Source organism: Schistocerca americana, chromosome 2 (genome assembly GCF_021461395.2).
Source record: "Schistocerca americana isolate TAMUIC-IGC-003095 chromosome 2, iqSchAmer2.1, whole genome shotgun sequence".
NCBI lineage: Eukaryota > Metazoa > Arthropoda > Insecta > Orthoptera > Acrididae > Schistocerca > Schistocerca americana.
The window spans coordinates 266,348,950-266,421,038 of record NC_060120.1 but is presented as its reverse complement, the minus strand read 5'-3'; the positions used below and the strand labels follow the sequence as shown (position 1 = coordinate 266,421,038).

The following is a 72,089-nucleotide window of genomic DNA, read 5'->3' as shown; positions in this document are numbered from 1 at the left end:
GAGTGTTTGAGCGACATGGCTGAGTACAGCTTTGTAGAATACATCGGCATGACTCTCCTGAACGGCGAAGCTCAAGGTAATGGAAGAGCTGCTCGTCGCCTTTATCAAGATCTTTCTCCACAGCGTCCGTCTCCATCGCATACCCTTTTCACCACACGTAAGTAACGAGAAAGAGACCCACAGGAGGCTCCAACGAGATGCAACACACTCGAGTTGGAAGAAGCAGAACTGCATCACGTTGTAGACAACACGTCAACTAGTACACGAGCAACTGATGTACTGGGTTACGCCTAAACAATTAAAGTGGTCGCTTTACCAACATGTTCTCAAATGCTTTAGCACGGAAGCGGTACGTTTTGGGACACTGGTTCCCATTCAAAATATTATCTATTCACTCCCCTCTACAACTTCTATAATTGTGTAGCGGGTATGTCCGAACACCCTGTATGCAATAGTCTGCGTCGCTTCAGTATGACCAATTGTGGAGTGAAACTGAAGCAGACGTTAAGGAAACAGAGACGTAAAAAAGTGAAATAAAACCACTCACGGATTACGTTAACATTAGTCTGTCAAAGGTCAAAATTTTTATGTCATTTAATTTGAGAAGGGTATAAAAAATTTATTGTGATAGGGCTTGCATTCAAGTCCACCTAAATAAAACAGTCTGTTGCTGACATTTAAGTAGTTGACAAACGAGGACATGCGTGATGTAAAGCTGATCTTGCGTGGCTGTAGCCTGTACGTATGAACACTCTCCATCCAGTCTTGTACCTTATGCTGCATTTAATAAATGAAGTGGAAGTACGGTAGACTCAGTACGATCAACAACGATATTAAAAGAAATGGCTGAATCCCATTGGTGCAATACAAGTGAAGGTGATAATATGATCACTTGCTCTAACGTCTTCTCCTCCATCCATCTTCACGTAAGTATTTGCTTCCTGGGAACGATCTTCCTGTCTCCCAGACAGTGACAGCATCGGAAATATTGGAATCTGTAGCAGGTGTTTCAACGGAGAAAGTGCATGAGAAAGTAGGGAGAGGAAAGAAGTATCAAACAAGCAGCAGAAAGCCAAAAATGCAACTAATTTCGGTATACTACCTCAAAAACAAATGTGAGGCAGGCTTTTCATTGTGGCAAAGCTAGCAGTCCACAATTTCGGATTTTCCAAGGTGACAGTGTGCTTTTCCACAGAAAAGAGAATCTATATAAAGAAGAATGGAAATGATAAGTGAACAAGTTCGTGCCATCCCCTAGAGTAAATGAACAAATGATGTGTAGCATCAGTCTGAGAAAAAAACCGCACCGCAGATACGCTGGCGCGTGTGATAACGACACCGAATACGTATCTGCGGACACTGCTCCATTGCTACCGCGACTAAACAGCAAGTGTGACTCCAAGGTGATGGAGGCTAGAACATAGTGTAAGGTAAGTTGGCGGTAGGCTTAGACGCCGATCTTCGTGAACGATCAACTCCAACCAGACAGACGAGAGACTACAGAAGATGGGGATGGATATCGTGCCTCCTCTGTTTTTACTTCCAAAGTGGTGAGCCTTTACCGTTGAAACATACTTCTCACCACCATTTTTGCAGGTGAGGCCCAGCTGCTCTGTCCCGATGTATCTTTGCGGTGAGGCGGTGATGTTCTCGAAGCTTTACGGTTGGGTATTTCATTGCGGCACCAACCCGAGTCCGCCGATAAACAACGTGTTCGTTCTGCGACAGCATGGCCACGTAGCAAATTTGGACCACGTGATTTTTCTTTTGTTCAGGACTTTTCTTAATAAGATGCTTCACATGTATCACAAGTTTATTCTTAACTTACCAACAGGATCCATTACGTTTTGCAGAACATCGCTGGGTGTGGAATCTCGAGAAAAAAATGATTTAACACGGGAAATACGCACATTACTCTCTTCAGCTCACTTAATACGTACGCAGTAGACCTGTTACTGCGGTCTTTGGACTCCTCATTTCCTCTTCTCTCTGATTCTGCGATTGGATTTAAAATTAACTGATTGAATCTGCACTCTCTCTTTGTATGGCTGGACGTAACAGCAACTAGCGCTTTTCCACGTCCGTGAGAGGCGCCATAAAATAATCTGTGGTGTGAAGACAAGTTAATGGTTTGAAGAATGTATGAATGGCTTTCTCTCGTGCTTTCGAAAAGGCAGACCGACCACCTATAGATTGAGGATATAACTGATTATATCAGGCGACAAAGTTGTGGGCTGGAAAAGTAACAGTTTTGTGAAGAAGATATGATACTGATGGAGATAAAAGAGCCCTAGAGACTAGTAATAGTGCATGTGAGGCAATTAATGGCTTTGAACCTCAGATCGTAGGTGTTGAAGACCTTGTTGTTATGTGAAATGATTCTTTGTTAATTTGTGAGTTGATGTACTGGGAAATGAAGGATGTAATGGGCTGATGGGTTAAAGCAGTTATGAGATCCGTAATGTGGAAGGAGACGTTCCTGGGCTTTGGTGACTCGATGACGTGGAGATCCACGAAAACAATCAGTAAAAGAAAAACTATGGTCGGGCAAGCTGCGAAGGTAAGTGGCTTCTCAGATTTTCGAAGGATAAGGACTTGAGTGCTTGAGAGGTCAGCTATAAGACGTACTGAAGAGCAGAACACTTGTTAAATTTCAGTCTTTCAGGAAGGTGATGGAATACAGAGTTATGACGGTAACGGTTTCGAAACAAAAAAGAGATGTAGTTGACGATATTGGAATAAGCTTCCCAATTTTACATGTATTACTTTTTTCATTGAGCACTGTATGCTTTTTCGATTTCCGAAGGTTTATCGAAACTATTCGTGAAGGTATATGAACCCAATATAACGTGATTAACAGGTGATAACTTTCAACAAAAATTGAAAAGTTAGTTTTGATAAGAGATTTTTTTTTACCATAAGGAGCTTTCAGAATGAAACTACTACAATTTGTTTTTGGGCCAGTTTGCAGATCGGAAAGGTATTTTAAAGAATATGATATATTCAGAAGATGAATTCTCTACAGCCATCAACGCTACATTATAGTTAATATCAACTTGACATCACTAAAAATTACTGATTACTTTTTTACTTATTTAGCTGATTGTCTGTGAGTGTAAATCCGTAAATAAGTAATAATGACCGTTTGCCTTACCGGAAACGAAGTAGCACTACTTTATTAGAGCCGACAACAGGATGAACGATTCACGGGAATATTCCTTCTTTACGCAGAATTGCTCTCAATTATTGTACGTAATAGCCACTGTCACCCTTAAAAACGATACCGATCTGCCACATTTAAATACGTTTTCTTTTGTCTATGGTAATTGAATTCTTTAAATGTTTCAGTGCACATTCCTTTCATTCACTTACGAGCATGTTCCCAGTGTTTTCCATCTTGTGGAAAATCTCAGAGCGATGGTTTAACATGGGTTTCATCCTCGAAGCTTCCTTAGCCAGCAGCAAATTTCCCTGTAAAAATTGTTGATCTGTTAATACAGAAAACAAATGTATAGTACTGTCTTACCGTCTACTGTATGAATTGCAAACTAAGTTGTGGTATTTTGAAAAAATGTAATTATAATAAAACTTTCATAATGTTACCATTCAGCTACATTCGCTCAGTATTTGAGAAAATAAGGAAAGATTATTTCAAGCACTAAAGAAATAAATTACCAAAATGAGGAAAGACAGGAATTAACAAAATTCTTACATTCCATTCAGAAGTCTGATTCATTATCTGGTTTAGGTTTACGGTTTCATTAGTGTTGATTGTAACTCATATTTCACGCTACAACTTCAGCCTAATCTTTGAAATTGATACATATCAATAAATATAAAACCTACTTCCTTAAAATTTATCCAGAAGTAGCTGCTTAGTAACGAAACAGATTAAACTGCCTAAAATGTGGATTCATTTACATAACAGGGGAGAAGCTGTTTTCAGATGCCCCCTTACTGACTGTGTGGTATACGCCGTTCCTCGAGATCAAGAGGATATCTGTTACGTCACAGACGCTCTGGATGCGTGTTGCCCCACTGGAGTGCGCTGTGGTGAGTAACTACAACTAAATAGATTCTTTGGGCTCATTACAAAGATTGGGGTTAAATAAGTAGTTCTACAACTACACTGTTTGCACAACATATTATTTATAAGGCTACACACAAAAACACAATATTAATGCTAGGGATTTCTACACAAGTTCTTGGCGCTATCAGCCAACCTCTCAATCGTCTTCTAGGAATGATTTTAGAAAAATCCTGCTACATGTTTTCGTACCACAATAACTATGCAGAAAGGATCATGCAAAAACAGACGTTGTTATGTTTGTGTCGACTACAATTTGAACTTACGTATTTGTTATGAAACGCAAATTATAGCTGAATACATTGCAGAAAGGTAGGAAATTAAGGAGGTGGGGCCTGGATAAATTGAAAGATGTAAAGGCTGTTGAGAGGTTCGAACTAATCATTATGCACTGATTGACTGAAACAGGGGAGAGTAATACAACAGAAATCGAATGCTTAGGTTTGAGGGATACTGAAGGAAGCAGATGATCAATTAAAAAAAAAGACCAATAGAAATCCTTGAAGAAATAACGACGTATGACCGACTGAACTCAATCGGAAAAGGAGAAAGTTTAAGATACAGCAGATGAAGCAGGCAAAAGTGAAGACTAATTTTTAAAAAAATAGATCGACAAACTGTAAAATAGCCCAGCAGGAATTGTCAGAGGATGTATGCAAGGCTGCATATGCATGCATGACTTGGGATGAAACGGAACTTGTTGTCCCGTTCCATATTTTTCTCAATAAATTCCGGTAGAGGAGAATTATAGCGAGAGTGTTTTTACTCGGCAGAAATATATCAGTGGGTAACAAGCAGGACAGAATGTACCAAACGGTGTTGATTCATTTATTGATTGAATTTATTACGTTTGTGCCACGTTTCCTTGTGCGACCTGGGCTGTGTGAATGAGAAATTATGTGAAGTAGCAGAAAGCTTTAGTCAGAGGGTGTAGCATTGTATGAGTAGAGTGGTTCTGTGGCAGGATAGTACCTACCCCTAAACGCGAACATGTTTGGCAAAGAAATTGTGCAAGTAAGGTCAGAGAGGTCGCGAAGGCTCGAGTATAGGCTCTGTCAGGTTGGCGAATCACCCCCTGCACCACTTTTTCAACGAGCAATGGTTATACGATGTGGCCACAGGTCCACTGGTTGCTGGGTAGCGCCGCTGCGCAGACGTGGAGGCATAGCCCTCGACCTACAGTAATGATAACAAAGGTATTACAGTGTTTCAAATCTGTTCGTTGCTAAGGTCCAGTTGTTGCAAGCAGGTGTGAGATTACCACAAAATCCTCAAATGAGAGTTTTTTTTCGTAATTTGGTCAAATTGCAGTAAGAACTTCGCGTTTGTGCCTTGGTCAGGCACGCACCATGGCCCTTAACCTCACGGTCGTATTATTGCTCTCTGTTTAACAGTTTAATGTGGCGTTTCTTTCACAGTAATATTGTGGGGATTTTTTTTCTCATATGTTTTCTTTCTGTACTTTGCTTCCCACCACGTGGTCGGTTGGAGCAACTGCCACATTTGTAAAGTGCAGTTTCGGTCTGAAAATGAACAGTAGGCGAGTGAATAACTATGCGGTAGTGTGTGCGTGTAAGATAGGGAAAGAATAATCTTGTGTGTCGGTGTTTTTGAACTTCTGTTGGCCACGTGTGTATAATAGTATCAAGGTGATAATTAGTAAATGTTTCTTGCGCCCCCCCCCCCCCTGCATAACTATTTTATTGCGTACAATGAAGTGCGTTACGTAAAATATACGGTTTAAACTCTTGTATCTAGGAAAAGTTCAGATTTTAACGTCCATTGATGGAATACAGACTTGCAAACTTTTCCCGCCATATGATAGTAATTGTTCTTCTCCTCAGCTCAGTAACGTGGTGTTGTTTCGGAACGCAGGATTAAACCAAAACTGACCCACTTTTCACTGTACGTTTTACTGAAAATTGAAATATTTACGCAGATACTCTTCCGCCTTTACTGAGTTCGCTTGCATTATCTTTGCTGGACTTGTTCTGCGTGACCAGTACTAAGTAAACGTAATATCAATAGAAGACCCCCCCACCCATGAACCATGGACCATGCCGTTGGTGGGGAGGCTTGCGTGCCTCAGGGATACAGATAGCCGTACCGTAGGTGCAACCACAACGGAGGGGTATCTGTTGAGAGGCCAGAAAAACGTGTGCTTCCTGAAGAGCGGCAGCAGCCTTTTCAGTAGTTGCAAGTGCAACAGTCTGGATGATTGACTGACCTGGCCTTGTAACACTAACGAAAACGGCCTGGCTGTGCTGGTACTGCGAACGGCTGAAAGCAAGGGTAAACTACGGCCGTATTTTTTCCCGAGGGCATGCAGCTTTACTGTATGATTAAATGATGATGGCGTCCTCTTGGGTAAAATATTACATTCGGATCTCCGGGACTACTCAAGAGGATGTCGTTATCAGGAGAAAGAAAACTGGTGTTCTACGGATCGGAGCGAGGAATTTCAGATCCCTTAATCGGGCAGGTAGGTTAGAAAATTTAAAAAGGGAAATGAATAGGTTAAAGTTAGATATAGTGTGAATTAGTGAAGTTAGGTGGCAGGAGGAACAAGACTTCTGGTCAGGTGACTATAGGGTTACAAACAAAAAATCAAATAGGGGTAATGCAGGAGTAGGTTTAATAATGAATAGGAAAATAGGAATGCGGGTAAGCTACTACAAACAGCATAGTGAACGCATTATTGTGGCCAAGACAGATACGAAGCCCACACCTACTACAGTAGTACAAGTTTATATGCCAACTAGCTCCGCAGATGACGAAGAAATTGAAGGAGTGTATGATGAAATAAAAGAAATTATTCAGATAGTGAAGGGTGACGAAAATTTAATAGTAATGTGTGACTGGAATTCGGTAGTAGGAAAAGAGAGAGAAAGAAACATAATAGGTGAATATGGATTGGGGCTAAGAAATGAAAGAGGAAGCCGCCTGGTAGAATTTTGCACAGAGCACAACTTAATCATAGCTAACACTTGGTTCAAGAATCATAAAAGAAGGCTGTACACATGGAAGAAGCCTGGAGATACTGACAGGTTTCAGATAGATTATATAATGGTAAGACAGAGATTTAGGAACCAGGTTTTAAATTTTAAGACATTTCCAGGCGCAGATGTGGACTCTGACCACAATCTATTGGTTATGACCTGTAGATTAAAACTGAAGAAACTGCAAAAAGGTGGGAATTTAAGGAGATGGGACCTGGATAAACTGAAAGAACCAGAGGTAGTACAGAGTTTCAGGGATACCATAAGGGAACACTTGACAGGAATTGGGGAAAGAAATGCAGTAGAAGAAGAATGGGTAGCTTTGAGGGATGAAGTAGTGAAGGCAGCAGAGGATCAAGAAGGTAAAAAGACGAGGGCTAGTAGAAATCCTTGGTTAACAGAAGAAATATTGAATTTAATTGGTGAAAGGAGAAAATATAAAAATGCAGTAAATGAAGCAGGCTCCCGGAGTAGACAACATTCCATTGGAACTACTGACGGCCGTGGGAGAGCCTGTCCTGACAAAACTCTACCATCTGGTGAGCAAGATGTATGAAAATACTCTCAGACTTCAAGAAGAATATAATAATTCCAATCCCAAAGGGAGCAGGTGTTGACAGATGTGAAAATTACCGAACTATCAGTTTAACAAGTCACAGCTGCAAAATACTAACGCGAATTCTTTACAGACGAATGGAAAAACTAGTAGCAGCCGACCTCGGGGAAGATCAGTTTGGATTCCGTAGAAATGTTGGAACACGTGAGGCAATGCTGACCCTACGACTTATCTTAGAAGCTAGATTAAGGAAGGGCAAACCTACGTTTCTAGCATTTGTAGACTTAGGGAACGCTTTTGACAATGTTGACTGGAATACTCTCTTTCAAATTCTGTAGGTGGAAGGGGTAAAATACAGGGAGCGAAAGGCTATTTACAATTTGTGCAGAAACCAGATGGCAGTTATAAGATCCGGGCGGTCGCAGAGAGTGGGCTTACTGGTAGTTGGGAGCTCCAACGTCAGGCGCGTAATGGGGCCCCTTAGGGATATGGCAGCACGAGAGGGGAAGAAAACCAATGTGCACTCCGTGTGCATACCGGGGGGAGTCATGGAGTCATTCCAGATGTGGAAAGGGTCCTTCCGGATGCCATGAAGGGTACAGGGTGCACCCATCTGCAGGTGGTCGCTCATGTCGGCATCAATGATGTGTGTCGCTATGGATCGGAGGAAATCCTCTCTGGCTTCCGGCGGCTATCTGATTTGGTGAAGACTGCGAATCTCGCTAGCGGGATGAAAGCAGAGCTCACCATCTGCAGCATCGTCGACAGGACAGACTGCGGACCTTTGGTACAGAGCCGAGTGGAGGGTCTGAATCAGAGGCTGAGACGGTTCTGCGACCGTGTGGGCTGCAGATTTCTCGACTTGCGCCATAGGGTGGTGAGGTTTCGGGTTCCGCTGGATAGGTCAGGAGTCCACTAGACACAGCAAGCGGCTACAAGGGTAGCAGGGCTTGTGTGGCGTGGACTGGGCGGTTTTTTAGGTTAGAAGGCCTCGTGCAAGTACAGAAAGGGCAGCAGCCTCAAAGGGTGCGGGGCAAAGTCAGGACATGCGGGGACCAAGCAGCAATCGGTATTGTAATTGTAAACTGTCGAAGCTGCATTGGTAAAGTACCGGAACTTCAAGCGCTGATAGAAAGCACCGAAGCTGAAATCGTTATCGGTACAGAAAGCTGGCTGAAGCCAGAGATAAATTCTGCCGAAATTTTTACAAAGGCACAGACGGTGTTTAGAAAGGATAGAGTGCATGCAACCGGTGGTGGCGTGTTTGTCGCTGTTAGTAGTAGTTTATCCTGTAGTGAAGTAGAAGTGGATAGTTCCTGTGAATTATTATTGGTGGAGGTTACACTCAACAACCGAGCTAGGTTAATAGTTGGCTACTTTTACCGACCTCCCGACTCAGCAGCATTAGTGGCAGAACAACTGAGAGAAAATTTGGAATACATTTCACATAAATTTTCTCAGCATGTTATAGTCTTAGGTGAAGATTTCAATTTACCAGATAAAGACTGGGACACTCTAATGTTTAGGACGGGTGGTAGGGACAGAGCATCGAGTGACATTATGCTGAGTGCACTATCCGAAAATTACCTCGAGCAATTAAACAGAGAACCGACTCGTGGAGATAACATCTTGGACCTACTGATAACAAACACACCCGAACTTTACGACTCTGCAAGTGCAGAACAGGGAATCAGTGATCACAAGGCCGTTGCAGCATCCCTGAATATGGAAGTTAATAGGAATATAAAAAAAGGGAGGAAGGTTTATCTGTTTAGCAAGAGTAATAGAAGGCAGATTTCAGACTACCTAACAGATCAAAACGAAAATTTCTCTTCCGACACTGACAATGTTGAGTGTTTATGGAAAAAGTTCAAGGCAATCGTAAAATGCGTTTTAGACAGGTACGTGCCGAGTAAGACTGTGAGCGACGGGAAAAACCCACGGTGGTTCAACAACAAAGTTAGGAAACTACTGAAAAAGCAAAGAGAGCTTCACTCCAAGTGTAAACGCAGCCAAAACCTCTCAGACAAACAGAAGCTGAACGATGTCAAAGTTAGCGTAAGAAGGGCTATGCGTGAAGCGTCCAGTGAATTCGAAAGTAAAATTCTATGTACCGACTTGACAGAAAATCCTAGGAAGTTCTGGTCTTACGTTAAATCAGTAAGTGGCTCGAAACAGCACATCCAGACACTGCGGGATGACGATGGCATTGAAACAGAGGATGACACGCGTAAAGCTGAAATACTAAACACCTTTCTCCAAAACTGTTTCACAGAGGAAGACCGCACTGCAGTTCCTTCTATAGATCCTCGCACAAACGAAAAAATGGCTGACATCGAAATAAGTGTCCAAGGAATAGAAAAGCTACTGGAATCACTCAACAGAGGAAAGTCCACTGGACCTGACGGGATACCAATTCGATTCTACACAGAGTACGCGAAAGAACTTGCCCCCCTTCTAACAGCCGTGTACCGCAAGTCTCTGGAGGAACGGAAGGTTCCAAATGATTGGAAAAGAGCACAGGTAGTCTCAGTCTTCAAGAAGGGTCGTCGAGCAGATGCGAAAAACTATAGACCTATGTCTCTGACGTCGATCTGTTGTAGAATTTCAGAACATGTTTTTTGCTTGCGTATCATGTAGTTTTTGGAAACCCAGAATCTACTCTGTAGGAATCAACATGGATGCCGGAAACAGCGATCGTGTGAGACCCAACTCGCTTTATTTGTTCATGAGACCCAGAAAATGTTAGATACAGGCTCCCAGGTAGATGCTATTTTCCTTTACTTCCAGAAGGCGTTCGATACAGTTTCGCACTGTCGCCTGATAAACAAAATAAGAGCCTACGGAATATCAGACAAGCTGTGTGGCTGGATTGAAGAGTTTTTAGCAAACAGAACACAGCATGTTGTTATCAATGGGGAGACGTCTACAGACGTTAAAGTAACCTCTGACCTGCCACAGGAGAGTGTTATGGGACCATTGCTTTTCACAATATATATAAATGACCTAGTAGATAGTGTCGGAAGTTCCATGCGGCTTTTCGCGGATGATGCTGTAGTATACAGAGAAATGCAGGAAGATCTGCAGCGGATAGGCACTTGTTGCAGGGAGTGGCAACTGACCCTTAACATAGACAAATGTAATGTATTGTGAATACATAGAAAGAAGGATCCTTTATTGTATGATTATATGATAGCGGAACAAACACTGGTAGCAGTTACTTCTGTAAAATATCTGGGAGTATGCGTGCGGAACGATTTGAAGTGGAATGATCATATAAAATTAATTGTTGGTAAGGCGGGTGCAAGGTTGAGATTCATTGGGAGAGTCCTTAGAAAATGTAGTCCATCAACAAAGGAGGTGGCTTACAAAACACTCGTTCGACCTATACTTGAGTATTGCTCATTAGTGTGGGATCCGTACCAGATCGGGTTGACGGAGGAGATAGAGAAGATACAAAGAAGAGCGGCGCGTTTCGTCACAGGGTTATTTGGTAACCGTGATAGCGTTACGGGGATGTTTAGCAAACTCAGGTGGCAGACTCTGCAAGAGAGGCGCTCTGCATCGCGGTGTAGCTTGCTTGCCAGGTTTCGGGAGGGTGCGTTTCTGGATGAGGTATCGAATATATTGCTTCCCCCTACTTATAGCTCCCGAGGAGATCACGAACGTATAACTAGAGAGATTCGAGCGCGTACGGAGGCTTTCAGACAGTCATTCTTCCCGCGAACCATACGCGACTGGAACAGAAAAAGGAGGTAATGACCGTGGCACGTAAAGTTCCCTCCGCCAAACACCGTTGGGTGGCTTGCGGAGTATAAATGTAGATGTGGATGTAGAGGGACATGAAAGGAAAGCAGTGGTTGGGAAGGGAGTGAGACAGGGTTGTAGTCTCTCCCCGATGTTATTCAATCTGTATATTGAGCAAGCAGTGAAGGAAACAAAAGAAAAATTCGGAATAGGTATTAAAATCCATGGAGAAGAAATAAAAACTTTGAGGTTCGCCCATGACATTGTAATTCTGTCAGAGACAGCAGAGGACTTGGAAGAGCAGTTGAACGGAATGGATAGGGTCTTGAAAGGAGGATATAAGATGAACATCAACAAAAGCAAAACGAGGATAATGGAAAGTAGTCGAATTATGTCGGATGATGCTGAGGGAATTAGATTAGGAAATGAGAGACTTAAAGTAGTAAAGGAGCTTTGCTATTTGGGGAGCAATATAACTGATGATGGTCGAAGTAGAGAGGATATAAAATGTAGACTGGCAATGGCAAGGAAAGCGTTTCTGAAGAAGAGAAATTTATTAACATCGAGTATAGATTTAAGTGTCAGGAAGTCATTTCTGAAAGTATTTGTATGGAGTGTAGCCATGTATGGAAGTGAAACATGAACAATAAATAGTTTGGACAAGAAGAGAACAGAAGCTTTCGAAATGTGGTGCTACAGAAGAATGCTGAAGATTAGATGGGTAGATCATATAACTAAAGAGGAAGTATTGAATAGGATTGGGGAGAAGAGAAGTTTGTGGCACGACTTGACCAGAATAAGGGATCAGTTGGTAGGACATGTTCTGGGCATCAAGGGATCACCAATTTAGTATTGGAGGGCAGCGTGGAGGGTAAAAATCGTAGAGACAGACCAAGAGATGAATACACTAAGCAGATTCAGAAGGATGTAGGTTGCAGTAGGTACTGGGAGATGAAGAAGCTTGCACAGGATAGAGTAGCATGGAGAGCTGCATCAAACCAGTCTCAGGACTGAAGACCACAACAACAACAACAACATCAATAGAAGGCATGAGTTTAAGTGTAATTGTGTGCCTGTATAAAATTCCACTGAAGCCAGGTGTGCGTTCCCCTCTCCCTTTCCATAATTACGTGGCAAAAGAAAATCATCTTAAATAGAGAGACCAGTTGTGATTATGTATAATATGAGAACCCCTGCTGTTGCATAAGAATGGGCAGTAACTATCCCAACACATATACGGCTTCTTTGTTGAAATGCCATAGATATTAAATAAATCTCGATTAATCTATATTCTCCAACATAAAGATTAGGTGAAATCTAAAGTTAGTCACTAATTCAGTCTGAAGCTGGGTCAACAAATGAAAGTAAATAGAACATCTACGCTTCCTATTAAACCCTGCTAGGTGCCTTCTGTAGTGGTTCTAAAGATTGCGTTACCCGTTGCCATCAAATTTTTACATGTCAGTTAAACCCACCCGATAGAAATTATTAATACCCCAGCAGCAACTAGCAGGGGCCTGTAATCTCGTGGACCACACGAATTTGTTAAACCAGTACTACAGAGAGTAACTTGCAGAAGCTGTGGGACATGATAAGCGACGGTAATCTTCCTACCAGGTCAAGTTTTACCTGTACCACCGGTAGTAAGGTTTCGTTGCAGGGGAAGATGGATAACGTCTGTAGGGATATGAAACAGACCTTTGAATAAAAGAGAAATTGCACGAATATCAGGAGCTGACGAGAGAAACCAGTACTAAGCAAAGAAGAGAAAGCTGAAAGGTGGAAGTAATACATACACTCCTGGAAATTGAAATAAGAACACCGTGAATTCATTGTCCCAGGAAGGGGAAACTTTATTGACACATTCCTGGGGTCAGACACATCACATGATCACACTGACAGAACCACAGGCATATAGACACAGGCAACAGAGCATGCACAATGTCGACACTAGTACAGTGTATATCCACCTTTCGCAACAATGCAGGCTGCTATTCTCCCATGGAGACGATCGTAGAGATGCTGGATGTAGTCCTGTGGAACGGCTTGCCATGCCATTTCCACCTGGCGCCTCAGTTGGACCAGCGTTCGTGCTGGACGTGCAGACCGCGTGAGACGACGCTTCATCCAGGCCCAAACATGCTCAATGGGGGACAGATCCGGAGATCTTGCTGGCCAGGGTAGTTGACTTACACCTTCTAGAGCACGTTGGGTGGCACGGGATACATGCGGACGTGCATTGTCCTGTTGGAACAACAAGTTCCCTTGCCGGTCTAGGAATGGTAGAACGATGGGTTCGATGACGGTTTGGATGTACCGTGCACTATTCAGTGTCCCCTCGACGATCACCAGTGGTGTACGGCCAGTGTAGGAGATCGCTCCCCACACCATGATGCCGGGTGTTGGCCCTGTGTGCCTCGGTCGTATGCAGTCCTGATTGTGGCGCTCACCTGCACGGCGCCAAACACGCATACGACCATCATTGGCACCAAGGCAGAAGCGACTCTCATCGCTGAAGACGACACGTCTCCATTCGTCCCTCCATTCACGCCTGTCGCGACACCACTGGAGGCGGGCTGCACGATGTTGGGGCGTGAGCGGAAGACGGCCTAACGGTGTGCGGGACCGTAGCCCAGCTTCATGGAGACGGTTGCGAATGGTCCTCGCCGATACCCCAGGAGCAACAGTGTCCCTAATTTGCTGGGAAGTGGCGGTGCGGTCCCCTACGGCAATGCGTAGGATCCTACGGTCTTGGCGTGCATCCGTGCGTCGCTGCGGTCCGGTCCCAGGTCGACGGGCACGTGCACCTTCCGCCGACCACTGGCGACAACATCGATGTACTGTGGAGACCTCACGCCCCACGTGTTGAGCAATTCGGCGGTACGTCCACCCGGCCTCCCGCATGCCCACTATACGCCCTCGCTCAAAGTCCGTCAACTGCACATACGGTTCACGTCCACGCTGTCGCGGCATGCTACCAGTGTTAAAGACTGCGATGGAGCTCCGTATGCCACGGCAAACTGGCTGACACTGACGGCGGCGGTGCACAAATGCTGCGCAGCTAGCGCCATTCGACGGCCAACACCGCGGTTCCCGGTGTGTCCGCTGTGCCGTGCGTGTGATCATTGCTTGTACAGCCCTCTCGCAGTGTCCGGAGCAAGTATGGTGGGTCTGACACACCGGTGTCAATGTGTTCTTTTTTCCATTTCCAGGAGTGTAGAAGACCTATAAAAGAGAAGTGAACTTCAAGACAAGGTTAAAAAATAAATAAGTAAATTAAAATAAGATGAATTAGATGTACGTGAGAAGAGCGTGATAGAGCTCTAAAAAGGCATAAATTGAAACAAAGTACGGAAATAGACTACATTGCCACAAATCATTGCGATCCTTTGTACAGCCACCTGTTGTGCAAAATTTACCAGACTGGCGAAATACCCCCAGATTTCAAGAAGGATGTAATTAACTCCTATTCGAAAACAAGGCGTTTTAATATGGTCATGGCTTCAAAATACTGACATAATTTATTTAGAAAAGAATTGGAAATCTTCTGGAAGCCGACCTCGGAGAACGTAAGTTTGGGTTGTGGAGGAATGTAAGAACGTACAAGGAAATTATACTGGCGCAGAGAAGGTTAAGAACGAAAATAATCTTCGCATCATGTGTCACTGCAAAGTAAAAAAAGCTCGATGATACTTGGACCGGAAACGGAAGGAACTGCTACAGTATAGTTCAGAAGGTAACTGAAAGAAATACGCAATGAGCCGTAAGGGAATGACACTTTTATTCAAAGATAATAATTACACTGAAGTCACCGCGACTTATGGTCGTCCCCTGTACATTACAAAAGTCGGGAGACGATTCCCAATACACAAGGACGGTAATGCACGCTCTGCAACATGCTCCCACAAGGACGGTAAGTTCTTATCATAAGGCATTGTGTTCCGCCAGCAGCTCGGTTTGTAACTGCTGCATGATCACAAGAGGACGCTGGCGGGCTGCAGTAGGCCCCCACAACGCGTCCAGCGCGTGTTCGTGCAGCCACACGACAACACCTGGACCACCAAAACGATCATGTTCGACTGTGTTGCTGGGTGCATTACGTGTTGCCACTTGTCGCCGTATGCCGGTACATCTACACTACTGGCCATTAAAATTGCTACACCATGAAGATGACGTGCTACAGACGCGAAATTTAACCGACAGGAAGAAGATGCTGTGATATGCAAATAATTAACTTTTCAGAGCATTCAGACAAGGTTGGCGCCGGTGGCGACAGCTACAACGTGCTGACATGAGGGAAGTTTCCAACCGATTTCTCATACACAAACAGCATTTGACCGGCGTTGTCTGGTGAAACGTTGGTGTGACGCCTAGTGTTAGTAGGAGAAATGCGTACCATCACGTTTCCGACTTTGATAAAGGTCGGATTGTAACCTATCGCGATTGCGGTTTATCATATCGCGACATTGCTGCTCGCGCTGGTCGAGATCCAATGACTGTTAGCAGAATATGGAATCGGTGGGTTCAGGAGGGTAATACGGAGCGCCGTGTTGGATCCCAACAGCCTCGTATTACAAGCAGTCGAGATGTCAGGCATCTTATCCGCATGGCTGTAACGGATCGTGCAGCCACGTCTCGATCCCTGAGTCAACAGATGGGGAAATTTACAAGACAACAGCCATGTGCACGAACAGTTTGACGACGTTTTCAGCTATATTGGACTATTTTTTCGGACGAATCCAGGTTCTGTTTACAGCATCATGATGGTCGCATCCGTGTTTGGTGACATCGCGGTGAACGCACATTGTGTATTCGCACAAGCGTGTATTCGTCATCGCCATACTGGCTTATCACCCGGCGTGATGGTATGGGGTGCCATTGGTTACACGTCACGCTCACCTCTTTTTCGCATTGACGGCACTTTGAACAGTGGACGTTACATTTCAGATGTGTTACGTCCCGTGGCTCTACCCTTCAGTCGATTCCTCTGAAACCCTACATTTCAGCAGGATAATGCACGACCGCATGTTGCAGGTCCTGTACGGGCCTTTCTGGATACAGAAAATATTCGACTGCTGCCCTGGCCAGCACATTCTCCAGATCTCTCACCAACTGAAAACATCTGGTCAATGGTGGCCGAGCAACTGGCTCGTCACAATACGCCAGTCACTACTCTTGATGAACTGTGGTATCGTGTTGAAGCTGCATGGGTAGCTGTACCTGTACACGCCATCCAAGCTCTGTTTGACTCAATGCCCAGCGTATCAAGGCCGATATTAAGACCAGAGGTGGTTGTTCTGGGTAATGATTTCTCAGGATCTATGCACCCAAATTGCGTGAAAATGTAATCACATGTCAGTTCTAGTATAATATATTAGTCCAATGAATACCCGTTTATCATCTGCATTTCTTCTTGGTTTAGCAATTTCAATGGCCAGTAGTGTAGCATCGTGAAATATGAGCGTTATGGTGGGCTTGATATTATGTTGTTGGAAGGCACAATTTTGCACTGGCTTACTAATCTAGAAATCCTTAAGATGGTACACATATTAGCCAACGGTATTCTGAGACTTTAATCCTTCCTCATGTACATCTTGTCAGTGTTGCATTCAGTCCTGACTTCGTTTTTGTGGATAACAATGGGCGACCGCGTCTAACGGATCAGGCGTGCATCGAATGGCTGGCCTGACCGTTCCCCCGACTTAAATCCCATCGAGCACATGTGGGATGCATAGGGCAGACATAGTGCTGCGTCCCCACGTACACCATTCAGCAGTTGGCACCTATGCTGGAGGATGAATGGAACGGCCTATCACAAGAACTCCATACCAACTCGCTGGGCAGCATAGGAGCACGATGCAGTTATGCACTGCCGTCTGTTGTGAACATACAGTTAGTAAAGGACCCTGTCTCACTTTTAGTAATGCCTAGGTGACCACCATGAAATGCTTTGACTGCAGTGTAACCATTGTTTTGGTATAAAAGTGCCATTTCTGTTCCCCTTGTTGGGTATTTCATTCAGTTACCTTTGATAGTATAATGTAGCAGCTCCTTCTATACATGGTCCAAGTTTCATTGAGCTATTTTACTTGGGAGCGGCAGATCATGCAAAGGTTGTTTTCATCCTTGCGTTTTGTATAGCAGTTGATTTTAAACTAAAAAAATGTGCCACAGAAAGTACAAAATACTGTCGTTGATGAAAGTCAAATCTACATTTACATCATCTATAGAAATATAGAAAGGTTTTGACAACGTTGACTGGGATTCAGTAAAAATCTCAAGCTCATATATATAAAGAATGGTAACGAAAGGTTATCTTGTACAGATACCAGATTTTAGTTTCGAGTCGAAGAAAGTGAAAGGGAAGCTGCAGCTGAGAAAGGCGTGAAACAAGTTTGAAGCATGGTCCCGAGGTTATTCAGTGTGACTCAGCATAAGCTTCCCAGCTGTTAAAACAGTCTGAAATGGAAAAATTAGTTTTTAGTTACGAAAAACTTGGTGCGCAGATTTTGAATCCTTCAAGAATGTATTTTGTAAAATGAAGCCTGATGAATGTAAACCTAAAATTAGTATGATTATTCCGGTGGATATAACCAAAACCTTTTAATAAATTGTAACATTCAAAAAATATCAGGTTGCCAGAGCAACGACCTTGAAAGCATCATGTAATCATTGACCTGTCCCCAGACCACCTCTAGCACCCCTCTCCACACCCTCCCCTCTGCCACCACTCTCTGATCACCCAAAAGCCAATCACAGCTTATCATTTTATCTGTCATTAAAACGAAACAGCCATTACACCCAATACTGTATTCTGATGAGCTTTAAAATGAATCACCCAGTCACAATGTAGCTGTCAAATTAAGCAACCTTCACTTGAAATACGTAAAAATTCAAATATATTTGCCAATAATACCGTATTTCCATGTTGAAAAGTACGCTAATTTTAATTTAATTGTATAAATATGGTACCATTTTTAAATGTTATTTGCCAATATTACAGTGCTGTCTTGTAAAAAAAAGCGTAACTTTCAGTTGAATTGCCATCATATCAGAAGATAGTATGAGTTGGACAAAAATAGAGAAATATCAAAAACAGTACACATTACCATGTCTAATATGGTGTAGGAAAACTTGATGGAATTTATAACAGGTTCCAGTTGTCTCAGAATGGATTAATACAGATCCTGGATGGTTTCCGAGGGCATATTATCCCTTTCCTACAGCAAAATCGTGTCAGGTTCAGGTAACGATGACAGATGTGGACAGCACTCATTCAACTTCCTCTCTAAAGGAGACTTCAGTTTGTTTGGGAATTCCAGGACATCCTCAGACATTCAATTATACCCTGGCTTTTGATACGGAGATATGATGACTGAGGCCAGGGGAGGTGTGAAAATTCATTATTGCTCATTATGCTCACAAAATCAGTCTTAGACAACGTGAGCTATGTGAACAAACAACTGCTTATCTGGGAACACAGAATCACATTTGAGAACAACATTGTACTGTGGACTTGATAAGGCAAAATGGTCACATAATCCTTGGCACTAACGTGTTCTTGCAAGAGTAACCACGGGGCACATGTAATACTACGATATCGCTGTAAAAATCATTACCAATCCCCAGCCAAATTCCATCTTTGGGACGTAAACGTGGCCACTAGTTGGGAACTGTGAAACTTGACACATCCCTCTGAATGACTGTCTCCCATTGCTCTACTGTCCAGGTATAGTGAACTTGGTTCCACGTTTTCCTGTTTGGCATTTACACCACTGTAGCTCCCTTCGGTTCATTCTAGTGCTGACAAGACTTGTGAGTGCGACATTTAGTTCTGAAATGACTTTTGTAGCTGTCGTCCTACGATTTTTCGTCACAGTTCTCTTCAGTAATCCTCTGTCACGATCACTCAACGCAGTTTCGTCCGCGTTATAACTAAGCAGAAGGTGTTTTTCCCCCTTCCCTTTATACGATGTATATCTTCGATACAGTACCTCTTGAAACACCAAACACTTTGGCTACCTAGGTTAAGGAAGCACCATACGAGCACCAACAATTCGGCCCTGTTCGACGTCACTTAGCTCCCACATTATACACTCACAACTACACAAAACAGTGGGAGCACTGCCCTGCCCACGACCAACATTTGAAACCTACTTAGCAAACTGCACAGGTGTCATTCATAGCCAAATATAAAAGCGCCTTTATGTTGAAGCATGCATTAATACACTGTTTCCATATTTCTGTCCGACCATTTTACGGTAAAGAGCCGAAGAAACTCATACACCTGCTTGATATCATGTAGGACCAACGAACACGCAGACATGTCGCAAGACGACGTGCCATGGACTCGACTAATGTCTGAGTTAGTGCTGGAGGGAACTGAAACCGTGAATCCTGCAGGGCTGTCCATAAGCCCGTAAGACTGCGAGGGGGTGGAGATGTCTTCTGAACAGAACGTTGCAAGGCATTCCAGACAGGCCCAATAATGTTCATGTCTGGGGAGTTTGGTGGCCGGCAGAAGTGTTTAAACTCAGAAGGGTGTTCCTAGAGACACTCTGTGGCAATTCCCGCCGTGTGAGGTGTCGCGTTGTACTGCAGGAATTGCTTAAGTCCGTCGTAATACACAATGGACATGAATGGATGCACGTGATCAGACAGGATGCTCAAGTACGTGTCACCTGTCAGGATCGTTCCTAGATGTGTCAGGGGTCCCATATCACTAACTGCACACGCCCCACACCATTACAGAGCCTCCACCAGCTTGACCTGTCCCCTGCTGACATGGAGGCTCCATACCTGCACACGTTTATCCACTAGATACAATTTGAAACGAGACTCGTCTGACCAGGCAACACGTTTCCAGTTATCAACAGTCACATGTCGGTGTTGACGAGCCCAGGCTAGGCGTAAAGCTTTGTGTCGTGCAGTCATGAAAGCTACACGAGTAGGTCTTCGGCTCCGAAAGCCCATATCGACGATGTTTCGTTGAATGGTTCGCACCCTCATATTTAGTGATGACCCTGCATTGAAATCTGGAGCAATCTGAGGAAGGGTTACACTTTTGTCATGTTGAACAACTCTCATCAGTTGTCGTTGTTCCTGTTCTTGCAGGATCTTTTTACGGGCGCAGCGATGCTGCAGATTTGATGTTTTACCGGATTTCTGATATTCGTGGTAGATTCGTTAAATTGTCGTACGGGAAATCCCCACTTCAGCGCTACCTCGGAGATACTGTGTCCCATCGCTCGTGCGCCGACTATAACACCACGTTAAAACACACTTAAATCTCGATAACTTGCCATTATAGCAGCAGTAACCGATCTAACAACTGCGCCTGACACTTGTTGTCTTATATAGGCGTTGCCAACCGAAGTTCCGTATTCTGCCCGTTTACATATCTATTTATTTGAATACTAATTTCTATACCAGTTTAACTGTCGCTTTATTTGTCAATACTACGCTATTATCACTGTTTCTGTTCTATCCTTGTATTTGGCAATTCTACGTATAAAAAATACCAAAGTTTGACTCGAATAGTGTAAAAATGCCACAATATTCAAATACATTTGCAAATACTGCAATATTTTCGAGTAGAAAATATACGTAAGCTTCACTTGAATTGGTGGCATGAAAAAAGACATTACCAAGCGTCCTGACATTGACAGCCAAGCTATTTCACTTTAAGTGTGTAAACTGAAGCCATTCAGCACACACACACACACACACACACACACACACACACACACTCCGCGCCGAGCGGCCTAAGGCCCTGCAGTCATTTACTGTGCGGCTGGTCCCGGCGGAGGTTCGAGTTCTCCCTCGGGCATGGGTGTGTGTGTACTTGTCCTTAGGATAATTTAGGTTAAGTAGTGTGTAAACTTAGGGACTGATGACCTTCGCAGTTAAGTCCCATGAGATTTCACACACATTTGAACATTTTTGAACACCCACACACACACACACACACACACACACACACAAAACAGCGTGCGCGAATGTCTTCGTTTTTGTGTCGTGTTCGAAAGTATCCATTGACAATACATTATTTCCACAAGCTTCTCCTTCACATAGGTACGAATCGATTGTTGCTATGATTTCAACGTCCTAGTTTCGACTACACTTGGAGGTCACCCAACCATCCACTTTCCACTGCTCTGCAAGAGCACCATCCAAAAGACACAATTAGATCACAGGAGGCTTTTAGCAAAAGTTCTGCTTTGTCAGCAAAATTTTGCCTCGTCAGCAAAAATTACCAGCTGTGCTGAAAACTACCTGAAAGACAGATTTATGTTTTACGTCACGTTGAAAGTTATGCATCCATAAAATTACGTAAAGCTTTCGGTATGTCAAAGTACTTAACAGGGTGCTCAAATGTATCTGAACGCTCTGAACGTTTAGCACCTTATTCGAAAGTATACAACCACAAAATTTACATTAAGCTTCACATGCAGACACGCAAATTAAGATGGTATAAGGCACAATGAGGCCTCCAAAGCTAAATTATTCTATGATGATTGTCAACGTTTCACAAGGCATCTGAGGGACGGAATACGCTGACTGAGCATTTTGACTTTTATGACAGTCTTGTCTTGCTGATAACCAATCCATTTCTCTTTCTTATTTCTCTTTATTAGCTCAGCGGTAATTTACGCACTTTGGCTGAAACGTATGTAATTTTATAGAAATAGGAAGTCCATTTTTTGTTTCAAAGTTCTCTCTCTCTACACCTCTCCCTCTCTCTACCTCCCTCTGTCTCTCTCTCTCTTTCTTTCTCTCTATCTCTCTCTCTCTCTCTCTCTCTCTGTGTGTGTGTGTGTGTGTGTGTGTGTGTGTGTGTGTGTGTGGTGGTGGGGGGGGGGGGGGAGTTTGAGTGGGTGGGTGAGTGGATGAGTGACAAATGGCGCCAAATTACACATTCAACGCCAGAAAGCTTGCCAACATCTCTTCTCATTCTGCTAAATCGAGTGAAGATTATGTATTTTTTCTACATGGAAATACTGTAGTATTTCCAAACATATTTGAACATGATGACAGTTTAGATGAAGGTTGGATAATTCTCCGTTTGAAAATTAGTACTTTGATCATGACGCCTCATTTCCACAATTCAAGTGAACTTGAAGTAATATTTTGGTATAGGAATACTGTAGTCTCAGCCAATATGTTTGAATATGGCACCATTTTTTACATTGTAAGTGAAGGTTACGTAATTTTCTGTATGATAATAGTGTTTATCTTTTAACATAACACCATTTTTATGCAATTCCACTTGATCTAATTTCAGGTTACCTAATTTGGCAGTTACGCTGTAGATGGCTGCTACCCTTTAAGGTCGGCTGTAACTGTAGGCTGTGATTGACTGCTTAATTTTTAATTTCATTTTATTGACCGCTAAAATAGTACACTGGGATTACCCTGGCGGTAGAGAGGCGGGCGGCCGAGGGGACGGGAGGAGAGATGGAAGGCAGAATAGGGGATGGGGGAGAAGGAGGGGTGGTTAGGTGGAGGGCCGTGTAGTGGGACAAGATTACGTAATGCGTTCAATGATATTGCCCTGCTCATTAATTTTCTCGATGTGTTGTATAAAGGTTTTCGACTAGTTGCACCTGTGTGCCGATAGATGTACTACTTCAAATCTCGTTTACTTCAGCGTATTATTGTGAGTAGAAGTATGTGACACAGGCGAAATGGGACCCGAATATATAACAGCAAAATAACTATTTTAAGTATAATAAATGTAACATTAATAGTGATTGGTAGTGTTATGAAAAAAATATTGTACTCGATATTTTTGGCATTATGTACTTAAAAGCCAACTTCAACATATTAAGTGGGTGATCTCTTGCCCATGTCATTTTATTTATTTACTCGTGTCCAGAACATAGTGTTCTGGTGGTGGAAAGATTTGCATCTGGAATATCTTCCAGCGTTGCCCAGGGTACGCCCGATCGTTTGGTTTTTCATGACATTAACTGAACATTCTGCGGGGAGGCTATTTCCGTGTACCCAGACTATGTCATACTAAGCATAAATAAACATTTAATGTCGATAAATTAAATAGATGAGCCACAGAATTATTTGTATAAATGAGATGGAAAAATATTTGACCTTATAGTTAATCAAGCAGCTGTTGTTTCTCTTTCCTTGGTATTGATATCGTTGATGTTTATGTAGTTATGAGATTATGCAGAATTTTGTTGCTTACCACTGTTTCATATTGGATTTATCAAACGGAGTGTCCTCCCTGGCTCCTTAGCGAAACTAATGTGCTGCATTGGTGTTATAACTTATTGCGATAAAGAAGGTCCCATTGTTAAAATGATGGTACTATGCAGTATAAACTACACAATTCGCATTCACCTGACAAAGAACACAACAGTGTAACTCGCAAAGTGCTGGTTGCGCTGTTGTCACTGTGGATAACAAATACAAGCTGGAGTGTCGCGCCTAAGTGGGTTAGACTGTGCTCGTAGCCACACACCACGAAAATTTAGTTTCCTTTAATTACACTGAGAAACATTACTGTATTTTTGTCTTAAAATAAATAATAATTACTTTTACAGTAAACGATGTCGAGAATCCCAGGGATTTGGCCGAGTGTCCATATAATGAGAAGACATACCGCGAAGACCAACGCATAGATGGAACTTACTTTGAGTGCAAGAAATGCGTCTGTAAAGAAGGATTTGACGGTAAGTGAATGACCTCCTTCCTGCAGACGTGCCATACACAATGGTATCGATGATCTACAGATTAATTAGATGTAGCCAGTCCGTATATAAATGGTACAACAGTATGTGCTGTGGATGTTGAATGTTGATTTTGTTTCAAGAAGTTCTATAAGAGTTTGTCTTCCTCTTTGTTGGTAGCCAGATTCTTCTCACAAACTTATGCTTTTTTGACAAGTTTTATCTGCATACACGTTAGTAATTGAATTTAAAAATTACTCGTCATAGTATATAGTATAGTTGTATAGTGCAATTTGTGTTTATGTTCTACTGTAAGGGTTGTTGAAGAAGAGACGTTTCAAAATTACACCCTAAGGGGCGAAATAGGAAATGAAACGTGCTTTGAAAATACGTCAATATTAAGGCAGTTTAGAAGGTAGGCCTACGGGAATTGGTATTTCGTCTCCCTGTAAGAAATAAAGAAGCACACGTGTCAGCGTTTTTAGAAATTTAACCTATATTATGGTGAAGTATTGGGCAAAATTTTTTAATTTTTTAAAATAAACCATTATTAAAGAAGTACTGAGGTATTTTTAAAGCTATATCTAGAAATTCGGTATTTGACTTCTCGGTTACCACAAAAAAAATACGTGATTCACAGTGTTTGGAAATTCAACCTCTATGATGGAAATATTTCATTACGCGGGCATTTTTGAAGATAAATGTATGAAAATTTGTGTTTGTTCCCACACAAGGAAATACATAAGGGAGCACGGGTAGCACCAGATGGAAACACAATAAATCAGAATGACCATATACTAATTGATGCAAGGTACTAGTCAGACTTACTGGATGTAGGGAGTTTCAGAGGTTTAGATAGAGACACGGATCACTTCCTAGTTTGTACATGTGTGAGAGCAGCAATACCTAACGCAGTGAAAGGAACCTGGCCCAAGACACAGAAATATGACATCGCAGCTTTAGATTCACAGAAAGCAAGGGAACGATACCAGGAGAGAATAATTCAGGCCCTTGAAAACGCGCCGGCCGTTGTGGCCGAGCGGTTCTAGGTGCTACAGTCTGGATCCGCACGACCGCTACGGTCACAGGTTGGAATCCTGCCTCGGGCATGGATGTGTGTGATGTCCTTAGGTTAGTTAGGTTTAAGTAGTTCTAAGCTCTAGAGACTGATGACCTCAGCAGTTAAGTCCCATTTGAACCATTTTTGAACCTTGAAAACGCTGGAGAATTTTACAACATTGAGGATCAATGGGAAAAGATAAAAAAGACAGTTCAGACAGTAGCAAGCGTAAGGCAAACAAGAACTTCGTAGTTCGATACCTAATGTGAAACAGTAACAAATGAAAAAAAACATTAAGCACACAGAAGTACATTACAACCACACTGAACGAAGAAAACAGTGGAAGGCTATAAAGAAAAACGAATTAAATAAAGGACCCAGCAAAGGAAACAGAGTGAGTAGATTAAAGCAAATACTGAAGAAATGGAGCTTCTGAGAAGTGCAAACGAGGAAATTTTATAGAAAGGTGAATAAGGCATGGAAACCTTTTGAAGGCAGAACAAGTTTAATAAAAGATGAGAACAGCGAAATTATAAGTGAAGAGAAGGAGATATGTGAGAGGTGCCGTCGCTACTTTGATAAACTGCTTAGTCCGAGACCAGTACTACCGAGGAACTCAACAGAAGTACAGAAGGAAGAACGGTACTGACATACTTAACTTAGAAGATGTGAGAACAGCAACGAGGAAATTAAAGAACAACAAGGCGACAGGAACGGAAGGCATTCCGGTAGAACTTTTTAAGCAAGAAGACACTGAATTGGAGATGAACAACCTGAAACTGGTTAATCTAATGTGGAAAGAAAAGGAAATGCCTCAAACTTCGAAAGAGGCAATTATATACCCTATGTATGAGAAAGGAGACCACATGAAATGCGATAACTGTAGGGGGATCACACTGCTTAATCTGGGATATAAAATTGCTCTCTAACATACTGTACGATGGACTGCTCCCAATACCGGTGATGGAAACGAGGCCGTACAAGTGTGGATTTATCCCCAGTAAGTCAACTATCAACCAGATATTTACCCTAAGACAAATTCTGGAAAAAAACAAAGGAATTTCATCTTTTTATTGATTTTAATGCAGAGTAATAGTATAGACAGAGAGCAACTATATCATACTCAAGGTGAATTGGGCATTCCAAAAGAACTGATAAAGGTAGTAAAGAAGACAGTGAGAGAAATGCAAAGTTGCATAACAACTGGGAAAATGTACAAAATAATTTGGAAAGTCAAAACGGAGTACAGCAAGGTGATTAGCTAGCATGCCTCCTATTCAACGCCGCCTTGGAGAAGGTGATGAGAGAAGCAAATATCTTGAATAAGGGAACGATTTTTTATAAATCTGTGCAGATACCGGCCTAAGCGACATGGTAGCAAGGGTATGGAAGAAACATTCACTGTACTTGAACAGGCTGGCAGGAATATAGGACTAAATATCAATCAGCAGAAAACAGTCTGCCACCGTAGCTGAGTGGACAGCGCTCCAGCTTGTCATGCCGGGGGGGCCCAGGTACGACTCCTGGCTGGGTTGGAGATTGTCTCTGCTTAAGGCATGGGTGTCTGTGTCGTCTTCCTCGTCATCATTTCATCCTCATCGATGCGCAAGTCGCAGAAGTGGCGTCTCCTCAAAACTGGCGATCAGGTCTACCCTCCGGGAGGCCCTCTCCACACGACATTTCATTTCATTTTGAGCAGAAAACAATATCACTAGCTCCTGGGGAATCGTACAGGGAGAAAATGCCGGCCGAAATAACGATGGGTAGTCATTTATACCTTTGAGAGAGTCAGTCACTTCAAGAACCTGGGTTCGATTGTAATCAGGCTAAATTATACCTCATATAAAATAAAGCAGATACTAACTGCAGCCAATAAAGCTCATTTCGCCTTAACAAAGCTTCTCTGCCTTCAAGGATCCTGACTAGTACCACTAAACTAACAATGTATAAAACACTGATCAGATTAGTGCTTAAACACACCTCCAAAACCTGGTCTCTGACAGCAAAGAATTCTGAATCGCTGGATGCATTGGAGAGAAAGATAATCAGGAGAATCATAGACACAATTTCCGAACGACAAAGATGGAGGAGGAGATACAACCATGCGTTGAAAGCCATCTGCAAAGAGCAGCCTATTAGAAGAACTGTGAAGTCATCTAGGCTGAGGTGGGCTTGGTGCGTGCCACGGACGAGTGATACAGAAACACCAAAAAACGGTTTACAAGGAAAGCCAGGTGACAGAGAGGACGTGGCAGATTGAAAACTAGATGGGAGGACGGAGTCATAGAAGACCATCGGAAGACGCGCTACAGTAACTGCAAAATGTGCAAGAGACCATGATAAACGGAAGGAGATAGTCGAAGAGGCCAAGTCTCATCATGAGATGTAGAGCGCAGAAGAAGAAGAAGAATGCATCATTTCAAAGTTTAGTGGCTCAAATGGCTCTGAGCACTATGGGACTCAACTGCTGAGGTCAGTAGTCCCCTAGAACTTAGAACTAGTTAAACCTAACTAACCTAAGGACATCACAAACATCCATGCCCGAGGCAGGATTCGAACCTGCGACCGTAGCGGTCTCGCAGTTCCAGACTGTAGCGCCTTTAACCGCACGGCCACTTCGGCCGGCAAAGTTTAGTAAGCACTACCTAACAGCTGTGTAGAGTGTGGCTGAATTCTGTAAACAGCAGAATATTCAGCTGAAGTCAAAAAGGGAATAGTAATTTCTGCATCACGGAATTCAGTGATTGTGAACGGCGAAAACTAAACATCATTGTACCAATACAAAAACTTTAATTTCCTAACTAAATTATCTGAGCATGTCTTTACTCAAATAAATTTTCACAACAGATGAAATGAAAATGAGGCATTTCACAAGGAAGTGAGTTGAACTTGCATTTATTGCTAATAAGGAAAGTCTTTCAGTTTAATTTTTTTTTCCTGTGCCATTGCATTTCCAAGTTTTACGGACGCTCCACTTTTGCAGGAACCTTGGATGGACCATGGTGCAAGAGACAGACGTGTGAGTACTCCCTGACTCACAGGGCTTCTGAACTAAGGGGATGTGCGCCGGTATTCCGTGAGGGCGATAACTGTTGTGCTTCCAGATTTCACTGTCGTAAGTATTACTACTCAGTTTACCGTAATTACTTCAACTAAAAACTAACCAATAAGATTAAAATGCCACTTAATATTCGTTTGGACATAAGATTCCTTGTTTAATGAGTCAGTGAGGATAAAAGTGGCAATATATCTGTATGATAGAATGATCACTGAAAATGTTTCGCAGTTATTTTGATATGAAAATTTAGGTGCTTCCAACGTTTTGGTGGTGACAGACAAACAAATTCAAAGTCATCGGTCTCCACAGCGTTGACACAAAACTTTTGGAAGCAATCAGTTCAGTGTTGCAGAGGGCAGCAACTATCCAATGAAAGGACTGGCGTCAAATTGTTTGCTATACTTGAGCCTGTGAACCCACTATAGCAGATTACCAAGTTTACCTACTGTTATCTTTCATTCGTGGTTGCATTCCTTATTTTTCAGTTAGTTGGGTTGGCTCACAAATTCTCGGATGCAGGTAATTTTCCTTAAGAACTTGCTCACCTAAGGAAAGTGTCCGTAGAAAAACGAATATACCACAGAGCATATAAACTGGGCACCGTCAGCAAAAGCCGAACTCCAGGTAGTCGATAAAGAACAGAATACGCCCTCAAAATCCCTAGCTTTTCTTTTATTTGTTGCATAATCCGTAGAACCTTATTTCCACGAATCACTGTGAACGGATATGGCAATACATTGATGGCCACAGCTGAAGCTCTAAGGACAGCTGAGATTACATTCCACCAGTGATGTCATTTCCCACCTGTTGTCTCGGTCTGTGTGTCACCATGATCTTTACACATGCATGGTGTATATGTAGTGCATTAATCAACTGTGGGACAGGGTAGGTCTTCGTTATCAACCACAGCTGCTAGTACATCTTTCACCCTACTGCACATGTGCCACAAGCCACTCATCCCCACCCCTCCGCCCCCACCTCAGACTGTGCTGTACACCGCAGGTATTCCCAGAAGCCTCCCCCCTTCCCCCCACCACTCCCTCGACCCTCCTGCAATACTCTGACAACACCCCTTACCTTGTTACTCACCACCCCTTACCACTCTCTCATTTCTTCCTCCAACGCCACTTGAGTCTCATGATCGAGTCACGTAATACGATTTAAGTAAATGCACAGAATAGCTCTGCCACCATGTTTGGTCGTACCACTCTGCTTTCTCTTGTCCAGTTTCATACTTCTCCATCAACAACCAACCTTTCGCAATGACTAACACGAAGTTAATTAGATATAAACCTCCTTAAAAAGCTAATATAGAAAGTACACTTCTTGTCAGCCAACAGAAAAGCACAAAACCGACTAAAATTACTAACACACTGTACTTGACTTTTAAATACTTCTGCCATTATATTCACCTGTAAATTACTCATTCTTCGCATCCTAGCTTATGCTAACACTGCCTGGATCTCCACCTTTTCTAAATTCCACATACCCCTTCAAATCGGGCAAATGCTTGCACTCCACCTCACCTTCCACATCCGCCTACCTTCCCCAAAGTGCATCCTATTCCACCTCATCGACTTTCTACACCTTCTTTTGTTGGAGCACATTCGGAAAAACTCATTTCCGGCACGTAGTATTCCATGCACTAAGCACCATTCCCAGAGTCCTGCTGTACCAGTACATCCGTGCTCCTTCATGAACCAGCTGTCAGTATCCAACAACGAATTCCGTCCCGAAATGTACCCTTTTTTCCACTCCTAATTGCAACATTCCACCTCATTGCACCTTTCAACTTTCCTCCCTGTGGCTCAATGACCTTCAGTCGCCACCTCATGTTCCATGGAACTGCATAGTTATACTTTCCATTACACCTCCATCATAATCATTTTCATGCACCATCAGCACCATTATTACACCACAGCAGTATTAACATCACAATAAGTCTTATTTTTTAACTGTAATATAAAATCACGTAAAAAGTTTTAATGTTCAAATACATTTTTGGACGATATAACACTAGTAAGACTCAGAGAGGATGGTGGTCTTGAATCTGCCATTATGATGTCCTGGCGCAATGTGTAGCCTAATAACGTGGCACGTATGTGAGACAACAGCTGTATTCCAAGATAAAACTACAGCTTATCAACCTTAACATTCTCTGTGGAGACAAGTCGGAAGAGGTAGATGTGGGGTACACCTAGACTTATATGAGCTATCTTACTTTATACGGAGCAAAGTACATTTGATATACAATCCTTTTCTCGCTCTCCTGTCATGTTCTCGAATGATGATTCCTTTTTCCGGCTGTACGTAACACTGCATATGAGCTCAGATTTTTCCGACTTTCCCTCTCATGGACGTTTTGCAGTTACTAGCCTCTTCTTGGAATATAATTACTATGAATGTTAACAATAGACCTCTTCATAATGTACAATTACGCTATTGTAGAGTCTACACTTCATAATTCAGTCAACATTTCCGTGATGCTCTCGTACTTACCAAATGAACTCGTGTCGAAAAGCATAGTTTTTCTGTTAGCCCATCTTGGTAATGAAGCCGTAGGTCTATTCATCAATCAGTCACTCGAATGTTCATTTTAGGCTTTTTCTTTGTTGGGAGTTGCATTTCCGTAGAGGCCCATCAATATTCTCTGACTGACGGTTGATTTCGCGATAACTAATTTTATTTGTGACGCCATTTAAAGTATATTGCGGTTGTTACTGTATCTAGCGACAGATCTCAGACTGAGTGATGTAAGAGTAATTGTTACTTACGTCTATGTCTACACATTGCAACATATTTTTTCATGCCGTGGCTTAACTGTTAGGCCCTGCCGCAACTTTCGATCGCCTACATGTGTCCTTCCATTTAATTATAATTTTCTGATGTTACTTCTTTCTTAGGCGTAATAGCGTCTCTCACAAACAATTTTACAATATCATTGTTGTCTGCAGAATCGAAGTCGATTTCTATATATATCACTGTCATTACCCGAAAAGGTCTGGTATTTTGGCTTTAGTCTTGGACTGGCTTGATGCGGGCCGCCACAGCTTGTCTCCTGTACTCATCTCTTCATCTCAGAGTACCTCTTGCACCCAATGTCTACAATTAACCGTATGATGTATTCTCTACTCGATATTCTCCCATATAATTTTTACGGTCAACACCTACCTCTAGAACCAGGGAAGTTATTCTTTCACGTTGTAACACATGACTTGTCACCCTGTTCCTTCTTCTAGTCAGTGTTTTTCACATACTCTTGTCCTCGTCGATACTGCGTAGCAGCACCTTGTCGCTTCAGTCCACTTAATATGAGAGTATAAATTGCTAGCATAAAACGACTTCCACGTTTCGTAATAGATCTACTGATTTCTCCTGAAAGATCTGTGAGCAAATTTGCAACTGTACTGTATATCCTAGAGTTACAAGTGACGAAATGCCCCTAGGGTGAAAGAAGTTCTCAAACCTTTTCACACATATAATTTCTGTTAAATAACTTGTAAACTTCTGATCGCTGCGCCGGGTAGTCGAGTGGTCTAGGGCGTGTTGTCACGGTTCGCGCAGCTCTCCCCGTCGGAGGTTCGAGTCCTCCCTCGGGCATGGGTGTGTGTATTCCTTAGCATAAGTTAGCTGAAGTTAGATTAAGTAGTTTGTAAGCTTAGGGACCGATGACCGTACCACAAATTTCCAAAAAAACTTCTGATTAAATTTAGATATTTCATGAAGTAAACGAAACACGTTTCACCTTGTTTCACAAGACTTAATTTCGTACGACACAGATTTCATATTTTAAGCCCGTTTTCCAGTACGTTACTGATTCAAAAGGTGGGACCCAAGCACTCATCAATATATTGCTTCAGGACTTCCACAGTGAAAGGGGTCTCTGTTGACCAATTTTCCTACGAAACAGAGAAATCAATTATCTGCAGCCAAATGACGTTCATCAGGCCGAACATAGGCTGGAATAGAATTATGTTCACAGCAGCTACTATTTTTTAATTAATGATGTTACCATTTTCTAAATCTACTTTCTAAAATCTGCACCGTTGTATAAAAGGATTGAATAACTGAAATGAGTGTACTCTTTCAGTAATAAGTGCCGGGATACACGCATCTGTTTTTTACTTTCTGAGATTTTTCACCCTTTCCTCCTATGTCTAGGATTTCTACATTTATTAAATTCTTGTGCTTTTGACCAACGTTATCTTTAACAATGGATGAAGATTCCTTAATTTCCAGCTCCTGTGGGGTTCCACGAGCATGCTACAGACTGACCGCCTAGTCTGTCATATATCACACTCTTGGCGTGTCATTTTATAAACCCCACTTTAAACGATGGTAGGGTATTTAACTTTGAACTGAAAAACATCTACCTAATGTCCTTGGGACACATAAAAGCACAAATATTTTACCTTAAAGCAGTTTTTTGTCGTATCAGAAATATTACGTATAAAAAGTAAATCGCAGCATTTTCATTTTGCTATGTTAGTATCACTGGGTACCGTAGGAATCAGGCTTGATTCTTGTCATTTATTCAGAATGTTGTCAGTAATCTGGGATTTCAGTTCAGTGCTTGTAGCTATTGTTTTTGTTTTGATATGTTCCTGGCCATAGTCTCCTTGGGGTACGGGGTTAGAAAGGAAAAAGGCTTTAGTGTGGTGTAATGCAGCATGTTTGTAAGCCACTGCATGTGGAGAGGAAGCTGCTTCGAAAGTGTCAGTACAGGAGAATTTACTGTAAATTTTAGATTTGTGTTTCCTGCTTTGTATCTGCAGATTGATATCTAGGAAATTAAAGGTGGAACCTCATAACTCGATACTGGTCTTCATCTCATGCCGCCACTGGCCCATAATATCCAAGAACATCGGGAGGTATCTAACAGACACTTTTTCACATACGAAAGATATCTTCAATATATATGTACCAATACATTACATGTTTTTCCAGTGGTTCAGTTCTAGGAAATTCAGATCATCACTTGTACAGGAAATTTGTGCTAGCAAGCTATTAGCGATGAGTCGTTTGTCCGACAATCTGATTTCTTGTAATAGTTCTCCGTAAAAGAAAAACTATTTTGTTTTAAGCACAATTTTAATGAATGTAATATGCTCAATTATTCCTCAGGGTTAATGCTACGTATGCCCAATGATAGTGAGAAACGTCTATCAAATATGTGGAAACAGCTGTGTAGCAAGAAACGTGCTTACAACATGAAACCAACGTCTTACATAAGCCACCAGTTGCACAAAATAAATTTTATTTCGTTGTCGATTTCAGGGATATATTGCCCTTCTTCAAAAGATTATAACTGTCGTAATTTTTTTTTATCATCAGTTTTCTAACTGGTTTGAAGCGGTTCGCCAGGAATTCCGCTTCGTTGCCAGCATTTTCCTTTTCATCTCAGAGTAGCAATTGTAACCTACATCCTCAGTTGTTTGCAGGTTGTATTCCAATCTCTGTCTTTCTCTACGGATTTTACCCTCTACAGCTCCCTCTAGAACCATCTAAGTTATTCCCTGAGACCTTAACAAATGTCCTGTCGTCCTTTAACTTTTTCTTGACACTATCTTCCATATTTTCTTTTCCTCGCCGATTCTGCGCAGAGCCTCCTCATTCATTATTTTATCAATTCAGCTAATTCTCAACGTTATTCTGTAGCACCACATCTCACATGCTTCGATTCTCTTTCGTTTCGGTTTCCCCGCAATCCAAATTTCACTACCATACAATGCTGTGCTCTAAACGTTGATTCTCAGAAATTTCTTCCTCAAATGAAGGGCTATGTTTCATACCGATTTCCCTTGGTCGGCATGTCCCCTTTGCCTGTGCTAGTATACTTTTTATGTCCCCCTTTATGTCTGGCCTTTTCAAAGTATACTTTCTCCCCTTCGATTCTTGAACAGAATGTTGGCTACTACTAGCTGAAATTTATTGCAGAAATCAGTTTGTCTTTCTCCCGTATCACTCCTCCTACCAAGCCCATATTTTTCCGTAATTTGTTTCTGTACTTACTCCCCTACAAACGCATTGCAGACCCCATTACTATTAGATTTTCGTCTCCCTTTGCGTACTGAATTACCCGTTCTCTCTCTCCATCTTCTGCTTGCGACGTCGGATTGTATACTTGATACTTATGAGAACAATCCTGTAACTGCCATCGAGCGTCAAAAATGAGCTGATGTATCCAGCATATTTCTGTAGTCATGTGGATCATAGCGCATGTATGAACTTTCGATGAGAAAGCAAAAGAAAAAATGCAGACATCATGCCAGAACTTTAGCTAATCAGCTTCAATTTTTCTTTTTCAATTCAGAACGAACAGTTTCATCAGTAACCCAAATTCGTTTAATTAAAATTTAGAGCTCTATCGAAAACCATTCTTATATGTGTCAGTGTATTAAATTTATTATTGGATCTTCTTTTTTACAGCTTCAGCCGATGACAGCGTGGTGAGACATTCGGAGACTACAACAGAGAATGAAGGTCAGTCCCTCTCTTTTAACACTGACCGTAATGCTTCGAATCGTGCTTTTGTAGTATTTGTATAACATTGGGTGGAGGGCATAATAGAGTGTTGCATGGATTATTCAAGCAATGTGACTGTAATACTGATTCTAATTAAACTAGGCCAAAGTATAATGTGATACGGAAGCAATGAAGTATTATAAGAACCCAATTAGTACCTTGTCTAATCATGTGACAACTTGTATTATCATAGCAATGAATTTCATCAGGCACTAGTTCCAATACCTAAACACAGCACACTTTCTGACCTCTTAGTGCGCTTCTGTTTTTGTACCCCTTGGAAATACACGATAATATTGGGCAAAAAGGAACACATTATCACTGTTTAAAATATACATTTATTTCATTGGATCAGTTCAGAAGTATCTTCATCATTAGTACTCACAAAAAAGACAATCTCAGTAGCCTATCTATAATTGCATATATAGAATCCGATAACTCATTTCCTGAACTATAGCATCGCCGATTTGCTTTTAGAAAAGCAAATCGGCGATGCTATAGTTCAGGAAATGAGTTATCGGATTCTCGAGGAAACAAAACCTAGTCGTTACCACGTGGGCCCACAAGTACCGTATTTCAACTAATACAAAGTCTATTTATCGATAACCAATTTAGAATTACGTTAATGTGGGGTAAAACGGTTGGAGGGATAGTTGTCACTGTCTTGACGGCTTACACAGTTACAACTGGTAGCACTTGTCCATGAGACATGTGCTACCTCGAGAATCCATATCCAGAATACAAATCCAGATTAAATATAATAAGTAAACTTTCGTGGCCGCGACATTAAAAAACCACTGAGCTTTGTGAAAACGAAAGCTGCTTTCGTAAAAACGCAGCAACATTACCCAATTCAGCAACGATCTCTGAAAGGCAAATGGCAGCTGCAAGAGTCCGCTGCACGCTACCTTCCGAAAATCCAATCGTTTACCCCCGCTCCTTCCAACGATAAAGGCTAATGGCCACGATGTTGCGTCAGCAAAAACTCACCCACGAAGTTCTCGGACAAATGACTAGCATGCTGTGGATGGGAACTAAAGAGATGTTTATGTCGCTGGCCCCCACTCATCAGAGGTGGGACAATTGGTTACACCACTAGCTGCAGCTAACCAGCTCCCACTTCTCGAAATACCTCAATCTTGCGTGCACAATGATAACAATGAACAGAAACGGCAAAGAAATCAGTGTGAATTCGAGCAAAAGATGACGAAACGTCACCTATGAACGTATGTCGTGTTATACGTTACTGTCTCAGTGCATCACTTCTCTTTGCCACTACAACTAGTAATCACTAAATGCTGAACTCAGTAGCCACGTCTACACTTTTAACTAAGACTTTCCTTTTGGAATACACCAGTTGGATCCTGAAGTTAGTGCTCAATATTTAATCATGGCGCACTAATGGACCATCCACCAGATGAAATTTGTGCTGTTTATTTTCGCACTCTATAACGCTCGAAGGATCTATAACGTTCCTTTACTCTCCGATGTATAAAAGATTTTATAAAGCATGTACATGAATGTTGGCAATTATGTCCGAAGAAGATTTTGTAACGAACAAATACAGATATTTATATCCCTATCGTTACCGCACAGGTTTCTATTAAGTACAAGAACGATCGAAATATAGAAATGTTAATAAGTTAATTATTCACTGTAAATAGTAATAATTTTGAATAATCAAATGATTGAATAGATTTAGATTGCAGAAAATTATGGTAGCCATCACAAAAACGAGCAAAAGCTAAATTTGGGTAATGACTGACGTGAGTTAGAAATCACGTGATAACTGCGAGGGATTAACAATGCAGCAACTGAACAAAATACACTCGCAGGAACTTCGATGTTAAACCCACGTGTAATATGAACAAAATTATTTTAATTTGATAAATACACTGATACTATTTATAGTTATGAACAACAGTTACAGGTAATGATCAGCAAAGCTTTTTTTAAAGTTTACTGAACTACAGAACTCACGGGAATGCTCTCTGTTTGAAAATTTGCAAATGCATTAAATGCTGTTCCTTAATAGCTACTTCTCAAATTAAAATCGTAAATGATTTCATGTACAGCAAATACGTTTTGGCAATGTCAACGTTAGGAAGATATAAGCACATCCAACTAATTGTGAAACAGAACATAAAATCACTGTGGCTACAAAAGCGTTAACATACTTTTGTCAATGAAATATAAATCGCGTTTAACCAACTTACGGTTTGACGGTTTGACTTATTCACTCTGTATATTGAGCAAGCAGTAAAGGAAACAAAAGAAAAATTCGGAGTAGGTATTAAAATCCATGGAGAAGAAATAAAACCATTGAGGTTCGCCGATGACACTGTCATTCTGTCAGAGACAGCAACGGACCTGGAAGAGCAGCTGAACGGAATGGACAGAGTCTTGAAAGGAAGATATAAGATGAACATCAACAGAAGCAAAACGAGGATAATGGAATGTAGTCGAATTAAGTCGGGTGATGCTGAGGGAATTAATTTAGGAAATGAGACACTTAAAGTGGTAAATGAGTTTTGCTATTTGGGGAGCAAAATAACATGATGGTCGAAGTACAGAGGATATAAAATACATACTGGCAATGGCAAGGAAAGCGTTTCTGAAGAAGAGAAATTTGTTAACGTCGAGTATAGATTTAAGTGTCAGGAAGTCGTTTCTGAAAGTATTTGTATGGAGTGTAGCCATGTATGGAAGTGAAACATGGACGGTAAATAGTTTGGACAAGAAGAGAATAGAAGCTTTCGAAATGTAGTGCTACAGAAGAATGCTGAAGATTAGATGGGTAGATCACATAACTAATGAGGAGGTATTGAATAGAATTGGGGAGAAGAGGAGTTTGTGGCACAACTGGACCAGAAGAAGGGATCGGTTGGTAGGACATGTTCTGAGCCATCAAGGGATCACCAATTTAGTATTGGAGGGCAGTGTGGAGGGTAAAAATCGTAGAGCGAGACCATGAGGTGAATACACTTAACAGATTCAGAAGGATGGAGGTTGCAGTAGGTACTGGGAGATGAAGAAACTTGCACAGGATAGAGTAGCATGGAGAGCTGCATCAAACCAGTCTCAGGACTGAAGACCACAACAACAACATATTGTCTATAGCAGTAGTGCAACACTGCAAGAAGAACTACAATTACTACTGCATCTGAATCCAATATTTATCTGAATGAATGTTAACTGCAAAATTTATTGACGTTATCTTCTTTCAATTACTCCTTTAACTTGTGATTTTCTCGAAAGTTTTCTTAAGAGGATGGGACCCTGCTGATGGTTAATGACTTGGGTCAATTAGCTTCAGTCACTACTATGTTTATGAGTTGACTAAACTATATTACAATGTTAAAAAAATTAACTATACCGGCAAGCCTTATTCTGAACTACAAGGTAACTGGTTCGATCTTACAATACAATGTGCTATTTCTCGTGCGATAAAACGCTTTTTATGGTATCTGTTATTGTCATACGGCTCTTCAGTTAGCAAGCAACTTGAATAAATGTGGGCGACACAATAATCTTCTTTAATTATCAGATCTTGTTATAACCATGTACTGCGCTCACACACGTGCTCACTCATTTATATATTTTGCCTTCCCACATTTTACGAACCCGACTCTAGAGAACTGTCCATTTGGCATTAGCGCGCCAAAACTTCACGTTAGTATTCCACCAGAGATGATTCACAACACTCTAATTCGCCTTCCCTACTACTACTGCGCACGCCGTGCCAACGATGCAAATGCTACGTTAAAAGATGTTCTTTGGTCTCCGTAGACTATAGATTTCCCTCACATCACCAGCGTTTGTACTACAAACCTTTGACATAATTAATTACTACCTTTTCTTCTAGCATCATATTACAGTTTCATAAACACTAAATCCTGACGAGACTACTAAGTACACATAGCTACAAAAAAAATGGATTTAAAGTCATTGAATAAAGTGGCTGTAAAATACACGAGGTGCCATTGTAGTGTTGCAATCTCTCTGAGAAGACTAAATGAATAGTAAAGCCTCCAAAGAACTTCCAGTGAACATACACGGTTTGTGTGTAGAACTGCAAGACTGTTTAGATTATCCTGTGCAGTGACCTACTCTCAGACATGGATGACTGGTAACTCTTTATGAAGTAGCCTTCCTGTCATTCACCTTAAGCGATTTAGGACTACCAAAGAAACTTACTTGTAAATGACTGGACGGAGATATGAACCGATGTGCGCCCGAAAGCGCGTACAATGCCTCAACCACTGTGCGTGTAGACACAACGTCCGCAGCTCGTGATCTGCCGGCACGGTAGCTGAGCGTGTTCGGTCAGAGGGCTGCATGGTCTGTGTAGTAAAAAAACTGAGTCAAAGATCAGCGATCAACTTGAACTGATGTCATGTGACGTCCGCCCAGACCAAATGCAACGAACAATATCGAACAAAATGAAAAAAAAGTGGTCTGGCGGTGGCGTTCTCTCTTCCCGAGTTCGGGGTCCCGGGTTAGATTCCCGGTGGGGTAAGGTATTTTCACCTGCCTCGAGATAACTGGATGTTTGTGTTGCCCTCATCGTTTTATCATCATTTATGAACGTGGCGAGATTGGACTGAGCGACCGTTGGGAATTTGTACTGGCGCTGATAACCACGCAGTTGAGCCCCCCACAAACCAAACATCTTCATCATCATGTAGACACTACGTTGCAATCATTCTCCATAATTTATTCAGACGAGTAAGTAATCAGGCAACTGTGTGTCTACTGGCGACATTTTCCGCAGGTATCCTTCAAAAAAGACAACTCCTGGTGACTGTTTTTAATTTGATCTACATTTTCTGGTACAGTACTGAGTTCTTGTAATTTATCGAGTGAAGGGACACGTTCGCTTCGAGACAATAATTCACATTCCCTTCCGCCATTTCACATTTTGGTTTAACATGATTTCTCTAAATTGCCTTAGGCAAGCATGAGGACGGTTCCTTAAGGGCACAGGCGGATTCTTTCGGAACAATCCCCACTCCAGTTCCACCGCTGCTTACATCATCGACGACAAGACACTGGAAACCAGTTTACATTCTTCCTCTAGTGTTTTAATTTATGCTCGATGAATTGTTTCTTTTATAAGAAGCTGTAAAAATATTATTCAACATAAAGACATTAGTGTAAATGAAAATAGCAAACAATGAAAGCATGGTATTCGTGAAGAAAATGACATTTTGATCTTAGTTGATACTTCAAGTCTTCTTCCTAGTACACGTGTGAAAATATTTATAGATTTTGGATACTTAGAGACCTCTCCTTTTCGAAAAAACCCTTTTGTTTAATTCTCAAGATTTTTGGACACAGTGTCGCAACCGTGCATCGCTACAAAAGTTACTTCTGTTACAAGGATTATTTATGATTGTGTAATTGCGCGAGGTAGCACACTGATATCTTACAGCAGTAGGGCTGTAACTACTTTGATGCTAACCGTTGCCTGAAGGTTATACATCTGCAGGGCAGACACATGACGACAAACGTCCTGCTTGCGCAAATGCAGGGCCGAAATGCTCTGTAACCAGTAACGTGGTATGAAGTTTATTCCTTAAAAGTTCTGCGTAATCGGAAAACTTCACATCACATGCGTGCACACAGCATTACCCACCTCCCCAATACATAAATTTCACTCCCCCAGCTACAGTACAGTGTTTTAAAGGCCACTGAAGTGTTACGTCGAGTCACAGTGTTGTATTTCGCCTCCCATTAACATGAGACAGCCACTTAGTATGTAGCTAGCACCCTGACCGTATTCGAAAGTGTACAAATTAACTGAGTTGTGTAAATGAATAGTGGGAGTTTGATGCAAGGAGAGCAGTTGTATGATTTGTCAGCAGCTTTGCCAAGTCTGAAATTGTATGACTTTTTAGAAACCTGATACACATGTTTGTCTGGATGCAGATCACTCATTAATCTGAATGCTATTATATGATATAATCTAGGCAATGTGTGAAGGAGATAAAATAATATGTCTGCTGAGGGAGTTAGATCACGTCCTGATTGGAGTAAGGTAGAACAAATACTGAGGTATGTAGCTCAAAATATAGTGTTTATTTCCCTAATTATCAATCCGGCTCTGACTAGGCCCACAAGGCTCTCACTTGCATTGGACCAGGTATCATATATACACTCTTTTTACGTCTTAGTTAGCTAAGATAAAAAATTTTAATATGACAGTTAGTACTACACTGAAGAGCCAAAGAAACTCGTACACCTACCTAATATCGTGTAGGGCCCCCCGCGAGCACGCAGAAGTGCTGCAACACGACGCGGAATGGACTCGAGTAACGTCTGAAGTAGTGCTGGAGGGAGCTGACACCATCAATCCTGCAGGGCTGTCCATAAATCCGTAAGAGAACGTGGGGGTGGAGACCCCTTCTGAACAGCACGTTGTAATGTATCCCAGATATGCTCAATAATGTCCATGTCTGCGGAGTCTGGTGACCAGCGGAAGTGTTTAAACTTGGAAGAGTGTTTCTGGAGCCACATTGTAGCAATTCTGGACGTGTGGGGTGTCGCACTGTCCTCCTGGAAGTGCCCAAACACATCGGAATGCACAATGGACGTGAATGGATGCAGGTGATCAGACAGGATGCTTAGTGACATATCATCTGTCAGAGTAGTATCTAGACGTATCAGGGGCCCATAAGACTCCAACTGCACACGCCCCACGCCATTAAAGGGCCTCCACCAGTTTTACAGTTCCCTACTGAGATGCAAGGTCCATGGTTTCGTGAGGTTGTCTCCACACCCGTATACGTCCATCTGCTCGATACAATTTGAAACGAGACTCGTCGGACCAGGCAACCTGTTTCCAGTCATCAACAGTCCAATGTCTGTGTTGACGGGCTCAGGCGAGGCGTAAAGGTTTGTGTCGTGCCGTCATCAACGGTACACGAGTGATCCTTCGGCTCCGAAACCTCATGTCGATGATGCTTCATTGAATGGTTCGCACGCTCACACTTGTTGATGGCCCAGCATTGAAATCTGCAGCAATTTGTGGAAGAGTGGCACTTTTGTCACGTTGAACGATTCTCTTCAGTCGTCGTTGTTCTCATTCTTGCCAAATCCTTTTCTAGTGGCAGCGATGTTGTAGATTTGTTGTTTCACCAGGTTCCATGATATTGACGGTACACTTATGAATGGTCGTACGGGAAAATCCCCACTTCATCGCTACCTCCGAGATGCTTGGTCCCATCGCTCGTGCGCCGACTATAACACCACGTTCGAACTCACTTAAATCTTGATAACCTGCTATTGTGGCAGCAGTAACTGACGTAACAACTGCGCCAGTCACTTGTTGCCTTATATAGGCGTTGCCGACCGCAGCCCTGTATTCTGCCTGCTAACGTATCTCTGTATTTTAATACGCATCCCTATACCAGTTCCTTGGCACTTCAGTGTAAAATAAATTGACAGTCTGTGGAAACAATGCGTATAAATAGCACTGGCTGTCAAGTAATACACTTAATGTTGGCAGTACTTCTCCCACTGTTGTTGTTGCCAGTAATACTGATAATAATAATAATAAAGACAATAATGACAATAATAAAAGTGGTAAATATAAATAAGAATTTATAGGTGCAGAAAAAGATGCTTTCTCATACAGCGAGTTCTGGGGGAACAAAATTTAATGAGACTGCACCACCTACGAATACTGGCAAATGATGGAGATCTGAATGAAAAGAAGTCTGTACAGGCATACTGAATGTGTACAAGCACAACGGTAATCCTTATTGTTGCTTCATTAGATACTTCATTAAATGTTTTCCGAAGATGTGGATATGATCCACCTCTGATACAATGCGGTAGGTTATTCCCGAGTCTGCTGAGAAGTACTTCGAGAAAGTGGCTGGACGATGGAGTGGGACAGAAAGGATTTTGCTCTGGAGGTAATGCGTGCTTATCCCGTGTTGTTCAGACAACAGGGTTAAGGTCGAGGATAGATGTGAGGAACAACTTTTACGTTGGTAAGATAGTAGCAAAGATAAAGGGTATCGAAATCTCCGCACTTCTCTGTATGCAGCCAGGGTAGCAGCGATTGTGTTGTGAAATACAGGGTGGCGCACGATAAGTGAGCATGCATTACACATTTGTTGTTGACGTGATTTGTAATTTATTGATGCAGAAGTAAGGAATACAGCTTGGAAATACAACCTAATGAATCACATATTCAAAATGACTGCCGTTTTAGTTTACAACTTCTTCAAGTTGCACACGTGCATTTGTGTTGACTCTCCGTTACAAATCTTTTTGAATGGCGTGGCATAACTCCACAATGATGGTCCTAAGTTGCACTGCATTTTTGGGTTTTCTGTGGTACACCTTCTCTTTATGAAACCCCGAAAGGAATAAGTCACACGGGTTAATGTCCGGACTGTGGGGCGGCCACATTCCTCCTCCCGCATAACGTTCTGGAAATCTGTTTGACAAAACCTTAACCATGTTTCTCGTGCAGGAAATCAAACAAAACGTTGGAAGTATGGGGAGCGCTCCATGCTGAAGGAACCATTGTGTCTGCAATGGAAGACATGAGGCCGTGAGTTGAGGAAAGAACTGGTTTCGCCGCATGTGTAAATAGCGTTCACCGGTTACTCTAGCATCGAAAAAGAACGGACCGACGATTCCGTGGCCTTGATATCGCGACCTACACGCACACTTTCTCCCCGCAGGTGTCTTCTGTGTGGATTATTCGCGGAGGTTCACGTGCCCTAAATCGAACGTTCTGTTTGTTCACAACACCGTTACGTAAAAGTAAGCTTCGTCAGAAAACCTTGGGTTGTGTAGCACTGCCTCTTGGTCTTGCTCGATTGCCCACCTTGCAAACTGCAGTCTCCGCTCCTTATCTCTCGCAGTAAGCTTATGCGCCGCAGTCGCATGGATGCAAGCGAAGGTCGGGTTGAATAATTCTTTGTACAGATCGGCGTGAAATTCCCAATTCGGCCCTGGCTCTTCTTGTTGATTTGCTCGGACTACGAGTCAGAGCCACTCGAACTGCTCCAATGTTTTGCGGCGAACATACGATACGTGCATGTGCCCGCTGACACTCCAAAACAGATGCAGTACCTTCGAATTTTTTATGTAATCTGAGTATTGTCTGTGGGCTGGGAGCCCACCGTGTGCCGAAATGAGAACGGAACCTTGTGTCAATGTAACGCTGTTTGCCGCCGCGAAAAGTAACACAGTCTTCGTCTTTTGTTCGACGGTCAACCGTCCTTTGTCCGCCATCGCGGCAAACTGAAAGGGCGGACTCACAACGGAAGCGATGATCTCGCAACGACATCTGGCGTAATTTCTACGAACTGCACGAAATTGACCGTAAAATTTGGACGCTAATGTCCCAATAGTATACTTGAAGGATAAAAATTCAATCGGGTGACTTATTGTGCGCCACCCTGCATGATCAAAGAGTCGAATATGACAGGTATGTCGAACACTGACATACATAACCAGTTCCAGGGGCAGGAAGAATTCCTGAGGGAAATTGCAGGATAATATTGCTGTAATCGATCATTGAAAGTATAAGTGTTTATACAATTTTCTTTTTCAGGTCAAGACGAAAGAGCTTTTGCTACTTTTGTAGGGCACAGAGAGATGCTGATAGCTTCTTGCGCATTAATCCAGTTTAGATTTTCATCTTTTATTATTCGCAGTCTTTTTGCGGACAGGATAGGTTGATGAATGTCCCCTTTAGGATTAAAGATGGTAAGGATACCCTGTATCTCTGGCTAATGAACGTAGAATGATCAACCGGTACTGCTTGGGGTTTGGATAGGTTGAGCTTTAACCCTATATTCTGGGCCCATTTTGGTAGTGTACGCAGATCACTACTGAGATTCTCGATAGCTGTTTCTAGGTACTTTGGTTTTGTGCTTGGAAGCAATAGGAGGTCATCAGCTTACATGTGGTGTTAGCAGTAATACGAAATTTATGACACATCATTGACGTATAATGAAAAGATTGTAGCACCTTAAGTAATACGTGTTTCGAGGCCTCAGGGAGAACACTAGTGGTTAAAGAGTGGCTGAAGATATTTGCTATAGTGGACAGAGCCAATAAAAAACTTTATCATTTTGACTGTTCAGTAGATGCTGATGTAATAAGCATGAAGACGTTATTGTCGATGTCGCAAATAACGTGCTTTGGATAGAGTTCTCCGTGGTTACAGTCGTTTATCCCCATAATAATAATAACGAGCGTATGGAATTGGTGGCCGGGAGACCCCTCGCCGGGCGGTTCGGCCGCCGCTCCATAAGTTCTTTAATGCCACTACGGTGACTTGCGAGTGAATGAGGATGAAATGATGATGAAAGACATACCAGACACCCAGTCATCTCGAGGCAGAGAATATCCCTGACCCCGCCGGGAATCGAACCCGGGACCCCGTGCACGGGAAGCGAGAACGCTACCGCAAGACCACGAGCCGCGGACTTTATCCCCATCAAGTAATCAGTGAGGTTCTGTTTCGTTGGCAGTTCAGTTGTGGTTGTACATAATACGGAGTACCGTTTCAGTTTTTCAACTGGGACAATAAGATCAACTCTAGGTTTCTTCCATAGGACACCTAGTGTATTTATGTTGTAGGTTAATGTATGGGCATGCCAGAGTTTCGCATTTCTCGTATCTGGACTGACTCTGTTTCGCATCTGCCTATAATCAATGTGATTTTCATATGTATAGCATAATTTGTATGCCATATGTGCAGCGTTTCTGAGATTCATAAGCTTTTTTAATCGACCAGTTATCAAATACGCAGGTTGCATTACTATTTGCCCGGTCTTTGGCGGAGTACGTTTGTTAGTAAATCCATGAAGTTTCTCTTTCAGGTCTGATAAGCAAATAGAAGACGACTCCAAACTACAAGAGCGATTCAAATGATAACCTTAAAAGTCACATAAAATATCGGAGGGTTGTGTGATGGGGCAGTAGTGTTCCTGGAGGTCCAGAAAGTGACGGACATGTGGTAGGAGTGATGAAACAAACGCAAGATAATGTAGTATCGTCCTCAACAATATGGCCACACCACTGTCAACATGCACCGTCAGCGTAGGATATTGTTCAGGATGAACTGCACTCCGATAACCTGTCTGAAAAATGTGTACCGGTGTCAGGTGATGCATAGTTGAAAAACCATCACGTCGACGCCTGTGAAGAAATTTTGCGTTATTCCCACATAGCAAGTGATGCAGAACTGGGAAAAATTGTTGCTGGCGATAAGAGTTGGGACCACCATCACTATTCTGGAATGAAAAGGTCAAGCAGGGAATGGCATCACAGCTGATCGCGAAAACCTAATAAATTCCACACGAAACTGTCTGTTGGAAAAGCCATGCTCATTCTCCTCTGGGACGCAAATGGAGTAATTATACAGCAGAGCATTACATGGATAGGGGAACGATAGTAACCAGCACTTCTTATTCAAACATGCTGAAAAACCAACATAGTCATGCAATCAGGAGTAAACGGTGAGTACTTCTGTCGTCATAAGTACTGCCACAACATGACGACGCCCGTAAGGCTGTTGAGACTAGTGACATTCATCTGCTCAGTATACTCAAAAAAGCAGTTGGAGCCATACAGTTCAGAAGTGACCAAGAGGCGAAAACCACAGTGCATGACTGGCTACACACATGAACAAAAGAATTCTTTCGTCATGGTATCTACGCATTTCTGAAGTCGTGGAATACGTGCATTCAACATCAGCGACATCACATCGAAAAATGACATGTAAGTTTTTTGTTCATTTTTACAATTTGACTGTTATAGTAGTTTTAAGGTTTTCATTTGAAGCACCCTTGTGTTTTCAGCGCCTAAGTGGCAGGTTCAGATGGCTTATGGCTCTGGAAGTCTCGGCATGAAATCAGTCGCGCTTTCTTTCTGGGACATTCTAATGAGTGAGGCTTAAAAACTATGTCATGGGAGGGCATGCCAGGCACAGATATTTTAAAGGTATATATTACTCTCTTTGAGGATTTTTATGCGAATATATCTATGAAAGTGCGACTACTGTTCATATGATGTCTGAGAGCAAGCTGAAGAAGCGATACATTCGAAGAAGAAAGCATCTGCTTAAATTGCACACTGGAACGAGGTTCTTGTACAAAAATTATGTTAGTATCACCAGCTATAATGATATGCTCACATGTCTACTCGAGACATGAAAGTGCAGTTTCGAAGCAGGTCAACCATTCTACAGTAGGAAGTGTGTAGAAGATTCCTATCACACACTTTCGATTGAAGGATTTGATCTCTATAAACATATATTCCATTTGTTTATCTTTATTACTGTAAGAGTTGTGTAGCAAAGTAGGTGATAAATTAGAGCATATTTATTCCCATACCCCAACCCCAAATCTGTTACGTCTGTCATGTCTTAGAAAGCTATAGCCATTTAGCATTAACAAACTTTAGGGAATACTTGGTTTGAGCCAGGTCTTGATAAGCTAGTCTGGATGGCAGTAATTAAACCATAGGCATTGTTTGTTGTGGTGATATTTTCACGAAATTTCAATTGTTAACTATCTTCTCTGAACGTAAAAATATTTTTTTGTCGTCAACCCACATAGGGAGAAATGATCATCACATCAAAATCAGAGAAATAAGGCATGTATAGAAAGATTTAAGTGTTCCTTTTTCCCATACTCGGTTACAGAGTGGACCAGTAGATAAATAGTCTGAAGGTGATCTGAAGAACCCTCTGCCTGGTTTTAGATGCAGAGTAGTCATGTAGATACATATGTTCAAAACAAAATTAACACATTAGTTAAGTTATGGCTAATTAATATCTACTACAACCATGTAAGCATACAAACCTCTAGCAGAACGAGTTTACATGTTCGTATGTCCTAAATCAGAGCCTTTCGAGTTTATTTGCGGTGCTAACAGATCTTTTTTTCCATTTTCGGAAAATTTGCCTGTAGGTTTTGTGGGCCATATTTCGAAATTGCATTGTACAAAATGTTTATCTTTGAAAGATGAGATCCTCTCATATCACCAGGTGTGACTTCTGGAGTTTCTTCTTCTCTCTGAAGATTTCAGATGTTTTGCTTTGGGACACAAGCTTCGTTACTACAGGTCTAGGCTTTGTAGATCGTAGCGTGTTATGTCCCACTCTCTGACTTCTGTCAGTGACATGCAGTGTCACCTACCAGCCCTAGCTTCTCACAGACAAGATTCATCAATCGCTCATTCGTCTGTATTCTATACTCTGGAACCCTAAACAGTCTGAGATTATTGGATTCTGATATTCTTCATGTTCATCAATGAGAATAGTTCGACTTTTGTAGCAAACTAAATGAAGTTTTTACAACAATACTGGCAGTTTAGATATGGGAATGATGCTGTTTACTCCCATACCAAAATTGACTGTATTATTTGTCAAAAACATGTGTTGGTTCAATCAAAGACAATATCAGAGCCAATCACACACTATAGTGACTTCATGCTAGAGTGTCACCCAGCAGCTTGTCATCGTCTGATGATAATGCTAACTGATGTAATGGTGCAGTGGAGACTACATGGCCCATCACCCAGCATATATAGTCATATTAGAGTAAAACTATAACAAATTGTCCCATAGTTACTCACGTCACAGCATAATTATAAAAAAAAACTGCGCCAAAATATCCATGTAATAGCAAAATTCTAGCACATTAGCCTATAAATCATGATGTTACACCAAAATTGTAACGCAGTTGTCCACACTTCAACAAGTTACAGCAAAATTGTGTGAAATACATCACCATTATTAAGTGAAATTATAACAAACTGTGCCATATTTCACAATCTTATTGAAACGTTTTAACAAATTACATAATACATCACTATGTCAAAGCAAAATTTACGCTAAATTCAGATTTTTGAGATAGTTATGAACATGGCAGTAGCTTACACAAACTTTTGAACATTGTGCCAATTACTCAAATTTCAGTTCATTTGGCTACGTTTGGACACAGGACACATTGTATTCAAGCCGTTGGGATGCTTTTGAACATAGCACAAATTTATAGAAAGTTCAGATTTTCCTAATACTTCTGATCATGGTAATAATTAAAGCAAAATTCCATTTGTTCAGATACTTTTGAAGTGTATACAAAATGTACATCATTCAGATATGTTTGAACATAGTCAAGATTGTGATTGGCTGTTTCATTCTATTAACTAACGAGTTACTGAATTGGAACGATCACACAGATAATGTTGTGGGTAAAGCAAACCAAAGACTAGGACTCACTGCCAGAACACTTAGAAGGCACAACAGATCTACTAAAGAGACTGCTTACACCACGCTTGTCCGCCCTATTCTGGATTACTGCTGTGTGGTGTGGGATCCGCACCAGATGGGTCTGACGGACACATCAAAAAATTAAAAAAAGGACAGCTTGTTTTGTATTATTGCGAAGTAGGGGAGATAGTGCCACAGGCATGATACTTTAACTGGAGTGGCAATTATTAAAACAAAGGCGTTTTTCGTTGCGACGGGATCTTCTCATGAAATTTCAATCACCAGTTTTCTCCTCCAATTGCGAAAACATTCTGTTAGCACCCACCTACATAGGGAGAAACGATCATCACGATAAAATAAGAGGAATGAGGGCTCGCACAAAAAATTTAAGTGATCGTTTTTCCGGTGCGCCTTTCGAGAGTGGAACGGTAGAGAGACAGCCTGAAGACTTTGCCAGGCACTTTATTATAAATAGCAGAGTAATCATGTAGATGTACTGAACTACCGAAATATATTGTCATGGGAGTTTTTTTGCTTATAATGCAGACGTTTTTCTGACATTGCTGCATATGAGGCTACTGCTACCAAAGGATCTTGCTCCTCCATATAGTCAACCCATATGTGCCATGTCATGTGTTTCCTATGCCAATGTAAGACCTTCGGCCGTCAGTTCAGCATCGAAGTGCGGTGGAGTTACTATCGCTCTACAATACCCTACATAACATACTTTAAGTGGAAAGATTCATTGTGCATTTCTTAAATCTGTCAGTGTGAGGAAAGCTGCTATGAAAAATTCCTTGTGATTTGTAACGGTAACGATAAATTCTACCCTACTCTGTCAAGCATACGTTTCAGGTTTGTAATTACTAGACAAAAGAATAGACTTGGTAAAACTGATTTTTTTCATATCCTGTGAACACCACTAATAAAAATCAATAGCATGCAAGATAAATAACTCAAAATCAACAATATCTCTGTCAACAGTCTTCTGTCTCTGTGGGTAACAGTCGGTATGAATTTCTCGAGGAAAGTCATTTTCCTGGATAGTTTGCTTTATTTTTAAGTAATCACTTTATTTTATTATTGTTCTTATTGTTATTATCTGTTATTATGACACAGTAAAAAGAAAATGTTGAAACCCATACAGCAAATATACTCCAAATATGCGTGTTGAGGGACTAGCATGTGGTAGCGTTCCTCATAATGATTTCGTACAACCGTAGTACTGTAGTTATGTGCTCAATCTGTGTATCTTATTAACGCAGACGTTGAGTAGATTTGTAAAATGAGAAATCAATGCAATCGTTATGTCGGTTTCGTTACTATGACATCACACAAGACATTGCAATACGTTAGTGTAACTATTTAAAATGGAAATACTGGTGGTGTGGTCAACATCTTTAATTTTTTGCTGTGATTTTACTTTATAATGCCTAAGGGGTGAAATTAGCTATTCACAAAATAATTAAATAAACTGGTTGTTTCAAAGAGAGGAATACCCAATCCAGGAGAAGGAATTTCGTCTGACACCTGCATCGGCAGTGTTGGTATCTCCAGCTTCCATAATCAGTTTGTATCGAGTATTTTGGATCTATGACTATGTTTCTAGTGCTACCTGTTGTGTGTGTGTGTGTGTGTGTGTGTGTGTGTGTGTGTGTGTGTGTTTGTGTTTGTGTAGATGTGGCAAGGCCAACTACATATGTATAAATGGCAAACGGGAATACACTTTGCTTTCTGTTACACTGCAGGTGGCCAGTGCTCTTTCGGAGACCACAGACTGAACACTGGCGATGAGCTTCTGGTCGGCACCGACGGCTGCGTCAAATGCAGATGCGACGTTCCTCCATTCATAACTTGCACGCACAGAGCAGATCCTGCATGCGAGTGATGTAAATGAGATCATGCATTACATACACATTTCAGAGGGAAAAACGGTAGAAAGACACGTAATTATCTATGTCAAGAAAACTAAGCATCTAATAAATAACAAACAAACTAGCAGTATATTTGAAGTAAATTACTATCCCTCACTCCGCCCTCCTCGTACCACGAAGGTATTTCAGAAATGAAGGTATACATTGTTATTCTGGACCAGTAACTGCATTATACTTCAAAGTGACTCAGATACTCGATATTAACATTCCACATAGCCTCTGTAAACGAATATCCAAACTCATTACCAGTCGTCCAGTTCCTAGAAATGCGTTACTTGCAGCCATTCGAGAACAGTCGAGTGAACGTCCTCGTCTTTGGTAAATCTGCTGCTGTTGCGGATCAGATCCTCGACTGCGTGGACGTTGTTGTCTGTGGTTGACGTCGATGGACTTTCTTTCCTGATCAGCGGAACACATGTCTGTGCTGTCTTGGTGAGTTTGTCTAAACCATTTCACTACAACTGTAAGTGAACCTGCATTTGACCCATACACTGCTTTAATTTCATGTGAATCTGTGAACAATTTAGATGTTTTGCCCAGAAGAGCTACAAGGCCTACTAGAGAACGTTTCCAGTTACGGTGTCATCTGATTGGAATTCTTTGATGATGCACATGCTAACCGTACCACTGAATAAGATGTCTGCAGGGAATCGGAACGTGTACAATGTTCTGACAATGCGCCACAGAAGCTGTGCAATGGTCTTGGTGTGGGACATGTATAACTTACCTTTTGATGTCGCCTCATGCTACGACAAAATTCTGTAGTACCATGCAGGTGTAGTAAAGTACAGCTTTCAGTGCAACTACAAAATGGTTCTTCCAGTGAGTGTACATGTAAATAAATAAATATGGCGCATGTGTACAATACCGACAATTTACGTCATATAAGCTGACTGACCGTGTCTTGTTACTCGTTGTAATAATTTGGACACCCACATTGATGCATCGCCAATCTACTAAAGGAGGGAGTTGGCAATTTCTTCTTCCAATGGATGTGTAGGGATGTGTAAGATGTAGTATGAGAATTCGGATGGCCATGAGTAGTGTTTACGTAGTTCTGTGTCACACTGGTGTTGTGAACAACGGTGAAAAGAGCTAGTATACACCATATTGTTATCTTAAAACTACAGGGAGTGACAGTAGACGAGGTATGCTGCATTCAGATTCTCAATTTAGGTTAGCATTCATCAAATAAAAGCGCCCCCTATCTTTATTCTAATAATAATAACTAAATCGGTGTATGCTAAATGAGTATGGGGTACTATCCGGTCATTAAATTTTGTTAGCATTATCTGTGTCATTGGTTTGCTTGAGAACTTTGATTTTTCAGTATATGGAAGGAATTCTAGTCGTCTCCTTTCTTTCTTATTGTAATTGTATATGCAATGTCGTACAAAATAGTGGTAAAGTTACTGAGTTATGGGATGGCGATTTTCCCAGCCAAACATTAAGACAGGCAGGGGAAAAACGCTACAGTCACACCATGACTATACAGTGGCGATCGATTCCATGAGAATTTACGGTACAGAACCGACTTAATTAAAACCTTTGGATTTCTTTGTTACAAGAAAATACGTAATGAAGTAGGTGGTTCTTCTTACTAAAGCCTCGGAGATCACAAGGTCAAACAGATCATGAGAGTGAGTTAGACCAACTGTAGGTCATGTACTCGTACGATCAAAATGCACCCAATAAAACTCTACTTCACAAAACACAGTATATATATACCTTGGACAAATATTGATACTATGCGTTTCATCAAACACACAGAAAACATTAATACACGTCGTTAAGCTAATCAAGACCTATCGGGACGATTAAGGACTGACTTTTAGGAGTAGCTCAAGAATTAACAGTTTTGAATTGCACCAAATAATCAATCACACAGGAGGTACAACTCAAATTACTGGATCCTACACTAGTACAAGAAGACTCCCTCGATTACATGGAGTTACAAAGGTTGGGTATCCATGTCCATAATACCTGACAAATACCAAATTATTCCAGTTTATTTCGATATGTCGAAACATAATCATACATATAGGGCTTCGTTTTACGGCGTAAATTTCGGTCCTTTTGCTTAGTGAGGACAATTAGAGCAGAGAAAGCCAGAAAACAACGCATTTACTGAGATAAAACTTGATACATGAATTTATTACCATCTTGATAGTGGTTAGTTACATTCAAAAAATTTAGCCCACTCGAAACTGAAGGCTTCTTAGCAGTAAATCACATACTCATAAACACCTGGTAGTCGGTATCCCTCAAAGGCCGATGTCGACCTAGACAGAGTATAATAGGAGAAGGACGATGAACCGATGAGCACTGCACATGCAGAGTTTTTCATTTATAGAATAATTATGGAATGCAGACTACTAGAAATCAGGGGCCTATCACTCATGGTGCATACTATCTGCTACATCTGATCAGTTTTGATTTATATTGCATGTTACTACAAACTTCTACTCCGTAAATCCGCATACATTAATTATTAGCCGTGGGGGCAAACACTGATATTATGAAAAACTATTGCACTGAAGGCATATGGCCTGATTTGGACTGAATACAAAGTACACCTATAAATTCATGCATTAAACACAAATGCAACTGTATACAAAATATGGTCTTCATTAAAAACATTACTGATTACCAAATCGATGTACACTCACTGATTCCTTCTTCACCATCCACATTCTGGACTAAACAGAACAATCTGAACTTAAAACAGACCATGTTTCAAAAAACAGGATTTCAGTCAACAGATGGCCGTTGGAGATTTGCCCTTTTCTTTTACAGAGTAGGGGAGGATTCCACTGCCTGGGCGTAGCGACCAGGAAAGATCTACATGTACAGAGGGGACCCAGTGAGATTCATATTAGTATACTCACAGGAAAAGAAACTTAAAACGAAAAGATCGGTGATTTTACAAGAAACAAAACGTTAGCATTACACTGTATTCATTTCGCAAGTACCATGAAATATTCACCTAGACCGCAAAAACAACATTCGTGAGACATTAGCGAAGCACGACTTTAGAAAAATATATGAATGTGTTGAAGAAGGCAGACACACTGATCCTCGCAAAAAAATTTGCACTGGGACTGTTAGTTTTCGCTTGTCATAAAATATAGAAAAAAATTGTTCTTTATAATTTCTTGCTGCAGGAGGCGATCCTAGCTCCTGGGAAGAGTCAAATCGTATTTCCAGATACAAATTTTTGGATAGGTTATATCTTCGTTTTCCAACAAAATCGAAATTAAATTGCAGACTTGTGAAAACCTAATTGCTGTAGCTAACTACCAGTAGATCTAAGAGTAACTACTGGTTAGAAACCCACTATAAATTTTAAAGAAATCTTCGAACGTTGAAAAATTATTTAAGACGGAGTGTTCACACTTATTTTAAATCCAGGCCGGCACTACTCCGTAAAACGCAAAACCAATCAGCTCACGGTGAAAGAGTTCTGAGTGTGCACAAACACAAAATGTTGTGAGTCTGAGTTAGCGTCCAACTCGCAGCAGTTTATTCCAAGTCCATACTGGAACTACTGAAGAAAAATGCAAGCCCTGTTGACAATCGATGAAATTATTCTGTTGACCGACGCAAAATATTCCAAGTCACCAATGTCGTGCCAGAATTAGATTCCCAAGTGGAAGGTAGGTGCAATTAAGTAATTCATATCGGTTCTGTAAGCAATGTACACAAATCTGCATTGTCCTATTTCGAAATTATCTAAGGTCGAGAGTCTGCTGCTGCAAAATCATCTAAATCCAAAGGAATCGGCAAACTAAACCCACATGATGAGAGATATAGATACTGCCCTTTGCAGTGTACCCACACAAATGGCCTAAAGTGAAGATGGTAGCCCCCTTTTACAAGACAATTCTGCTACGGTTTGCAATTTCTGTGAATTTACGTCTTATACTTGGTGGGAGATTTCGCCAGTCCTAAACACAACTTTTGATCCTTGGGTGCATTCTTGAAAGTAGTCGCACCAGATGATGCATGCAAAGATGTCGATTAAGACTACATATTAAGATAAATTTTCAGATAATTAGTTCACATGCAATCAAAAATAAATGGACGGCAAATTTTGCACAATGAGAACAATTCCTAATTTTTGTTAAATGGCTGTCGACTATTTTCAATGAACTTTCAGGTAGGACATCACTCTTGTAGTAAATGACCTCTTTCCATTGATGCTTTCCAAATGTATGTATCATACGTACCTTTAACGAAGTTTAAGCTACGTATGAAACTGTGAGAAATTGAAATTAATTATTTAAAATCGGTAATTCAACACAGAAAACCCACGATTTAAATACTCTCTGTTATTTGTGCTTACGTTAGGGACCACATGCTGCCCATGCATTTAATTTTTGCGTCTTGTACAATTAAATATTCTGACTTTAATTAAATACTTGATTCAAACACTAATTGAGTGCAGAAATAAACATGTTAATATTTCACTCAACTTTTTTTTCTGAATGAGCGCTTTCATACTGTACGTCGATAATTTCTGCAACCTCGTGAGTACAAATTTTATTAAAATTAGTGTAAAAAGTTACTGCTGCATTCGTCATTTAATAACTAAATAAATACCTCGTGGTTATAATTAAAATACAGCTACTCACTTAGGTCCAGCGTGGGATGTAGTTATCGTATGACAGCAAAACTTGGAAGATGTTCCAGTACATTAATCCAGAAACGACTTACGCTGAAAAACATATTAGCGCAAGTTGCAGCCAATACACACAAATCTGGCGTGTACAGTATTTGTATAGCGTTATGCCATCCACGTTATCATTTGACAAGCCATAACACGTGTGAACAGTATGTCTAAGGAGAAGAGAAGCCATGTGCTATCAGTGCAACTGTTTTATGTGAACGCCAGCAACTAAAGTGCTGCACTGTGAGAATGTCGCCAACCCATAAGTCTGAGAAGAGGTCCGATGTCATTAAATGGTTTAAAGAGGATGATAGTGAAATTCGAAAATTCGGGTGAACTTGGTGTGGCACCTGGAACAGGAAGGTGTCCAATCCCAGAGGAATCTTGACGAGGTTGTTGTTGCTGTAACTGACAATTCAGCACGTGCCCCATGTAGTGCCAGCGCTTGTGCAGTGCCAAGAGAATTATCTATCCCATATTGAACAGTACGGATAGTTTTGTGATCTATTTTACACTGGTACCCATACAAGATCCACACGGTGCAGCAACGTTCTCAATTGGCTGTTCGGTTTCTTACACCGATCGAAGTTTATGACATGGGGCCTGGCAATATTCTATGGAGTGACATGCTACATTTTACAGTATTGGATTTCCTTAATACACGGAGCTGCCGAATGTTGTGTACTGTTAAACCGCGTGCTGCGCACGAAGAGCCGTTGCACTTGCCGTATGTGACATTGGTATGGATTAATGAGCAACTAGATTTTCAGTCCGTTCAGGTATAGAAATGTCTGCGTCGACGGTTCGACGCCGTCTTCTGTGGGATGGACTGGTGGCACGCAAGCCGTTCCGTAGGCTTTCACTGACCAGGACTCACCAACGCCACAGATTGCGATAGGCACGTGAACGCCGGATCTGGAGTGCTGAGTGGCGAAATGTAGTGTTTTCGGATGAGTTCTGCTTCAACTTGTCCTACGGTGATGGCAGCGTATGCGTTCGACAGCGTCAACCGTCATCGTGGACGTAATTGGGTAAATTTTATTGCTGGCCGACATAACGGACAAACGCCAGGTGTGATGGGTCGCGGCGCCATTGCTTTTAACATGCGATCTCGCTTACTACGTCTTGAGGGAAATCTGAACAGCTGCCGCTACATCATGGAGGTTTCACAGAGCGGGGCACTGCTCCTCCTGCATTCCGTTCCATACGGACATATTCAGCAGGACAATTCCCACCCGCATGTGGCGAGGAATGTGCAAGCCTTCTTCGAAGGACGACGGGTACCACTGATTCCTGCCCGTTCGCTCAACATGTCGCCCATCGAACATGTCTGGAACATACGTAATAAAATGGAACACCTACAGCTGTCTTTTCGATGTTACTTATTACATCGCTACTAGTTTCGGTGATTCAACACACTATCATCACCTCTTGACCGCCGCTGACGGGATTACCTCCAATCATGTACATGATTCGAACATTGACCAACATATATGAACTGGGTTCAGTAGACCGTAACAACGATGTTGTGTCCCAACCATAAATACAATATCGTTGTTCAGTCTACTGATACCAGTTCATAGCATAGATGTTGGGCAATGATCGAATCATGTACACGATTGCAGTTAACCTCCTCGGCGGCAGATGAGGTCTGAGGATGGTGTATTGAATCACTGAAACAGCTAGCCTATAATAAATAACATCGAAAGGACGGCAGTAGGTGTTCCATTTTATTGCATAAGTGAACGAAGCCCGTCAGACGTTCAATCAGAAGGATGGACGCACAAAAACTTTTTGGAATTTGGTAGGTCTGCAACTTGTTCGTTCAGGACCTCCTGCAGCCACAGTTGAAGCTTTGTGGACGCGCCTACAAACCGGGTGGCAGAGTATTTCCAGGCAGCAATTCAGGCGCTCTTTGACTCCACGCCGCGACGCACGAAAATGCAGCGATTCATTTTCACCTGGCTTAACTATTTGTAACTTTCAGAGAAGCGTCATGAGTGGCGAATTTTGAATAAAAGCTGCATATTTCTCTGGTTGCCATGTTAAACTTAGCTTCTTTTGCCAAAACACAGTGGAGTTTACACAATCTCACCTCACTAACCTGTTAAACAGACTGAATTGCAACACAATTCTGAAACAGTGTTTATTAAATGAATAACTGAGCAAAAACAAGGTCAGCAGCTTATGAAAAACCACATCCTAGACACAAAAAACGTGTAACGTCTTCATTTATGTTGTTCCAAAACCCATAGCATTTCTCGCTTTACCAGCTATCGGTGGTCCTTAAAAACTACATTCTTTCACCGAAAAAGTTTGTAGCCAGAATGACATTTTCACTCTGCAGCGGAGTATGCGCTGATATGAAACTTTCTGCCATATTAAAACTGTTTGCCGGGCCGAGATTCGAAATCGGGACCTTTGCCTGTGAGGACGGGGCGTGAATCGTGCTTGGGTATCTCAGATGGTAGAGCACTTGCATGCGAAAGGCAAGGGTCCCGAGTTCGAATCTCGGTGCGGCACACAGTTTTAATCGGCCACAGAGTTTCGAAAAAGTTTGTAGCTATTGGAATAATACGGTATATAATGAAGTTTTATATAATAATCACATTGTAAAATACTCTCCTCCTTGCGTGCCATCATTTGCCAAAATCACATTTAGATATCTCAAACCTTTCATGAAATATGAGAAATGTGGATATTTCACTCTGGCCTTATTCGCTGGCGCGACGCGATCGCAGATGAGTGCACTACATCAGATTAATTTTCTCTAGATTGGCGACAGATAGAGACCTCCAGCCAATTCTAAAGAAAAATTTAATATATTAGCTAAATCTCATATGCAACAACATGTTACGCAATATGCATCAGACGCAAAATCAAAGCAACTTCTACTTTTCATCGAGCACTTTTCCTGCAGTGTCTTACTTCCATGTAAATATCAAAGTAATTATGACCATTAACGAAATGATGAGCATATCGTCATAAACATGACATATGAAGCTATAAATAAAGCAAAAATGAATTTTTTAATGAATAATTACCGCAAAATCGTTTGAGAAATATTTCAGGGCGTGCGCCTCTGTTCTGTCATCGCTGACCGTTCGAAAGTTGGAAAACACTTGTCATCCACCCCTTCCGAACAAACTAACGTTTTGTGCTTTACATTGCACCTATGCAAACGTGTAAAATACCGGCCACCCTTTGTGCTAACTGCAACGGCTCTTGTGACGTCACGTCGTGATCCAGCGTTCCATCAAATATTGGAGCAGCGCACTGACCAATATCGGCGCTGCGGCATGTAGATGTGCAGTCCCGACCAAACCAAAACAATCTACCTCCGGTCTCTTTCATGGATATCGTGTCGGAATAAGGGGAAAAGCTATCCGCTTACCAGATACAAAAAAGAAGGGACCTCTGCACTTTGTTATGACAGTCTGCAATGGTTGCCTTCAGACCGGCTGCTTTCCACAACTCTGGAAGATAACTAAAATAATAACGATAGCTACGACTGAGACAGAACGTAGCATAGAATTCACCAAGTGCGGCGTCGTAATTTATATACTGATGCGAAGATACGGGGAAACATTAAATGAATCGTGTAACGCATTTCAGCTAGATCTTCTACATAACAATCAGAACTGTTTTATACTGCAATCAGGCGTGAATGAAGCATTAATGGCAGGAAGATAATTGTCATTAGCAGTCTCACACAACGCGTGTATTCGTGGTAAGTCGTGATGTGCAAGTAGCTCTTGACGCATGGTGGAATGGAATTTTAAAAATCTGCGAAAATTTAAATGTCCTGGGAACATGTACAACTTGACACGCAGCTACTTTGCCACAGACTTTCAACGTTAATTGTCAAGAACCTTCGAAAAGAGAGGGCAGCAACCAGAGGACAGCCACATTGGTCTTGTTGTGGTCCACATCTGAGGATGACATTGTATAATTCGTTACTTAGTTTGCCTTTCTCAAAGCACTCTGTCATACTTGCTTTCGCTCTGAATGTAATTCTTCTTACTACAGGGAATAGCGCTCTTGCAACCCATAGCGTGTGCAACACAATCATGCAACAAATTGCGACTTGTGCCGATAACAACAAACACTGATTCAACGAACAGAAATCAAAAGCTATGCTCATCACAAGCAAAAGGCGATGTGAATCGTAAAAAACTAGCATTTACCTTAAGAGCAAACAACTTCAACTCATGCATCATCTAAAGTATCTGGGAGTCATAACCATTAGTCAGTTTCCATTTCACAGGCATATTAACCAAACTACAGTGCTATGAACCACTAAGAACAGTTAACAAATGGTCCATATTACCTATAACGCAGTATTCCTCACCTGTATGGATAGAAGGAGTACAGCGACAATACTGCAACAGTATCGCAATTAATGAAACCCACTGATTAATCAATTTAAGGACATTGAAAGCTTTCAGGACAACGTCCAGTCAAATGCTATGTGTTTTAGCAGACCTCACACCGTAACTATTAATGTTTCGAGAATTAGCCAAAATTTGAGTCATATCCAAATCAAAATGACGTACACCGACTATCCAGATCGCCCTAGAGGACAGAAGATGGTCACAAACACCAGAATTTTCAATAATAACTAAAAACGAAGGGGAAAGAAAGTACAACTCTGTCGAAGTACACACGGATGGAAGGAAATCAGACGACAGAGCGCGTTCACGACTAACGTTGCACGTATTTAGGCAATGTAATCGTCCGCCCGGTGTTGGTAAGAGATGAGTTTGTTGTGTAGCTGAACGCTAGCGGGCCCAGTTCTCAGGAAGCGCCGCGGCAGTTCCGGCTATGTGACCGGTACGAGTTAAGTCCAAGTGTAAGGACTAGTAGCGTTACCGCAAATTGGGACACAGAGTTTTCACGGCTGTCGCTTGCCTGGCCTTTGTGGAGGAGACAATGATCCAGGACATGGCGGACTTTGGGACAATCTGAAAGACGGCTAAGTTACAGCTCTTTGAGATTCGTCAATAAATCACAACAAATATTAATGCAGATTTGAATACATTTTCAATCTGATAAAAATGAGGCGCATCCAGTGACAACGATGTTTCAATGTCTTTAAAACTACAGAAGTTAATTTTTTGCAGTGAATAAGCGTTTACACAGTAAAACTTTGAATTAAAACCTTTAAATTGCGTCTTGCGATTTCAACAAACATTACTTCAGATGATAGCATGGCTCTATTTCTATCGTCTCTGAAAGCTAAGTATCTGTAACTATCTCATTTATTGATTTACAGATCCTTTTATATACTTTTCGTTATAGAAATATTTCTCAGAACATCGTATCAGCCACACTTACATGGAAAATGAACACAGCATAAAAACTTCATATTTTGTCATATTTGTGTATTTGTTTAATGAACAGTTTACTGTTATGCCAGTAACTTTATTTAAATGTTGATTGCAAATGCAACTGAGAAACCTGTGCTACTTCAAACTGTGTTAGTTAATACTACAGTTCAAAAGGTAACCAAAAGATGCTTCTGAGAAGAAGTCATAAATAATTGTTGAAATAATATTTAACGACAATTCGTTGTCGTTTAATATGAGCACACTTGCACAAAAACGCTACTTATGAACCAACAGTTACTTATATTTAGTGTAAATGATTTGAGTGTAACCATGTTTGAGGTATTTCTCTATTTGAATTTCTTGTAATAGACTATTTTAGTCTGGGACGTGTTCAAGATCATGTCTGTAGTTCATAAGAACGATGTATTTTTGGAGGGGATGGCTTTCACCCAATGGAAAAGCAGATACCTGTGGAACACTATTGGAGTGAAGTGGAGACTGGGGCTTTTCGGGTGAAGAGGTCAAGGGAGCAGTTCTGGAATTTATGTCGAGATCTTGAAGAAGGTCTACCTGCCTGCAGTAATGTGCGTCACTCAGTCTTATAAGTAACTGACTCTGGGCAGTGAATGGCCACTTCTATTCTCTAATTTCTCAAGGAACTTTAGTTTCGAGAGGTCAGAATGTGCTCCAGACTAGCTCCAGTGTTCATTTCAATTGTAAATATAATGAAGACTCAGATATTTACATGTCTCCGAGTTTTTTGAGTCTACCGGTTTTCTGGAGGTTACGGTATTTATTTGTCGTGAATGTAACACAAGGTAAATCGATCTGTTTGTTGTAAGTTGATATGGTTGATTCTGTTACCCCATCCTCTGACATGTTATCTATTCTCATGAAAACGCGACGTCTGTATGAGTGGAGTGGAGTAGGGAACCACAAAATCCTAATTGGTCAGGTTTCCGTAACAATCCTTCTACATAATATGATAATATAGTCTAATTTCTTCTTTTCATGTACATCAATATTTTGAAGTTTATGTATCTTTCCAGTAATTACCAAGTCGATCTCACGTCTAATCACCATCTCTTCATCTTTGCATTGTCCTCCCTGACCCTACCTCCCCTTCTTTAATCTTCCACGCGTTCTCGTTGTTCGAAACACAGCTTTAATGAGTTGCCTGGAATACGCCTCTGTCGTGGCTAGCTCCACTAAGGATAGTGGAAGTTCTGACGGATTGTCGCCTTGTTTCGACTTAACATCTTTTATCCCTCTGTCAATTTCTTCTTGCAACATCACGTCTTCTATCCGATCTTCATCTACGTCCCCTTTCCTTTCTAAATTACCTTCAACTACATTTCCTCTGTACAGCCCTTCTATATTGTCCATCCACCTTCCACCTTTCCCTCCTTTGCTTAGTACTGGTTTTTCATTTGAGCTCTTTATATTGATGCAGCTACTTCTCTTTTCAACAAAGGCCTCTTTAATTTTCCTATAGGTAGTATCAATCATTCCTATAGTGGTTTACTTTTCTACATCCTTACGTTTGTTCCCTAGTCATTTGTGCTTAGTTGTTTTGCACTATCTTTCTATTTCATCCTCCGCACCTTAACTATTTCGTCTCTCAAAGTTACCTATTCGACTTCTAAGGTGCTTTCTCTGTTGTAGCCTATCATTTCCTAACGCTCCCTCTGCCACTCTCGACAACCTCTACTTCTTTCAACTAATCCAGGTAACTTCTCCCTAATTTTCCACATTTTTACAGTTCATTCACTTCATAGCCACCCACTACACTTCGGGGTAATTAGGACTTAAACAGACCCTGTACCTAGAGTTAACCGTTGAGTGGGAAAGGCATCTTCTCCGAAGAAAAAATGAAATCCATGAAATGTAGGTGCAGTTATAACCAAATCGCCAGTGCTCTGTACTTACAGCAATGAAGACAAAAATTAAAAACTCGGTTAATGTTAAAGGAATATAAAATTTGTCTGGATGGAGCCAAAGTATTTAGTAAAATTTGGAAATACTTATGAGTTTAGTTAATGAATGAAAGGAAGTTAACTGTCGCCAGCTCACTAAACGAGCAAAATTACCGTCAATATAATCACTGTCTGTGAGTGGTGAAAAAATTACCTAGGAATGCTTACTTTTGTCGCAAGGCTAAAACAGCGCAAAACTGGTAAATTTTGCTCTAGCGTGATAAAAATGGATATGTCACAGTAAACAACTACGTTTCAGTTATGTAGCAGCTCATGGAAACCAATTAGTAATAATCGAAGAACAACAAAATCTCATCAATAATAAACGAGTAAATCTAAAAGTATGTGAGGTCACTCATTGTAATGCTAACAGTCTTTAATTTTACTTAGAAAGTTATTTATGTTTATTCATTACTAAACGTTGTTATTTAGCTGTAAAGTTATGGCAATGTTATAGCATCATTCAATAATAACTCTCCTGTGAGTTACAGTTATGTAATTTGCTGTCAAAATTTAGCTTGTAGAAAAATGGCAAAGCTTGTGACCTCATTGGTTTCTTGTACCTTCAACGTTTATTACTGTAAATTGATAATTATTGCTACTCACTTTGTGTAGTTACTATTATTATTGGCTGAAGACAGTTTTGACTGATTATAGTTGCGTAAAAATGGAAACTTATTTGTCCATGGAAAATACAACAAGAAACATCTTTCACTGAGTTTTACTTTGTTAAGTACTGTCTTTCAAATTACTGTTTACAGACTGATGCACTTGAGTTAATTATTGTTTCGCAAAGTATTGAAATTATTATTATTATTAATGTCAGTTCCCCGTTAAAAAGAGCGCTAAAACACAAGTTATTTTCATGGCAGTATTTTCTGTCGCTTCCTTTCTTCTTCCCAAGAACCTCTCATATATTTACCATGTTTCTTCTTCGGCACCTTTGTCCGCTTTTTTCCTGTTTTCTTCTCTTTGGGTGTTTGGTGAAATTTCTGTTTTCTGATTTTTTCTTTATATTTTCCCTGTTGTCATGTCTTCTGTGGAGGTGTGCAGTTTCTGGAGGTCTTCTAAAATTCAGAGACGTCTTTGTGGCAGCTACCATTACTCTGGTCAGCTTATAACACTATCACTGCACCGTTTAGTATACTAATATAATATTTATAAACAATTTTGGTATTTAGATGCAGTTAATGTTACCCTCCGTGATGATTTAAGAAAAGTGACCGAGTAATACCTAATGGTTTTGGCTTATCGAACTTAATATCAGTGTTACTGAAGGACACAGAAAGTGACAGATCCAATGTAGAAAATGTTTTAGCTAATCACGTTTACTCAAATGAAATAGAATACGGTCGCCAGCCTAATTAGGCATTGAAATGTGAAACATTTCTGTTAAATAAACAGTAAATAGTTCTGATGGAAAAATACACATCCTTTACTTGTTTCTCAAAGAACTGCAACGAACCCTTTTACAAGCAGACATGTAATATAGTGGATATAACTGGTTTCAATAGCACATGCAAGTTCTCACAAACACAATTGACACTTTAGCACTCATCAACAGTAAATACTTTACCAGCGATAAGTTATTTCATCGTCACAGCAGTTGCGATTCATTGCTAAACTAGAAATGGACAAGGGCCTAATCTTACTTCATCAGATACTTTCTACACAGCACAAACTTGATTAAAATTCACTTGCATTAAGATTCACACATTACTTAGTAAGCAGTGTTGTAACTGTTTTTGTGAAAAAGGGCTCTCATAGCAGCTTTACCTTCAGTAATATAAACAGTAAGTGGGGGACTCCCAATCTGATATTACACTTTTTATCACACAATGTGCTCAAAACTTAACGTAAACTTCAAAAGCGGTTAGTATATTCTTTAATAAAGTAACTTTATGCATTTTGAACAACTTACAATGGGTGCCCTTAACCTTGACTGCTATTATAAAGCAAACTGGACACACTTTTCTGAAGCAAATTAAAATCAGTAAACCTTGGTAACACTCTTCCATGAATTTGACTCATATGTTTTGGCTCAAATGGCTCTGAGCACTATGGGACTTAACATCTATGGTCATCAGTCCCCTTGTATGTTTTTTCAACAGTTAATGCAGCAGATATTTTTACCAGGTATTGTATTTCAAATTTACCCTTGAGAACATTTACTTCAACTAACCTCAACGACTTGTTAACTGTTCGTCATCAGCACAGTCATTTACTTTTATAGCCAGAATTTAAGCAAGTAATATTTAACACCACAAAACTTTAAACTGAGGGGTTCATAAAAGCAACACAACTTCAACAAAATCCGCAGTAATTTTAGGGAACTTTTTGCACTCAGTTTCAAGCAAAAGTAATCAAACACTTGTTTCTAATTATCAGTTCTCGTACTCAGGGCACTTTCGTTTCAGAGGGGAAGTATACCAAGTTTTCATTTATACAATTCAAAAGTCCTAAGTGTCAATCAGCATATAAATACTTGTATATTCATACCTTTTACAAAATCCTTTCATTTACAAATATTAGTAAATCAACAAAAAATACATATAATTAAAGTCATCCTCCTCTAAATGATGCAAAGTGTTCTAACGGTGAAGAGAAAAAATAGTGTATATCTTTATACATCCTTACAGCTTGTCAAAGATTACATGCCGAAGAAAACATACTTTATATAAAGCATAATTAATCAGAAAAAAATATTTGGGATCTTAACTATGGTGTTACAAGCTCCGCTGTGATTGACTCAAAACTCCAGTCGAAATTACGTGAGATCCTTTGGCATTTCACTATCAAAACCTCAACAAAAAACCTAATATCATGACAGGTCAATGGGAAATAATCCACTACCCTGCGCCCCAGTAAGTGAGATTGGGTAACAGACCTGATCATCGGATGCCAGCGGATCGGGCATGTCATGAAGAGAAGAATCGGAGCCTCTCATAAACCCTTGAAACTAAGTAATTTTAATAACTTATTTCTTAAATAAAAACACTGTAATAGTTTCTCAATGACTAGATCTCTCTCTAATTATAAATAACGGATAGAATTGATCCTACTTGAATATTTTGACTTTTTCCATCCTCATGCGGCAGTTATACTGTGCGTATTTAACGCTCTATACTCAGACCGTCCACCCCAAATGTACGTCTAGCCATTAGACACTTTTCACTGCTTTACGACCATTTCTCATAAAAAAAAAAAAAAAGCGCAGAGCGGCTCGACTCGACTCTCTCTCCCTCTCTCTGGACACACTCCTACGTTCTCGTCTGCACTGTACTCAACTGCTGCCGCGCTTGCGCGCCCAGCGATAATCCAACTGCTAGTTCACTATACTTTTTCACAATATCACTTCGCCCTGACTAAGCCAGTGTGTCTACTTACAACGAGCTTACAACTAACTTTTATTTAACTTCACAATGAGAAAACATTCAGTCTCTTCATAGAAACATTAGTACACTTATTCACAAAGTATGATTCACAGAAAAAATACGAGGGTTGCCGAGCAAGTAATGCACAGAATTTTGTTTTTCTCAGCCGAAAATAATGCTACTAATGCGAAACGTTGCGTATGTATTATTTGCTGTCTCCCAAGTGAGCGCGCCAAGTTTCCGTCACTTCCGACATATAGCGTAGCTACAGAACAGTTTAAAAATGACGTCTGTATGTGATGTTCGTTACAAGCGACGTGCCGTCATCGAATTTCTGACTGCAGAGAAAGAAACTGCAGGAAATATTCACAAACATTTGCGCAAAGTCTACGGAGCACCAGCTGTCGACAGTAGAGTTAGTCGCTAGGCACAGAGGGTGAGGTCATCATAAGGCGGTTCGGCGGAGCTCCACGATTTTCAGCGGTCGGGGAGACAATCCACGGCTGTCACACCTGACATGTTGCAGCGAGCTTCCACTTTTTTGGACCATTAAAGGACGCCGTTTGTAGAAGACATTTTGAGGACGATGAGGAACCTCTGGCTCCGCCACCAGTACAAGGATCGCTACCCACAGGACATACACGCCCTTGTTTCGCCCTGGAGGGAGGCCATAGGAGATAACGTGGAAAAAGAGGGTGTGTAGATAAAACACCATTCTTTCGTATGTGTAATTCTTATTATGTTCAGTAAAGAATTATTGAAGAAGAAAATGCGGTGACTTACTTTCTGGGCAATCCTCGTACGTCAACAAGTAAAACTGCAAGGAAAAAGTCTCGTAGTCTACAGAGTTATTGTGTTACAAGTTGTGATCTACAGTTCATAACGAATAATACGAATAATTTGTGGTCAGAGTCCACGTCGGCGAGTGGAAACAGAGTTTAAAATCTGGTTCCCAAACTTATTATGTAACCAGTATGAGACTTTACACTGCCTCCAGATGTAGCCCACAGGTACAACATCCCTACACGATTCTAAAACCAAATGGTGGCAGTGCTTTGTGAAAAATTCTACCAGGCGCCGTGTTCTTTCATTCCTCTCCCCCCCCCCCCCCCCCGCCCTCTCAGCCCATACACATCTACCATTTTTCCTTTCTTCATTTTCCTGCTACCGAATCCCTATCTCCCACCGCTGTTTAATTTTCATCTCACTTCACTATCTCAATTATTTATTTTATGCCATGATAAGTATCTTAAATCTCGTCATCATCGCAAAGATAGTTGACAAATGAACCTTCACTGCTGTCGTGAGTGTTGGTTTCATGTTGTTCTTGGCTATAATTATGCGTTCGCTATGGTCATCGTAGTAACTTACCCGAATTCCTAATTTCTTATCCATTATTAGACCTATTCCGGCATTACCCCTATTTCATTTTGTATTCATAATACCAGACCGAAAGTCTTGTTCTTCCTTCCACCGAACTTTGCTAATGTCCACTGTAACCTATCCACTCCATTTATATGTTTCCTCACCTACCTGTCCAGTTAAGGGATGTAACATTTAATGATCCAAGTCCGTAGAATGCAAGATTTGTTTCTCCTGATGACGAAATTCTCCAGAGAAATTCACTCCCGGAGATCGCAACGCGGGACTTTTTTGCCTCCAGAACACATGTATCCTTTCCTCATTAACTGAAGACTTTCGTACGAGGCAGTACCTGATTTAAATCAATCCGCACAAAGAAATTTACTTCCCTTCAAGTAAGTTTCCTGCCAGATCAACGAAACCATACGTTGCTGCAGTATTTATGATAATAACGCTTTTAACATATAACTAACTGTGAATATCGGTTTTATTCGTTGTACGTAAATGCCTCAGATTTCAAAGTTGATTACGCTCAAGAAATCAAAAATCTTGATTTTTACACCAGCTGGTCAGTTTGGCATTTCGTATTGTTCAGATTAAATCCTCATCGTTTAAATTAATATCTTGGGTTACCATTAGTACTCTGAATGAATTACAGATAGCACTTTACTTAAAACTGAATAAGACTACGCCAGTTTGCCGACGTCCTCTCAAACACCTAGCTGTCTCACCAAATATGGCACAGAGAGAAAAGTAATCTAATTATGGAATAAAAAATCCTTAAATTGGTGATAATACTTAAGAAAAACAACATTACTTAGCCATATGCCTAAGGGAAATATAGGTAGCAGCTGGTAATGGAAGGCCTGCCTTTTCAGTCAGACGATTGCTAAATTCAAATTGTCCACAGTCATCTTTATACATTGACGAGCCAAAACATTGTGACCACCTGCTAAATACCTCGTTTGTCCGTCTTGGGAACGAAATACATCACTGATTCTGCGTATCACGGTTTTAACAGTTTGTTGGAAGTTTGGCGGAAGCGTGTGGCATTAGATGTCTGCGCACAGGTCATGTAATTCACCTAAATAACAGGCCGCTGATTTGCCTAAGCGGTGATGGCGTCCGATGGCGACTCAGGTGGGTTCCATTGGATTTACAGCAGGCGAATCTGGTCGCCGAAATATCAACATGAGTTCACTATAAAGGTTCTCAAACCACTGTAGCACGGTTCTGGCTCTGAGACACGGACAATTGTACTGCTGAAAGATGACATCGCCGTGGGGGAGACATCAAACATGAAGGGAAGCAGGTGGTTCACAGCTGTCAGCGTATCTCCTATTACTACCACAACTCCCATGCAAGCTAGGAGAATGTCTCTCGTAGCATAATACTGCTCCCACCAGCCATCGTCTGTGACGCGTTGTGCACTTCGAGCCGCCGTTCACCTCAGTAGCGTCGTTTGTGGAGACGACCAGCGGCCGACTGTCGAATCCCGTTGGTTTCGTGCCTACTGCAGTCGTTGAAATCCCTTGAATAGCAGAACAGAGTGGGTGAGGTTACATTCGTGGAAAGGGGCCAAAATAAGTTGCTGTCAGTTACACTCAACATATAAATTTTATTAGTTCAAACACACAATAACATAAGCAAGAATTAAAACTCTCAAGGTTTTAACGAAGGAGCTCCATTGATATGATTTAAATTGGCTGAAAGCCACATACGGAAATCCAGGGTCCAAGACCTAAGCAAGGAATTGAGGTACAGGAGCTCTTCGAAAATCCAGGGTCCAAGGCCTAAGCAAGGAATTGAGGTACAGGAGTTCTTCTGTAAGTTTCACTTCTTTCAAAAAAAATGTTTTTTACATCTATAAAAATAGGCTGAAGGCCACACATTAGGCAAGAACAGTGTTACGGTTTTAAGGTCAAAACAAAGATTTTCAGTGTTAATTCTAAATAGGCTGAAACCGGGCTGAAGGCCGCACATGAACCAAACAATTTAACGGCTTAAAGCCTAGAAAGGAAGGCTTTCAATTTAACAGGCTGAGTCCTTAGCTTAAAACATTTCATGAAAACTCGGCTGAAGGCCTCATACTAAAGAATAACGATGTTATGACTTAAGGCAAGACCAAGATTTTAAATTTTTAGTTTAAGAGAGATTAAAACAGGGTTGAAGGCCACATACTAAAGAATACCAATCTTATGAAGTAAGGGCAAGACAAAAATTTTGAAATTTTAGTTTAAGAGAGATTAAACTCGGCTGAAAGCCATACACCATGTCAAAACAAGTTTACGGCTTAAGGCCTAGGAAGAAGAGCTTTCAATTTGAAAAGGCTGAAGGCCTTAGCTTAAAATATTTCATGTAAAACTCGGCTGAAAGCCTCATACTAAGGAACAACAATGTTATGACTTAAGGGCAAGACTAAGATTTTGAATTTTTAGTGAATACAGTCTAAAACTCGGCTGAAGGCCACATACACCATGCAGAAAACAATTTTACGACTTAGGACCTAAACGAACAGCCTTACAATTTAAATAATCTAAAACTCGGCTGAACGCCACACACAGACCTTAAAAGTAAAAAGGAAATCACTATGTAAAACAGAAGGAGCGGCGCTCATAAGTTTCCACGGGTCGGCCTGGGGAGTAACACTAACGGGGACCGATGACGGAAGCAGTCTGGTCCCTTTAATCCCACAAACCAAACAACCAACACTAACGCACGCTTAGGTGAGACAGGCAGCCCGACCGACAAACTCTTAATCAGAAGACAACACAACCAAGGGACGGTTCACGACCGACCGACAGTCTGACCGATTTCCAACGGCCGATGAAGAGTAACCAAGACACCAATAACTTCAAACTGGGCCTCACCAAGATGAAGGCATCAAACATCAGTCAAGACGAGTTTAAAAGAATCCGAAAAAAAACAAATCACAATTGTCAAATCACTAACGGAGACTGCAGATTCTAGGCAAGAAAACAGACGACTTGTTATCACACGCGTCATGGACTGAGAAAGCTACAATCCACAAATAACGAAGAAATCGCAACAGACGAGTTTTAAGAACAGGTAACTAATTACTCAACTTGAGGAACCTGCTTCGGAAGCAGGCGAAAAGTCGCTCACACAGCTAGCGCCTCCAAATGCAACAGCGCGTGCTCGCCGCCAAAAACCCATGCGCTGTGGAGACTGCGTCGCTGCTCAGTTTCAACGAACCAACAAGGTCCACCCACATGCCAACTCGGAACATGGTGTTCGTCCTGAAGATCCAAGATGTTGTCGACTGAGACTACCGGACTAGCAAACGGCCAACGGCAGCCCACCTTCGCCGACAGCGATCCCGGCGAATACTAACACCATACGGACCCGACTGTTGCTGGCGCCAATGCGAACTCTCCCCCGACTGATACTGGTGTCAGTGCTCAGCAGTCCACATGTCGCCATCCGACGAACAGGCGACCGACCGACCAACGGCCTTCCGCCTGCATCGGCCACGGTTCCGGCGAGTACTTGCACCGTGCGGACCCGCCTACTACTGACTGCCAACTTGGTGCTCGACTGCTGTTCCCAACTGAACTTACTTCCTTCGGACGGACGACGACCCGGAGACACTGGCTCGGACCCAACCATGCAGAGGGAACACAACCGATATCTCTGTACGGGAAGGAACCGACCCAAATACACGTCGTCGATGAGACGACCGACCGAACGACCAACCAACTGTCGTCCCCGCTAGTACTGGCTGTGCGGACCTCACTGGGGCTGCGTCCCCGACTGCACTGCTGCTGCGTCCCGACCACCCTCCTGGTCCGTCCCCTACTTCACTGCTGGTCCATCTCCAACTCACTTCCAGACAGACGACGACGGAAATAGTATCGGTCGCTCCAGAGATGGTACGACAGTGAACTTATCGATAAGCGCTGCTACTGCCACTCGCGGGCAAGTAAGGCAGGAAGTTACTGACGCCATTAGATGGAATAAGAAAACGAGGCGGCAGTACCGTAAGAGAAGATGAGAAACGATAAACGGCATGAACGCGAGCCGCACACGGCTCAGTCGTAATTGACGATGTCGTCGAGTCAACGTGTGAATACGTAGAGTGGTTCGCTGTGGAGCTCCAACAATGTACAACGAACGGTGTGCTCCGAAATGCTTGTGCGTGCACCACCACTGTGCTCTTTCTGCAGAGATACCAATATCACCACCTACCCTACTTTACAGAACAGATAAGCCTGCGAAACCCACGTTCTGTGAAGAGTGGTGGACGTCCCACCACATGGACCCTAGTAGCAGTTTCATTGTCCTGCTACCTCTTCCGTAGATGCTCACGACAGCACCACCTGAACTTCCGACCTGCTTCGCCGTTACCGAAATACGCGTTTACAGGCTCTGCCTAATAATAATCTGCCCTATGTCAGAGTCACTCATATCAGTGGATTTCCCCACAAACAGCTTTTACTTTCGTTATC

The 72,089-nt window shown here is 41.5% G+C and overlaps 1 long non-coding RNA gene across 1 annotated transcript; it reads left to right on the top strand.

The window, feature by feature from the left end:
• Positions 1-28,120: 28,120 nt before the first annotated feature.
• On the top strand, positions 28,121-50,858 carry LOC124596612. Its single transcript, XR_006978330.1, has 3 exons — positions 28,121-28,253; positions 34,626-34,679; positions 50,724-50,858. It is a non-coding gene; the product is annotated as an uncharacterized LOC124596612 (long non-coding RNA).
• The last annotated feature ends 21,231 nt before the right edge of the window (positions 50,859-72,089 follow it).